Below are 71,721 nucleotides of genomic sequence, written 5' to 3'. Positions count from 1 at the left end.
GTGGTTGGTACTAATGGTCGCAGCGGATTTTCGACACGGTATATGCGACATCTAGCCGATGTCGCCGATAACGGCATTACAAAGTTTCTAGGACTTCGACTAGATCGTATCTGACGTACTTTGTGCTGAAACGGCATAGGAGTGATCAAAATAGCTTGGGCACAGCCCGCAAATTTCTAGCATACCTTCTGAACTTGAACTGTGTATGAGCTGCATATCCGTTGAACCGTTATGGCAAGCTCGAACACAATTGAAATATGCTTCTAAATGAGGTTTGGCTCCAACTGTGTGTAGTATGTTTGTATACTTGAGTGAAGGATCAAAGCAACCTTTATGCAGTGTGTAGTATACTGGCCAAGGAGCATTAGAACGGTTTGAGAAAGAACATCTCATATCGTGAAACTATCAAATGTGCTGGGATGTACCCATAAGTATGGTGGCTCCTCTTGCTCTTGCCTGCAAAAGAAGACCTCGGTTCATCCAAATTAACTCCGACTTGCAGTTAGTTTTGAAATGCACAAAACAAAACTTCATTCCAAAAGCCCTTGGCAGTCAGGTTTACTGTGATCCATATGTAATCCCTTGTCTGGCATACCCATATTCTCCAACTAACGTAGCCCGCTGACCATCTGGCCAACATGAAGTCTATCTAATGATATCAAGCTACGATTGAATGTCTCTCAGGTTTATTAGTAATAGTGGTTTTCTAGTTGCTATCAAGGCTTGCGTAACAGTCTTCAAACCTAGTGTTAACTTTGATCGGCGGAGGTCAAAACGATGAGCACTTCTGTAGTGACACTCATTGACCTTTAGTTAGTATTTTGTGACACATAATTGTTGGCGTCATTGAAGATGACGTGCTTGTACGTTCTTGACTGGCACGCCGAAGGAAGATTGTATCCACACTGTTCCAGCATGCAATGTTGCAATGTCCGGCAGTATACCAGAATTACCTAAATAAACAAACTAAACTGCAAGTTTCGCCCGATAATGTTGCAACCCTCAATTCCTAACCACGTGGCATTTTTGTTTTTAAATAAAGGTTGCAAGGCTTTGCGATACTTCCCGCAATTTCCAAATGATAACACGGAAGTTGAAATCTCGGGAACAACCCCCAAGCTGAAGAAGCTGTGATTTTTTTGTGTGTGCTGTAGAGTTCTTTGCATTGCCTGTAATCAATTTTACCTTGGCAGACGGTGAAAGCTACGGTCCCAGTGAGCCAGTCGGAGCGTCAGAGCAAAGCACGTCGCAACATGTTGCAGAGAGCCGTCACATGTTTCACATTGTTCCATAGTGTTGCGTTCCTTGCCAAGTTACGCTGGAGCGAAGTACGGCATCGAGCAATGGCCACGGCCGGTCCCGCTCATTCCCAGCAAAGCGAGCCTCGATCCGTGATCTAGCCTGCCTATAATACTCGACATCAGCAGCTGTTTCACTTTCCGTGCTTTCTCGGCATTAATGCATATCAGGACTTGAACAGTTCACTAGAACGTGCTGGGGAATGCGCTGCCGTCTGTCTGATCCTCCCGTTTTGCCGTGCCACCACAGCATTCCTGTCCAAATTGCCAGTTCTCCCACTGTGCAAGGTGCCTCAACTCTGCCATTCTGGTCCCAAGGCTGCACAAGGAGAAGAAAGTCTGCAGGAAGTGCTTCGAGGCCCTCAGCAAGTAATTGAATTCTCTCGTTTTTTTCGCCACAAACATTACTTTTTATCAGGAATGCATGTTCCGTTGGGCCTAATGTAGTGTGCCCAAGTTACAGAGTGCTTCCAACTTCTCGATTTGGATCGCATAATGTATGGGCCTGCATTTGCGATGCAAGCTGCGAGGAGGAATCAATAGTGTTGGTCATCTGTAAGCTTCTCTGCCTCTGTGCCCTCTTTCCTCTTCACCCCGCAACGGGACGCATGTACAGTTGTGACCGATCTGTGCAAGAGGCGTCGGGCATTAAATTGCAAATGCTCTTCATGATTTGAGTTGCTCCCTCTCTTAAATCTAGGCTCTCCAGCTTATATAAGATAGCTAGGCATACAATCAAAAAGGATGAATACAGGTGACCTATGCCTCTCGGCCAGAAACTGTGTTTATTTTGGACACAGAAATTCAGCACAGTGACCCCGTACAGAAAGTGCACAGGACACCAGGCCGATTGGAAAGAAGGAAAAACTATGCTTCCAGAACTCATCTGAAGTCTGCCCTTGTTTGGGCTCCCTCAGCTCTATCCCAAATCCTCAATGATGGAACACTAAGGAAAAATCTGGCTTCAAAAATCCAGAGTTTGCATGGGGTCATGCCTTGCATCCATTCTTTAAGGGGTACTGCTACAGAATTTTAGCACTTATCTTATTTTCTAAATATCAACCACATTCAGGCCACATCACAGATACATCAATCTTTTGTTTGAAAAAAAAAGATGTAATTTAAAATGAATAAACCGTTTACCAGATTTGCACTTGGTGGATGTTCCCCGAATGTTGTTACGTCAAACTTCCCCTAAAAGCAGCGCCGCTCTGCGGAAGTACGGTGGCAAGTTGCATGCGCACGAGCCCTGTCAAACTTGGCTGAACCGATTCTCCTTTCTCTTGCACCTGTTCAATTCCTGCGGGGAAAGGGGCAGCAGGTACGAAATCACAGAAACAGGTGTTTTCCGTGCACAACACGACGAGCAATACAAAAAGTAGCTTTGTGAAGCAGTCGCGAATCACGGGTCTTCTTTTGTCCTTGCCGTTGCTGCCTTTTCGGATGCAATAGATGGAACTGGGTCAGATGTGTGAATCGGCCTTCAATTTCTATCCAATACAGAGTTGGTGGACACAGACCTGACGAGTCTCAGGAGCCCCCAGCGGCACTGCAGAAGTAAGACGTCCTTCTCATCAATAAAATGCTTCCTTTCGATCTACTCGGTGCTTTGGGGCAGCCGAAATCAGTTGCCGACAACATCTTTTCATTTTCTCTCATATCGATGCAGTGGTTTTCATGGAGAATTGTTACGCAAACTAACGTACAGTGTTCGTCAGTGGCGTGCATGGTGTGTCACATAACTTGACGTCAAATTTAATTCTTTCAATTTTTATGTTTTTGGTTTTAGAAACTAATTATACACCCTTACACTAAATTTTATAGCCATGCGCCAAATAGTTATGTTGATATAAAATATTTTCAACACATTGTGAGGCAGTAACAAAGTAAAGGAGTTCAATGTTTGAACACATTTTTCTCAGTTCCACTTTTTGCTGCAAATTTCATACAAAGGAATCTTTTGATCGAAGTTAAAATTATTCTGATATCACAATCAAGATGTTTCTAGACTGAAATTTACTGGAGAATTGGGCTATCTACTTTATTTTGTTTTAAGTTAAAAACCTCATTGAGAAAAAACAATGTCTTTAAAAATTCACATAGGACAGATGTGCATCTTATATTTTGAGGTAATCACTGTTCCTGAAATATTTATACTTGAGTTATAAAAACGAGATAGCCCGAAGTCCCACATTCCAAACTTTATATGCAAGCAGTTAAAATGGTGCTTAATAGGTTCATTTGCATATCATAGATTTCATAACGAAGAGTAACACATCTTCTTATGCAGTTATGTAAAGTTGTGCTAGAGAGCTGAAAGTTTGCACAGTGCACCTACATCTGAAGTTAAGTATCCCCTGCAAATTTCATTCCGATCACTTGAGTAGTTCAGAAGTTCAACCTCTAGCCCGTGTCCCCCCTTAAGTCAATTCGCAATGCCAAGTGTTTGTGTTTCATTACAGCACGGTATCAACAGTGTTATTGGATCTAGTAATGTTGGGTGTCAAGTCGTCTAATGTGGCGTCATGCTACATGATCACATCGTGCGACATAACGACACATTACGCTGCACCACGTGACATTGTGGTACCACGTCATGATACCGCGTGACATTGCATGACCACGTCTTGTGATGTCGGGTCACTTGACGCCGCACGATTAATCGGAGTGCATCAATAAAACAAACATCGTAAAAACCCGCCGTTTCTCTCGCATTGCTATTCTGCATTTGACAGTTTGATCAACAGATATAAACACAGCTGCCCACATACCTTACATGAGAATTGAAACCCAACTTGCCAGCTGAATGCCCTACTATACAACCGGCACACCCGTTTACCTGCGCTGCTTCATGGCGAGCACATTAAGGAATTGTCGGATCGCTCATTTTGTTGCCTTTTCGTCCCTTTCCGAAAGGCGTCTGGACGCCCTGATGCACAAGCCGAACAACGGCGGGTCTGCGGCACCCAAGTCGGGGCCGGAGGTGGAGGAGATCGAGCACAGGCTACGCAAGCTTCGGCAGGACAGTAGAGGTGATGTACCGCTCTTCTATTGCACGGCTACACATCATCGCTTCCACACTTTCTATCTCGAGAGTTCTGTGCTGCGGCATTGACGAGAAGTGGACCTGTGTTTTTAGAAAGGGCTGTCCTCGCACAAGTCCCCATGTGCAGAGTGTGACACGATTAGTCTGAACAAGCGTTGCTGTCTTTCTCTTCCAATTGAACAACTAGCAAAATTCTGCTATGGTCGCTGATGGGACGAGAACGGCGCGTCCTCCCGGCAACTGGTTTCCAGCAAGCGCTCGTTGCCTTCCGCCGTGCTTTGGTTGCGCGTGCATGCTCAAAGATCCCAAAAAGTCAAAGTGTTATTGAAGGTACAAAGCTCGTGCTGGAGGAGGAGTGAGAACTGAAGGACCCCAATGTGATTCTTGTCCTACCAGTGACCAGGGGACGCTTTCGTGCAACGTCGATCTGTTGTTGTCGTTGAGACATTCTTCGTTTCTCCACATGCCTGGCTTCCAATATCAGTAGGATGAAACGTAAGCTTCTTTGCACTACACATTTGAGGGTGTCGTGCGAACCCTTGGAACACTAGCCTTTTAGCACACGCCAGACAGCTCTCAACGACGAAACGGTAGACGAAATTACACTCATGAAAACACCCCATACCATGAAGTCCTGCATGAATTCCTGGCCACGTCCTGTTTTTGGGGGGCTAAATATCCATAACATAAAAATTTAGAAACGTCATTCAGCCCCGATCCTCGTCAGATGTTGATCACGCGACGTCCGACGGGAGTCACATCGACCATGCGATGCAGTATCGGTACGTTTGACAATTCTGTTCGCCGCTTTCCCTCGTGTTGGTTGCCATCAACGGTGTCCATCCCCATGACGTGCAGATATGCAAATTCGCAGTTCATATCCCCTTTATTCTTTTTTTGTTCTTCTTTTGTTAGAGCTCGTAGCGGTTTCCTGTCTTTATTGCACCGTGAAACCCAAACCTGCTGCTTCCGCAATGTGCAGTGTCTGTTCCCGTGACGTGCAAGTTCGTAGCGGGTTTTTGCACTTTTGTATGCTATCGTATTATTATTATTATTATCATCTGCGTGTGCAATATCAGTTCCCGTGAGTTTGCAGCGGGTTCTCGCTTGTTTATCGCACCGTGAAGCACGAATGTGCTGTGTCACGTTATGCGGTATCCTGTCCCGTGACAAGGGAGTTCGCACGGAATTCCCGTTTATACTTATTGCTGCCGCCGCATTCCAACACGTTGCTTTCCCAATATTTTTCCCCATTTATCTCTTAATTTTAGGTGGGCCTTCTTTTGGGGACTTTACAGTAGTGTAGCAGGAAGTCCTCATTCGAGCACCGACCTAAGCAGTAGAGCCTGGTGCCCGTGGATACCTTGTCTGAGCGAAGTGCAAAAAAAAGAAACAGGTCGTGTTTGCATTATGGGTGGCACGCAGTGCACGCAAAACGTGTTGTGGAGCTGTGCTTTTGTGCCTACGCCTTTGATTGCACTGCTCACTCTGTACAAGTCTCACACATGTGTGTCAGAAACGTTTCATACCAAACAACCTAAACTACCACCTCTGCGCAGATCTACGAATTTAATTTAAATTAACCAAATGCTAGTCAAATATTAATACAGTATAGACCACTTACAACATAATCGCTTATAGTGCAGGACCGGGTATAACGCGGCTTTTTTAAACCACCGGTTCGCCTCCCATAGAACTCCATGTAATTACATAACCGCTTAAAATGCAGGCGCGCGAAGGGAAATACCGGTTATAGTGCGGTTTCTAGAGCAGCGCACCGACCGTGCCGACCGACTGGTGCAGTGAGCACGCTTCCCTGTGCGACACTAGTTAACGGCGCTAGCCACAAGCGGCACCCGCGGGGCAAGGAAGGCAAGGAGGTTGCTTGAAGAAGCAAAGAGAGAGGCTTCAGTCGCCATAGCGACGGAGGGACGCACGCACGTGTCGTTCACGGCATGGGGCATTGGAGCAAGCCCAACCAGCCGTTCGCGCGCATTGCATGCTGGTCGTGGGCCGGCTTCTTCTATCCGCAAACATGGCGTCGGTGGTAATTGTCGACGTTGACGGCGTACATAGTGGAAGCTCATCGTTCCGCGTAAAAGCACTATCCTTGACTGTGAATTTTCGTTGTGTGTCGCTGTGATAACCCAGCACGTACTAGAAGGGAAGATCGACCTACTCATGCGGCACTCTCAAGACAGCAGAAACGCCCGTGTCGTCGTGTTTGTTTACTTCGACTAGAGTGGTGTTTTCTAAGCATTTGTGTTTTCGAACATCGCCCGGATTTCTTATTTAGAGCATTTCATGCCTTTTTTGGAGCATTTCATGTGCGTACCGTATAAAGGATGCGAATTTTCACGCTTTTTCATCACCGGAGAAAAGTGACTAGAGTTAGCAATCCTGAACGCTCGCAACGTCCGCAACCCGCGACGCCGTTAAGAGGCTGTGCCTGGCAAAAGTCGCTCATTTCTTTCAAAATGTGTGACACACTTGAGAGAGAAGTGTACTAGTCTGGGGAAATAAAGACTTTCCTCAAACTTAGCTTTATTTTTCATCTAATATAAAATAAATTGTTTTACGAAGGTAAGTTTTCTCATGGCATGTATTTTGGCCTGAAAAATGGATGTTTTGGTTATAGCGCGGTACCGCTTATAGTGCGGATTTTCGCGACTCCCGCGACATACGTTATATGCGGTCTACACTGTATGTACCATTAACCTCCCCTGGTTCTGTCTGCTCTCATATTCCTCTTACGTTGGAATTTCTTTTCGCATGTATTTCACTCGTGTACGCCCCCTCCCGCCTTGGCAGCTGAATGGCAGCTGACAGCATATGTACATAAAGAAGTTAAATAAAAATGTTGTAGAGTATTTGCCCACGTTGAACGTGGCTTGGGGGGTCACAAACGACGTTTGCGCGTCTTTTCAGAGGTCATACCAATCCATGCCGACATTGAGGACAGACTGGCGAAACTGAAAGGGGTCGACGTCTCCTACTATCGGCAGGCCCCCATTACGGTGAGTGCAGTAGCCCATTCGCACTTCATAAATAGACTCCGCCGACTTCAGCACATCAAGTCATTTTGTTTGTCCAATTTGTAGGATTCACCATGGTAAACTTAAGTGCATGTTTTCCTTCTTGTGTATTGTGTAAACCAAAAAATTTATTATGTGGTGTGTCTCAAAAAAAAAATTTACTAGTTTTTTTGCTGTCTGCAATAAGGAACTATGCATTGCCAAAAGCTCATTCTCTGCCTAAATGTAGTGCTAGCGGATAACCAAGATAACCAACCGTTATCTTGGTCAAAACTTATACCGTAAGATACCGGGGGAGGGTCCACCCCACTTTAACTGAAAACTGGGTTAACCTAGGTATGGGCATTTGTCCTGTGAAATCGGGCACTTAACATACAATTTGCAAAATTCCCAAGTCTGACAAATGTTAATGGTGGGTGCTCGGACGAAGTGGGCGCTTCTGCAATAATTTACATAAATTGATTTTTTTTTTTAAATTTCGATGGAAAAATGGGGCTTTTTTTGGCCTGCATTCGGTGACTGGCGCCATTCAGCTCTATATATTCGGGATACCTGTCAAGCGTCATTTTCCCGTGAAAATTTTGAGGAAATCATAAATTTTGAATAAAATAACAATTAGTTTGGAAACTTCAGCATCTGGATTGGCGCGCTAGTGCTGCATTTGGGCGGAAAATCATCGTTCGGCGATGCACAGTTCACTTTTGCGGTGAAAAAAAACTCTGCAAATAAACTTCATCGAAAAAGGAAAAAAACACAAAAATATTGCTGTATTTACGTTGTGAGAGTTGTCTTGAGTGATGAGTGGTTCTGGAACGTGCTATTTCGGCATTGCGTTGGGAAATGGAAGTTTGTGGTAATGCTCAAAATCAGTCTCATGCCGAAAATGTTGCACCCAGAAATATTTTAGGGAGGGGGGGGGGGATTCTTTTGTGACATGTGTAGACAGTTTAAAGGGCTACAGGAATGAAATGTTTGCTCTAATTTTTTTAGTTCTATATGGTCTATGTTGTGGAGGCAACCCCAGAAACACTAGTCTGGACTATTCTTTCTGGGCTGCCGGCAGAAAATTTTAGACAACTAATTTTAAAACGAATCAACAGATTTCAACTATTCTTTGTTGGACTGCCGCCACGTCATCAGCCTCTTAGAAGCAGTGCCATTTCGTGGCAGTATGGCTCTCTCGTAAAGTTACTTACCATAGAATACTGCTCATCTGCCCATTCCACATTAAGCGCCCATTAACAAATTTGTAAGATCTGAGAAAATACGCACAGTTCATTTATATGTAAAATTGATGACCGGACAAGCGCCCATCCCCCATTTTTTTTGCGATGATCTCCAAAGTTTGAGTAGGCGCTTGCCGGTATTTTACAATAGTCCTGAATCTGACTTGGTGGAGAACGCCAACGGGTCTACAACATTCTATGTGTTAACTTTCACAGTGCTTTCGCAACGTGCATTCCACACCATCAAGATCGCCATTTTTTTGCAAATGTTAGGTAGGAGCTTGATCTGAGGATGTGAGGACCTTTACCAGGCCAACCATACCACTCCCCACTCTCTCCCTCAGATGCGCTCTGAATAACACGCTCAAATATGGCACCCAGTGGATTCCCTATATACATAACTTACAGGTGTCGCCATTGTTGGGTACTGACGGTTATTTGTACTTACTGGTTCCCTTGAGCTCCAACTTCTGCGGTGTGAAACTAACGCGGTGAACCAAACGCTTGTGGCACATAGAATACCAGCATGGCCGCAAATGACATTGCAGATGTGCTTTGTATAGGCCGTAGGACGTACAGTCCTCGGATATTGCTACTAGGAGAGATTGCCATGCGGTGACGCCACCAAGCGCCAACGCTCGCAACTACAATAACGTTGGCCATACAGGAACTCTTGACGTCACAAGCGCGATACGCGTTGCGCTTTTCACTGGCCGATATTGAAGTGAGAAGTGAGCTCACGGCCACCTTATTTCGTGTCCGTACCCATTTAACATCCTTTTTGGGGAGTTCGGTGTTTTTTCAAGAGGGGCTTTCTTTAAAAGCGTCTTTCTCGCGAACTCAGGTGTACAAGGACAACCGTACAGATGCCGAGAAGGCAAGCGACCTCTTCAAGCAGACCATGGGACTGGTGGCCATGGACATCCGTCGGACCAACGTGATCAAGGCCAGTGTGGATGAGATGGAGAACCGCCTGGCACGGTTGCGCAGCACCGAGAAGGACCCTCCCGGAGAGGATGAGGCAGAACCGCCGGTGAGCAGTGCACTCTGCTCTCGTTGGGCGTTTTTTTAACCCCTTAAGTGCCTCTTTTTTTTTGGAAAGTAACCTAAAAGTGCCATATTTTTTTATTTAAAAGTTTTATTCCTCTAGTAATATAGATAAAATTTCAAAAGTTTATTAAACAGAAATTAGCGGCGGCGAAAAAAAAAAAGCGCCAACTAAAACGAGTGCTGCTATCTATGATCAGCGCCGCAAACTACTCGGACGAGCCTAGCTCATCCGTGGAATTGAGGACTACCGAAAAAACCACTGAACGAGCTGGGCTCGTCCATGGCATTTTTAGCCAAAAAGCGGCCGACGAACTCAGCTCGTCCTAGGCGCTTAAAGGGTTAAGTAACCAGTGCCGTCTGGGGCAGGCGCATGGTGCCCGTAACGTGTCTCCGACCGGTGCTTTTAGTGTCCCGTTCTGCCCACGCATCGAAGCTGTCTCAAAGTGACAACGAATGACGTCGCGAAAGCCCGAATGTCTCGCCGTAGATTGTCCGATCCTGGCAGTCGGTCGTAGAAGTTCCGGCAAGGAGGGCGAGCAAACGTGAGTGTCGCCGACATCGCGGCGTCCCAACCCTCCGGCTGCCGGCCGAAGCTTCCGTGGACTGTCAAGCCAGAAAACAACCCGCAGCAGGACTGAGCGTCCGTGACATCCACCACCGCCACTCCGACACGGCCAGGATTGCGACTGGCGACGCCGTGACACTCCCACGACGTCGCCGCGCTCAAGCTGCAAAGATAGTTTACTCGGAGGCAGGGAATGGTCCAGGGAATTTCTGGGCCTGGGGATACCACGAGGGTACTCTGGGGAACCCGGGTATCTAAGAACCCTGTTTGAGAACTTACGGTCCTGGGAATCGTCTGCTAACTACGAAATGAAGAAGGGCGGCCCGACGTGCCTCCGCCCGTCGGAACATGTCTGCGTCGTGCCGTCGTGTCTGTTTCCGTTGCTTTTTACACCCCACGCTACCGATGCTCAGAAAAGAATCGTCGAAAGAAACGGGACACACGCAAAAATGGGTGCCGACCGATGACGGCGACGGCGGAAAGCAAGGCCATGGGAGAAGGTGTGCACATGTGCCGAATCTTGCCGAAAAATAGGTCCGTCATAATCTTTATTAACCGGTCATAAAGGACTCGTGTCTGGTTTGCAGTTCTGCGTCGGACCGTGACCGCTTGCAACGAGAGACCACACTGGCGCCATCCATCGAATAGCCCCTGAGCACTTCCAGTCTCTGTTTATTCCTTAATTCTTTACCCGTTAACTTGTCGCAGGCTCGAAATAGTTTTTGAACACGTAGTAAGCTATCATTTCTTGTGAATTGCGCACAGATTCAATCTCGCAAATGCTGCAAAACCTCGTCTAGTTCTACGCAGTTCTGGGACTATTTGACAGATGGTGCCAGTGTGTTTTGCTGACCTGTGGTGTGTTTGCACATTGATAAACGCACTCAATCACGGTGAAATGCACAATTGGGGACCAGCCTTTAAAATGTGTGTACCATAAAATCCGTTAAGAACGCCCGCCCATGTTGAAGAAATACTCTAAGTGACATAAGAGGATACCTCAGTAGAATTTCATCTCCGATAGGAACTTTTCCAGAATCCAGATGGCACTGGGGAGGAAGCCTTTCCACCCATTTGTTTATGCGATATAATGCTGCTTCCAAATAAAAATAAACAAAAAAATTTGTCTTTTTGTTCCGGTTATCAGCAGACGGCTTGACCCTAAAAGCCCCTACCCTTCCAACTTCCCCACCCCGTCCTGCCGCCGTGCGAGCTGCGAAAACGGCTGTTTTTTTGTTATGTAGTTCAAAAAAGAGGATATCGAAGAGGGGTGTGGGTTTCCAAAGCCATCGCAAAGTGGGCACTTTCTGCCATTCCTACAGGGATAAAACAAAACAAAGAACGCCTCCAACGCTCGGTTCTTCGGCTATTCCGTGTTCCGAGATTTTTCGTACGATTCGATTTCTAAGTAGTATGTAGATTGTTGATATTGTCATTACAAAAACTAAATATGCCATATATTTCTTTCATGGCGTTTAGTCATAATGTTGCGAAATAATCTACCACAAGTCGGTATTGCATTGCGTCCCTCAGAGCTAGCATTTCATTCCCTCGAAGCAGTGCTTTGAAAAATAAAGCTACTCACTCAAAAAAGTGTCTCATCTCCTTGTGCGAAAAAAAAAAAAAGAAACAAAATTACCAGTTTGTGATATAATCAGCGGCCATTTGAGTCCCAGCTTTTTTTTCGCAGAGCACCAGATTTCGTTTTATTTCAAAGGTCACCCTGACTTCTAAATAGGCGTGCGATTTCTAAATTGCACGGAAGCAGAACTCTATGTTGCACTGTCGAAATGCCTAAGAAATGAATTACCAGAAGTTTAGATAGTGTTGCATCCTATATACATATTGATCAAACCGTAGTTCAAATGTAACAAAGCTATTAAAAAAAAGAAAAGATTCTAACAATATTTTTTATAATGACGTGTTCCGATTAATCACTTCACAAAACTGAATTGCCACTAAGGCCCCCACCATCTTTTACAGAGCGCCGCATTTGTTGTTTTGTTTTGTTCGGCCGGACGAGACGCCGCTACCTCAAATCACTCAAATAAGTAAACGCTGTGGCACCAAGTAACATAGTCAAGGGGCACTGGGCACTTTTTGGGTCATGTGACTATCTTTTTTACGAGATCATAGGTTAAGAACTTTTTTTTTTTCGAAATGAGCCAATTCTATGTTAAGCGAAACTGAGATGAAGTGGAATGTTTGAGTATTAGTAAAGCTATGATCATGTACCGTGGTCACCTTTGGATTGTTTTTGTCTCGCATAATGTGACCGATTTCAGTTTAAAAACATTAGACAGATGCACCGACAGATATAGTCCACATTTAGGCAAAAATTAGCTGAGTTTCGGTTTCTGGTTTGTTTCGGGCCGGCTCCCTCTTTGCGCTGGGGATAACGTTACTCGCAAAGATAATTAGAGGTGGTCCACAGGCTTCTGGCTGAAGTAGGCGTCGTTGTATGTCGTTCCAAGGTGTCTAGACCTTCTTTGTGTTTTGTCGGTTTGTCTATAGGAGAAAAAAAAGGGGGAAGGGGGACTAAATCTGTGCCTGAGTTATCGTCGAGCAAAGCAGTAATCAAAAAAACAACCCCGAAATAAAAAAAATAAGAAAGGGAAATGTGTAGGGTTCCAGGACATTTCATCGAACGCCGTTTCATCAAAAAAGTGGTTGTCCCGTACCGAAACGTCCAATTACAACAATTGGCCGGTGTTTTTAAACAAAAAATCCTAATGACATTAAAAAAAAAAAAAAAAATCGGGGTTGGGGGTGGAATCTTGAATCCATTCGCTTGGTTACAACTCCAGGCGTGTTCTCCGTCGTGCCGTCTAAGTGTCTGTCACCCGAGAGGACAATGAGAAATGACTTCATAGTTTGCAAGATTCAATAATTTTAAAGAAAGTATAAATTTTCAAATTTTATTGGCAGAAACTTATGACGTATTCAATGAAACAGCGTTTGATGAAATGACTGGTCCCAGGTGCGGTTGACCTTCTAGTGCGCAACAGAACCTTAGGTGCTTCGCTTTGTGAAAATATGATGACTGAAATCCGGCATCGTCTTTCAGGCACTTGCAATCTTTTTGCGGTTCTGATATAAAAAAAAGGTGCAGTTCGATGCCAAAGTCACGAATCTCGGAAAAGAGCTAATAGGAGAAAATGTCACCGGCTTCTTGATGAATGCAATGGACACTCACCTACGATTTTCGCTTTCGGAAATGTAGTGATGTGATTGCTGCGCCAATTGCGCCAAACTGCGCCAAGGGGCTAACCCTGCTACATCCTGCTACATTTCGCTGAAATATGGGTAATCTGCGCCAAGCCTGCACCAAAGGACCAATTTCGGTCGCCTTTCAAAACCGAAACTAAACTGAGTACCGTAATTGAGCATGCGTGAGCTAGGTGGCGCAAGCGACTGCCCGACAAAAAGTATGCTGCATTAATCGTCCATCTGGTCTCGCATGGTTTTTCCCGCCGTTCCTCATTTCGCACTTTTGTGGGTCTCGTCTCGCATCCTCTTGAAAATATTTTAACGATAGATGCAAGCGTATATGGACGATCTAACGCTAGCTTGCCGGGTACCAGCCATGCCGTCATGTTGTAAAACGAAACCACGTTTTCGCGCATTGGGAGTTACTTGTGATCTGAAGCGCTCGCTTCTGAAAGAAACGGCCGAGGCAAAACTATTTTTGGTCCCTGCCTACCAGTCACCGTGGTTATGACGTCGGGTGTTCCCGTCCACACATTGCTGCAGATATGGCGCTTTCTAAAATGAAACGTAAGGACTGCTACAGGGTAATCAGCAATCCTATCCTTGTTTAAATTAAACGCTACTACAAAAAACCCTCTAGCTCAAAGACTGTTGTGTCGAAGTACTGTTTACCTAGGTTTCTCTCGGTCGGATTTCTTTTGAGAGGGACCCCGGTACATGAAAAGTCTGTCGCAAAAGAAAGTTTAAGACAAGTTAGCTAAAGCAATAAAAGGCAATGCCTGCACGCTGAACTCGCACAGCGCGCTTGTTTATCTTGAGTTCAATTGTTGCACAAAGCGCTCCAAGAACTTTTTGACCCTGACTCGCGATGTCTTGCATTGATGCGCTCAGGTTCTTTTTTTTTTTATTAGCTTTATTGTCCTTGTTTTGTTTGCGCTTTTTAACCTTTTAATTTAGCTTATGCCTCGCGTACTGGCCTGGCAAGCACGCGCCGCTGGACTGTTTTTCTTTTTTATGCTGGATTGTTACATTTTGCATACAATTTTGGGGACCAGATGGTGACAGAGCGGAGTGGCAGAGTTTCGGTTTCGATCGAACAGCCGTCTCCGCTCGCATAATGAAGCACGTGCAACTGCAAGCTGCCAAAGTTGCCCTCACGTGCATGCGAACATGATTGCACGACAGAGGTACCAGCCGGGACGCTTGCAATCCATTGCTTTACATTTGCTTGCTTCTGACGAAAATCTGGCATGTCGGGAACCAGTAAAACGGTGGGAGACGTTTTGGAATTGCTCGGCAACGCCTACAACACTGGACACTTGTGAGATGTCTCAATGTCTCTTTGGAGACATTGAAAGTGGACATTCATTACTTGCCGAAAGCTAAGCGAGGCTTGCAGCAGCCTTGCAGAAAGTTTCAACAAGCAAAAGGAAAAGCACCCACCAGTCGTACTGCAGCTTTTTCATGTGTACAGTTTCGTATTGCATTGCAGCAGTTACGTGTTTCATCAGTTGGATACTGCTTCAATTTATAATATTATATAACTAGTGAAGTTTATGCTTTCATATTTACTGCTAAGCTGGTCATTTTCAAATAAATTTAATATGTGCAATTTGGCTCCTATTTATCTCTAGCGGGTACATATATATATATATATGTTATTTAACTGAAGCATTGCAAAATATGTTTTGTCATTGGCATTTCCGTTAACAACTTGAAAGACTCCCAGGTCGTCTAACTTGACCATAATTTGTTTATTGTGTCGAGCAAAGTGCCCTTCCTTTGTGCAGCACTTAAAACAAATATTTTTTTTTTTTCATTTTTATAAAAAAAATCTGCTCCAAAAGCCACTTTTTGTTGCTCCGAAACACTGTTTTGGCTGCTCCAAAAGCCACTTTTGCTGCTCCAAAACACTGTTTTGGCTGCTCCAAAGGCCACTTTTGCTGCTCCAAAACAATGTTTTGGCTGCTCCAAAAGGTGCTCCAAAACGGCTTAGGCCAATCACATCACTGGAAATGGCATTCTTTTGGTATATGGACAATAGCAATATTTTTTTTCATTTTTTTTTTCATGCTGATGGGTTTGACACAATTTGGGGGCCCTCTGTGGTCGTTGGGTGCAATGACGAGGTCACTTCGTTACTGTTCATAGAACTCAACTTTGAGGCAATGTCTTTATAGAAAAAATATGTCTATCACTTTGTAAATTGTTCCCATCCTGCATAACTCTGGACTTCTGCTTCTTCATTCCTATTGGTGTCTGTAATATATATGAATTTTGTACATATCCTTTTGTGTTCCCCACAGGACCTTCAGAGTAGAACCGTAAATACTAAATTTAAAAGCTTGATCGCTTAAGTCTTGTGTGGATTTATCTCAGCATCTGTTAGTTTTGCAGTGAACTTTTCTCCCGTGAGCTTCTCGGTGTTGCGCTGTTCTGCGGCGGAGAAAAGCTCACAGAAATCTAGTGGATGCGGAGGAGATCGAGCTCACCAGACTTTTGATAGATACGAAGACAAGCTCACCAATTTACAAACCGATCTAACATTATTTCTTTGAAGCTCTCAATATTTTATCGAACTATGTTTTATCAAAGTTATGTAATTGAACGCTATTAATTCAACCCAATTTCATCGAGGCTGCTTCGTAGAACGCCATTTTATCGAACATGATGGGTTCTGGCCGGATCGTTTCTCGTTTTTTTTTTCTAAATAGTGTTTTTTCTTTGCATCCAAAGGATAAAGTTATTTTCACGAATGAAATGATAAGGCGGCGAATAACTGGAAAAACTAAACGTTTAATCGGGCAAACAAAATAGAAGGTTAGCGTCGCAGGCGTCGATTTTGGCGAAACAGCAGGATAGAGTTCGGAAATTAAAAACAGCGCGGAAAGACGAGGACCAGACAAAGAAGTGACACGGACGTAGCAGCGCTACGTCCGTGTCACTTCTTTGTCTGGTCCTCGTCTTTCCGCGCTGTTTTTAATTTCCGAAGTATGTACCAACTCGCCCAAGCCTCAACTTTAGCAGGATAGAGACTGACTATGGCTCGCCACGTGGAGCCCCTTATGTGCACGCGTGGGCTTCTGGAACAATTGGCGTAGAAGGTTCGGCGTGAAGAACATCCTAACCTCGAATAAGCAGCAGGGTTCTAGAATTTACCAGGACGTGACATTACAGAAACAATAAAAAAGTGTATCTGTGGCCTGGCATCAAACCTCGGCTATTTGCGTGGAAGGCAAGCACGGTAACCGTTAGGCCACGGGCACGCTGCCTACCTGGCCAGCTGCACACGCGGCAATATTATGTTCAGTTTTTCTTTTGTTTCATAATAAACAATAACCTCTTTCGGTGATGTGGCCTAAGATGAACTTGATACTTTTGGGAGGTCAGGAGTCGTTGGGTGCCGAGATGGAGGTCACGTTGTGGCTGTTCATAGTACTCAACTTTGAGGCAATGTCCTGTCTCCATGTAAAAGTTAACAGAAAAAAAAAAAAAAAAAAAAAACATGTTCCCCACTTTTTTAATTGTTTGCATTCTGCAAAAAAGGTAATTCGTGTGCCTCTTCCCTATTTTTCTTAGAAAGAAAGCTTTTCTTCTGGGACTTAACAAGAACACTTGGTTTTACAAATATACGAACACACAAAAAGCGCAGTATGAGCGGTGAGCAAAGCACGGACGTGAGGTTTAAGTGCCGTTCACACTGGTGTCTCTAGGTCTTACTCGGTCGCAAGAGTATGAACGGGCCTTTAAATATAAACACCGCAGTGCGAACAATGCCGAGAGTATTAAATTTAAAATGTTGAATAAAATATTTCGTAAATGAGCTTTTCTCTGCATTTGTTGGTTTTGCGGTAAGCATTTCACCGGTGAGCTTTTTTCCGCCGCCTGTTTTCCGGTTAGATTTTCTGCGCCACCCAACAGTAACAGCCGACCATACTAAAAGGTGTGCAGGTTCTTGTCTAATACATTCGCCTCTATTTCATAAAATACTGAATCAAGAGTGTGTTGGTTTGGGTCAAACAAAGAATTATCTGCACTAGACTTTCACAACTTCCAAATAGCAACGTGTAACGCCTACTACCAAAGAGCTTGTTCTGTTTTTAGCTTCACTGAAGAAATTTTCACAATGTTTGTTTTATTACGGTAGAAATCAGCCTCCACAAGTTGATATGCAAAGCAAATGTCGAAATTAAAACAAAATCAACGAACTCACATATGTTTCTTCCGCATTTAAGATATGTAAACATTTTAAATGCATCTCTGCAGAATATTTGAAATCCCCAGATTAAATTACCTCTTCTACTTCGAACAGAAAGAAGTGGTAAGACAGTATCGACTCTTTGACGCTTCGGTAGCCTTTTGTCTGTCTCCATTTGGTAACTTCAGGCCTCACGCAAGGACCGCTTGGAGCAAGAAATCTTTCACCCCCGTTTTCGTGACCCAAAACGCCAACGAAGAACGGAACATCCTCCCTATGACGCGCTCTCGCTATTGAAAATTAATGACTCACACCCATCCGCGAATTATCTTCGCCGCCGAACAAGAAAGGAAAAAACGAGAGACCTTTCATTCGTATTTGTGCGCTCCCAAAACACCAACAAAGACGGGACATCCTCCCAAAGATGCACTCGGGTGATGGACAACCTACTACTCACTATCGCAATAACACGCAAAATATCTTCGCCCGCCAAAAAAAAAAAAAAAAAGACTTCGAGAAACACTTTTCCTCAAAATCTTGACTGTCAACCTGACAACCTTGAAGATGCAAATAGTCCGGAGCGCAATAACACATTGCGCTATTTCAAGAGGTAGTATTCGCGACACACTCATAGATGGCGCCAGCTGACAGCTGGATTTATGGCATTTTGATGGGCTACAAACTTAGTTAAATATTATCACAATGAGAATCTCAACTTAGTTAAATATTATCACAATGAGAATCTCTGGAAAAAAGATCTTGTAAGAGATAGATTTGAAAAGTCTTGGTCTTCAATATTGTGGCGCCTGAATTTGTATTTAGGCTCCGGTTTATTTTTTAATGTTCATAAAAAACGAAACGAAAAAAGAACTTTTTCAAGCAAGTTCCCGAAAAAAAAAATTTAACATTTATATCGGGAAAAGTAGCGCCACAATATTACTCAGTTTTTTATTATCTTTGTAATAAAACCATTCCCAATTCAATTCGTTCGGTGGTTGTTGAGACAAAATATCAAAAAGTTGCCATTGGAATTGCATAGGGCTTGGGAGCTGTGATATCCTCTTAATTTTTGCAAATTTGTCACGCGAATATGTTACCCCATAGTTACGAATACGTTGCATACCACTCCCAATCATGAAACTTCGTGCCCACGAAATATGCCTTGAACCCACACTTCGCAAAACTCGTGAAATATTCAGTGCATAAAAAGGAAGCTGTTTACGCTAAATGGGGGAAAATACTGGGTAGGCAATTTCTGGGGATGAAACGGCAAATTTTTGTCAGAAATAAGTGATCAATAACGGGGCACTTGCTACGAATCGCACGACACCGGAACTCGTACCGTGGATTGCGAACACAGCAAATTATAATTTTGCAGTGCGTTAAACAGCCAGGAACTCGCTGCAAAACTTCTGGGGCACGTTTACTCATGCCGCAGATCACGGACGCAAGATATTCGTGTTTTACGGTACAACCTATTATGCGGGAACTTGCTACGGACTACAGACTTGATGTCCCAGGAACTGATATCATGCGTGCAGATCACGGACACAGCAAACTTGGGTTTCACAATGCGATAAATGTGTGGGAGGCTGCTACCAACTCTCTTGTCACAGGTGCCGATTCCGCTGATCGTGCGGTTGATGTGATTCCCATCGGAAGTCGCATCAACCGCACAATCAGATAGGCGATCTCTCAGGAATAGGCGATGTTTAGGAATTCTTAGCCTATGGAGATTTAGCCAGAAAAACGGGATGGGCAATCTCTCGGGGGAAGGCGTTCGGACGGAATTTTGCAGTGAGCTGTGGAACAGGCAGTGGCTGGTTGAGTTTGGCCTAGCTGGAAGTGGCCACTGTTGGGGGAAATATGTGAAAGCTGTACCCGTAGCGTAAAACCTCGTATAAACTTCCTTTCCCGAGAGATCACCCATCTTGTTTTTTCTGGCTAAATACACAGAGGTGAAAAACTCCCTGAAAATCGCCCACCCCCGACGTTGGACATCACGCAACAGGAAGAATTGCTTCAACCGCGTGACCTGTGGTATCGGTTCCCGTGACAGGAGAGTTTGTGCCGGGTTCCCGCAAGTTCATCACACCGTCAGACGGAAATTTGCTGTGCTGCAATCGGGGGTATCAGTTCCCGTTGCACCATGCTTACTTTGAATACCTCCTCCATGCCTCATACCTCCATTGACTGCAGCCATTGTTGCAATAATTGACATGGCTGATTTGGGGATTGCAATTACTGATGCGTTAAATTATGTTTCGTAGACGTAATTCTGTATTTTTGCCTTTTCATCATTTTCATTTTTATAGGTATTTTACGGTCCCCCACTCCTCTCTGTAATGCCTTCGGGCATTACAGAGAATTGAGTTTACGGTGGGTTCCCCGGACGCTTATCGCACCGTGAAACGCAAATTTGCCATCTCAGTCTTCTGTGGCGTCGGTTCCCGTGACATACTAGTTCACTTTTGTTCTTTTCTCAAACTGCCCAGAGCGAACCAGCGAAGAGGGGCGACACGACAGACGACGAGGCGAAACTTGTCCAGTTAAGCCAGCCGGAGGCACCCGAAGAAGAGGTTCCCGTAGACGAGGTGGCGCGGCTGATCGGTCAGGAGTTGAAGGCCGCCACGGAGGCAGCGAAGGCGGGCCTCGCAGACCTCCAGAAGGATGAGGAACTCATGGTGCAGCTGCGGGCGATGGAGACCAAGAAATCAGGTCGGCCGGTGGTTCGTCATCGCTACTCTTGCACACGAGCGTCGTGCGAATGCGGGTCAAATCGCAGCTATTGGCACAGCCTTCCCCTTTAACCCGGAGAGGTGCGATAGAAGAAAAGGGCGCAGTATAAGTAGGGTATTGGGTTTTCGGGCTCTATTTTTCTTCAAATTCGGGAGTGTTTTTGTTGGGTTTATTTTTTCCCCACGGATTTGGCGTTTTTTTGGTGTCAATTTGAAGTGTCACGCGAGCGATAAGGGTTTACTGGGTTTACCCATGCCTGTGTCCTACTAAAGAGCAGGACACGGGCATGGCTGTCCATACCTACATGCTTCTTACAATGTGGTCCCTTGTCAGCGCAGCATAAAGCTGTATTTAATTCTTCTCGCGAAACTTGGGTTTTTCTTATTTAAGGAACGAAACTTGGGTTTTTCGGTTGTACCCGATTTTGACAACACTGGCCCAGGGGAGGTTCGTTTTCGGGGCTTAACGGTATTTACCAAAGACACGAATCTCTAGTTATAAGGGCACAATTGGTTTGCATAACTTGCAATGATTGGGGTTTTCTATCTGAAATCTGGTGCAGTCGAATCTCACTAATTCGAAGCTTACGAGGTCAGCGAAACACTTTGAATGAAGGAAACTTGTCATTAAAAAAACACACTCAAAATGTGAAATTTTTGTTTTATTATTTAGTACCCAAAAGTTAATTACTCTTATTTGTCTTTGTTGGCGCTTGTTTGCCACCGCTGACAGAGACGTGCTGCGGTAACTGCTAACGCACTTTCAACTGTGCATTGTCAACTGCAAACATTTTCTAAGCTGTGTCAGGCACTTTATCTGTGGAAGAAACCACAAAAAAGTCCTCTGTGGTGCCCAGAGCAGCTCCCCCGTTAGCGGCACTCGGCATGGAAAGCGTCGTACTGTTCCTAAGCCTAACCTCTTGAACGATTTCACTGTCCGAAAGCGAACCACAGACCATGGCATACTTGTTAATATCAGTGTAATCAACACATAAAACATCTACAAGAGCTGAGTAATTGCTCAAGCCCAACTTTGTTGGCCATGCGGCCATGCTTGCTTCCGCAACCTCAGTAAAAAGGTGCCATGATGTCCTCTCCTGCAGATGCCATGCTTGGCTTGACTTGGCCAGATAGGTTAAATAAGAGGTATGACGGCTCGGCCAATCGGTGGCTCGGCCAGCTAAGCCACGCAGCAATATTGTTTGCTCTTTTCGCGAGCGTCCACCATGCAGACAGTAGGTAGAAGCAATAAAGTGTGTGTGGTTGCAATTTAAACTTGTTTAGCATAAGTGTGAGGCTTGTTTATGCTTCCGAAGTTACCAGACTTCAGGAGTGCACCTTAAAGGGATACTGACAGGGCATTTATGCTTGCCAAGGTTTTTATTCGTACATGATATGAGAGCCCAACTGCCCTGAATGCAATTTGCGACTCGAAATTTGTTATCTTTCTGCCGGAAAATCGCCGATTGAGAACTGGCCGTTTTGAGCCGCGCTCACTTTTTTCTTCGTGGTCACGTGCCATCTACTATGGTTTGGACGCAACCACCAAAGACAGTCAAATTCGTGGGTTATTGAAGGCACACACTCAGTACTAAAAGTACAAAAAAAAATATTGTACCCATTTTTTGTGGCTTCTAAAAAGCTGCAAATACGTTGACTGAAAAAAAAAAGTTTTACAATTATGTGATTTCTAGCAACCCTCTCCTCCTCTATATTTCTTCTTCCTCCCCAGTCCAGTTTCGGTTTTGAGCAGTTGCGTTTTCTGACTTAATTAAATATATATGCGACGCTGTAGTAAAGTATTGATTGGGTTGCCTTTCGAACACCATAGTGAATCGCCTGGCAAAAGATATTTAAAAAATTTGGGGGGATTTTAATGTCTTTAAAGCCCGACACGCAAAAATAAATTCTTCCTGGCAAAAGATTTTTCTCCTTTCCTTCGTTCCCCCTTCAAATTTTCTTCTCACTTATTTACGTCCTCCTTGCATGCTAATCGTCTAAGCGGCTTACAACCTCCCGAACCTGAACAACAGGGATTAGTAACACTGGCAAGGAATGAGCACCGAAAGGGGCTGTTGCTATCGTTTAGATTCCTGGATCGCTCTTCGGGCCATTCTGTGACGGGCTCACGAGTATCTTTTCGGGAAGGACCACATGCACCTTTCATTCCCTAGCTGACAGTATGGTGGAAGCTGCATGCTCATGGGACCAGTCCTATGTCTATCTTTAGCCATATGATTACACCTCCATCCGTAGACACGTGCAGGGAGCAGGGTCATGTGATAAAAGGGAGGCTTTTCATTGGTCCGGAAGGCACGTAACTCCCACAGCACTGTTAGTCCAAGGGTCAACAAAGATATTTATTCTTTTTTTTATTTTTTATTATAGTGTTTGTGGCGTTAAACCACTAAGCGTGTATTCTTTTTCTTTTTTCTTTTTTTTTTATTATGCGCTAAGCTAAGCTCTGGCAACTCTATGTATGTTCACGTGACACAGATATGTCACACGACGATTTACAGTCACATGTCATCGTAAGCCGTTTGTCTGCTTATTAAAAGATTGTGTGAGGATACCGAGGTGTCTCGGAAAGGCACAGCAGAGCTTCCCTTGCACATAGCGAATCATCTTCATTTTCGGCATTTGCTTTTTTTTTGGAAGAGGTTTGAACATTGTCGCGCCAATTTCGGCCGGGAACGCTAGGCCGATGCTCCGCCGCAGTCTCCTCCTCTGATGTGTGTTCTTTTAGGGCGTCGTCCCGCATTCCTATCTTCGAGAAGAACATAGAATAAAGGCTCGAAGACCTCGACATTTGTTGTACCGAAAACAGCCTTATTTTTGCAGTTACGTAATTTTGTGGATTTCACCAAGTATGAATTTCGGGAATATTTAGTGGGCATTTCACGATTGAAAACGGTTCTCTATGTACTGGTTGTGATGGAGTAATGTATTTGTGCGATCAATTTTTCTCAATATCTTTAAATCGTGAAGTTTGTCCAAAATAGTTATTCGCAAAAATTAGTCTGCTCTAGTATTTGATGCGGCTGCTGAAACAGTAACAAACCATAATTCGTTCTCTAATAAAAAATAAAAAATAAAACTGCAAGATATTAACAATAGAAAGCCTCTGAAAGAAAAATAAGTTATCGTTGGGAAAAAAAGCTGTCGTCAATGTTCTCTTGTTGGTAAAATGCTTTCTAGACGGTTATTGAAACGAACGAACCACGTGAGGAACCCAACGGGGCAAGCAGATGCCAGCATGCGAGAAGAATGGCAGCTTGGCTTTCTTCAGCTTAGTTTATACTCTGTAAAAGCCAAAGCTTACGGTGCAGTGGGAGCTACAGGCCGGCTGGACCATTCAACCGTTTCCTCTCGTCGCCTAACCTCGCCCTCTGCGCATAGGTACGTGCGGGGTTGTAACCATGTGGGGAAAGGAAAGCGTACAACCGGTCCAACGAGCACGTAGCATCCATGGCGCTGTCGGTACTCAAAGCCTGACGGTCAAAGTGAAGGCTAGCGTCAAGAAGGGGGGAGTGGGGAAGAAAGAAGGTGCGGTGTCTGCATTGCTTTGTGCGATTGCTTATTGGCCGCCAGTGAAGGTTCGTTTTCTTCTTAGGATTGCGTCAGGGACCCGATGACTAGGAACGCCGATCGTGTGCGGATGTTGATGGTCAAAAAACATGACTGAGAGGACTCCATTAGTGAGAGAGAAATAAAAAGAAACGTCTATTTACAATACAGATTGAAAGGTGGCCCGACCGACGTTCTTCCCGGCCCTCGCGCGTCTCCCTTCTTCTTCCTTCTGGTCGAGCCACAGCCGCGCCGCTCACTTTAAAGTCATTACTCAGAGAAAAGGAAGACAAAACCGAAGCTACAGCCACTGTACCGAAACCCTGCGCATGTCGCGCCTCTGGATTTGTGGCCGTCATTTACGTTGACCTTCACACCGCCATCTTTCTAACTTTTATTGGCAACGTAAAAACGAAGGTTCTTTCCTTCTCTCCTCTTGCGGGAAAAACGGCGAGGAGAAAATCAGGAAGAGTGGAGAGTAAGCTTCCTCCTCTTTGCTTGTTGGTCGTCCTTCAAGTGCAGTGAGGCTTTCAGAGTCCCGTGAAATAGTGGTTGCCTGAAAAGGTCGCCCGAATCATTAACTGGGATGAAAACTCTTGTGTGTCGCTGCTAGTCCCAAAGATGCACGGTAGCCAGTTTCCTCCGTTCTTCTCACGTGGTTGAAAGGTCGTTCTTTGAACTAGCTTCGACCCGTGCTCATGCACATGTTGGACCGCAGATCTGAGGTAGCTAGGGTTCCTTCAAACACAGATGCTTTATGGTGTGATTGTTTTATATGCCACTGATGTTGAGGACCCTTCCTTATTATACCTGGTTACAATATATGGCTGAAGGGACCTCATTGCTTGTTGTTTGGTACATTAGTATTTTTCCCTCTTCGAAATTGTAAAGGCCAGTATCATCTGTGTGCAGCATCATGCGCAGTGCGAGTTGCGGCAGAGAGTCAATAGCCTCGTCGTTTTAAGTACTACTCATAACTTCTGACTCTCTTTCGTTTCTGTTTTTTGCCTTTTGAAGCAACCTCGAAAGGAGCAGAAGAGGAGGGCGAAGAGTCGGATGACAGCGGGGCGGCCGCAGACATTGTTGCCCAGGTACGTCTTTCAAGTTCTCACACCTGCTGTTCTGCCTCTGCCACGATGGAGATTTTCAAATACTTAAGGGGAGTTGGAGGTTGAAGGTGGAAAATTAGGCTAATTATAAAGAGACATTGCGTAATGGCATTCAGCTACTTCAACATTATCAATCTGCAGCGATGGAATGGTTCTCACTCATTTTGGCACAGCAAAGAGTTTGCTGCACTATGAATTTTAGGGCTCGTGCGATTAAAGTAAATTTTATTTTATTATTAGCTTGCTATAAATTCACAGATATAAAATTATACAAGCTTGATCATGCTGACAAAGACTGGTAAGTGCAGAATGTGCAATAGGCCTTCCAATAAAGAAGAGAAGGGTGCAGTGCACGACTGTTTCCTCGCGTGCCGTGCCAAAGCCTTAGTTTCCGCATGATCCGGCCATCGGCCCCGGGTAGCTCGGTCGGCAGAGCAATGGGCTCACAATCTCGAGGTGGAGAGTTCAAACCCTGTCAGGGACTGAAGTCTTTTTATATGGTTCCCTATGAGCGTAACACTTTTTGGTGTTGGCTTGCCGCGGCAGCCAGCTGTTACAGTCAATTGTTGCAGAACTCCATGGAAATCGACTGATAAAACATTCAATGTTAATGGTTGTTACCTTCCTTATAAATATGGCACGATAAGCTTGTACCAACGAGCGGTTTTTGTTTCTTCTCCATACCGAAGAGCGGTTAATGGTGGATGGTACCACTTGTATAGGGATCAGTGATACACACCAACAGCAACAAGATGTGTGCAGTGTATGCGAAGGCTCGGGGCATTAATTTATTGAAAGTTCTGATAATCTCTTCAAAATTGATACAAAACCTAAACCTCAAAAACCAAATTATAAAAAAAAAGAAATGCCAGAAACACTTTTTTTTATTTTTTTTATTCGGTTGGTAGCACCTATCCATTTGCACACTTGGAGTGTATGCCACGTTTACTTTAGTAATCGCCATGATATTTGTAAAAGAGACTTGCGTTTCTACTTTCCAGCAGAGCACTCAGACAGCCAATCATTCGTATCGACAGAAGGAGCCTACCGAACGGTGCGAGAAAGATTACATCCTTGGACAGACACGTTATCTGTGCTGTGGCAATGCACGCTCTGTTATGCATGGCCAGTGCGGATAACCTTTTCTCAAAGAAATTTTTTATTCATCTCAGTATTCTTTTTGTTTCCTTACCAAGAACAGCACGCTTCGCTGTGCAGGCCTTGTGGGAAAGTAGGTGCACCGGCCTCAGTCATAAAGGTCCAACCATTACTATAGCAAATATTATACTTTCATAGAACCCCCGATAAACGAAGAGAAGGCCCTTTGATACTCGCTATAAACATTTATTTTTTGATAGTATGTTTGAAAACAAGCTAATGAGTCGTTTTCGTATCAAATATGAATTAAACATCAAGCATACTCGAATTTGATTCAAAATGTTGAATGTACCGACACATCCCACACTGGTTATCAGTAACCTTAAACAGGAAGCAGTACTTCCCCGGCATAGTCCTCGACCCGTCTCTGCAAGTGGGAACATATTAACGACACAAAAGAGTAAAAGTTTGGTTGCCTGTTGTTTGTGCAGATCCTCGAAGAGAGCAGACTGGAGGAGCTTGAGGTAGAAGAGGAGCTTGGGCTGCCAAAGCCAGGCGAGGTGAAGCCTTAAATGTACATGCCTTTCAGCCCACACATTAAATGACCATTTCCATTGCTGCATGAGACTGCCTCTTCCCTCTGTTCTTCTTTCCCCAAACCAGCACTTCTTTACCTGTGTTGCACATAGAACAAGTTGGCTGCCCCCCCCCCCCCCCCGTGTGCATGTGCATTGGCACACTGACGCTCTAGAATGCCTGTCATGGCCTGTCTTGCTCTCTCTGGGTGACAAGGTCTGAGATAGATATAGAGCGGGAACATTGACACGGCGGCAAGCTTCTACGAAAGAAGAGCGGCGACCAAAGCTTAGCGTTTTGATGCTTATACAATCTCAAAGTTCTTTCAGAAAAAAGTCTAAATTGTGGGAATATCACTGCAAACAGCACTGGCTTGCTTGTGATTCAGCGTGCTTGGAGACTGAGAAAACCTATTATGTAAAGAGTGTGGCACATCTAGCCCAAAGCACAAAAAACAATGTCTCCTATTTCTTGCACACAGCTGCAAAGTTGCCACTGAAACTGTACGAGTGTGCATGAAGAATTCGTAGTATGTACCAAACTTCGATGGTAAACATGATTGTAAACCTGAGACTAGGGCAGAAAGAGAACACAACCGAAGGTAGTAAAAGAGGAGGCCCTTTATCATGTTCATGTTCAACTTACACCAGCTTGCCTGCACTCTGACTATTTTTTCGATGGTAAAGTTTGCATTCGACGCTAACCTACACGAGTAAATGGTGACAAAGCGTCGACGTCGTGTTGGAAGTGTCGCGTGACCTAGGTGCATCATTGGTTATGTACATCACATCACAAACTGTTCTCAAGTTTTTACCTGAGAATTCCCACAATATCAACTTTACCGACAGGCACGAAGTTATGGAATGTCTGATGCACTCAAGTTTTTTTTAAGTTGACCAGCCCTATGTCAATGACTGTGCATTGGGTACTGAAAACAAATGGTCCCAACACCCTACGTAATATGACAAAGCAGACTGTCATTGTGGGCTTGTATAAGGTAGAAAGGAGGAACATAATGTGTTCCTTGTTCATTTCCATCTCTCTTCTAATAACGATATGATGCTTGCTGCATTTATGTTTTGTTTGTAGCCTTAGGAGAGTACATTGAAAACATTTCCCTTAAAGGAGCTGCGCAAAGATATTGGGTAGGAACGTTTCTCGCTTTACATTGGCTTACTGGCTCTAGTAGGACCCGAGAATAGTGAAACGCTACGCCACTGACCAAAGAGCGTCTTCGTCGCGGTAGAGTTCCAAAGATAAGAGCAACCTTTTGTTTCAGTCTCTCTTTCGCAAAACTTTATGACGGAGCTGTGGGGACAATCCAGCAATCTGATCCACAGGAATGTGTCGTCAATCTTCAAATCTCCGCTGTGACATTATTTAAATGCTGCTCGTACAGGGACACAAACGTTGCGTAGGCATTTGATTTTGGCTCATTACAATCAGTTCCTCAACAAGCATTCGGGTAGTGGCTCATGCCCCATCGCTGGGATGACGGGAATGGCCGAACCTTAACAATGCGTGGAACTCTGTGTGCACCCTGTGCTCTGCCAACCCCAATGCGAGGCTATGTTAAAAACGTTGGCGGCATATAATTGGCTCCAGATCACGCGGCTGCTTTTTCTGGCTGTGAGTTGAGGGAGTTAACGGCGTTTGTTTTTCTCCGATATTTTCTGCGACTGCCACTGCATAGAGAAAAAAAGCAATGAGTGTTTCATAGGTCATAAATATCAAGGAAGAATTCTAAGCTGCATTTATTGAAAGTAGAAAAATTGTTGCATTGCCCCTTTAAGGTCATCATCCTCCAGTATGAATGCATTTTATGGTATCTTCTTTTGTTAGAGAGCAATGTCATACTCTCCATTAAAGCTCGTAAACAAAAGTGTGGCACTACGGAGCACCTTGAATCCAGAACTTGAACTGCACACTATTAGCTCCAATAGCTATACACACTTCATTAGCACACTTAAGCTAACACTCCATTAGCTACTATGCACACTTGAATTGCAGGTACTGTTCAACTTTTGTCTGGCTAATGAACCATAGGCTCAAGACTGGCAGAGCCACTGGCGTCTATTGTAGCAAGCTGGATCGCAGTCGAGGCTTGTTTTGCTGAGACTGAGAAGCACAGTTGGCAGCCATCGCTTGAAACTAAAAGATACACGAGGCTCTATGGAAGAATTGGAGAAAACGGGAGTTTCATACGTTGGTAGGTTGTCCTTGACGATGAAAATTTGAGGACGTTTCCCGGAAACGGTGTTTAATATTTTGTGCTCAGATATTAAACCGACTGGACACCATTGTTTCATAAACAAATCTTTTGTGGTTAAAGTTCGGAGATTGCGACTTTGTTGGGCGAAAACTGCAAAGCAGTTCATTGAGACGTGGATTGCTGAGAGACAATGTGGGAGTCGTTTGCAATCCCAAAGTCTTTGAATCATTGGAGCTTAGCTAGCAGACAACAGGTTTGAAAATTCCACCTTATAAGAGGTGCTATCATCATGAAACTTATTGGACATTCAAGGGCAGCTGGGCTTAATTAAAGGCCCAGTTTTTAACGACAAATTTACCTTGTTTCTGCAGGTTAGTGACCTGCAACCGCAGGCCAGAATGTTGCGTGTGCAGCACTTACGTGCTCCACTATCTGAAAATAACAACCCTTGTTTCGTAGACACCTTGGTGGCTCTGAGGGAAAGCACCAGTCTACAGATACTTGGGCGGCAAGTTCGAATCCCGTCCGAGGACCCCGCAATCTGGCGGAGGCTTGTTGCAAAACAGACACCATGTATCCGAGATTTCGGTTACACTTCAGAAGATCCCCAGCTTGTCAAAATCCTCGATCCTTTGGATGTCAAAAGGAGTAATTTCTACCTTCCATCGTGTTTTTGTGGCCACAGGGCAACGAAATGTAACGGGACAGATTCACATTATTTCATATGTTTGTGCTCAATGCTTTTGGTGCGAGGACGTCTGTGACAAAATGAAACTTGAATTGTGTTTTTTTATTGGTTAGCGTGTCAATGATATGCAGCGAGAACAGCCTATGGCCAGCATAGCCTTTGGTGCTGTAGTGCATTAAATTTTTTAAACGCATTCAAATGCTTGATAAATTCTATTCAGTCGCAAAAGAGCCAACATATTGTTCGCAAAACATAATAAAATATCCCCAGTTGAATGCCGTATACAAGCGTCAATATTCCCACTTTTATGCATCGCCCAGTGTCAAGCAATGGCTTCCAGTGATGCCACTGGCTAGTTGCAGATCGACGGTCCAGCCTAGTAGAGTAGAGATCGGTGAGCAGAACACTAGAAGTATAGCCCCTTAGTACTTTGCTCAAGATTAAAAACACAATCTTCGTTGGCTTGTGGAGTGCTCAAGCTGCTATGCTACAAATGATCAGGTGCTGAAATAGTGGCAAATTGTTCTGTGCGAGAAAGTACAGGAAGCAAAATGCTGGATCTAACCAAAATGTGCCTGGCAGTTTAGAAAAGCAAATGCTGAAAACGGAAATTTTTATGTGACCAACAACCGGTGTCAGTTATGTCCAATTTTGCATCCTGAGATTAAAGAAACTTGTCGTGACATCATTTACGTGCAGGTGTGATGACCAGTGTAGAAGATGCACAGTCCAGCTCCGCAACTATGTACTGTAGCATCTAGAACAAACATTCTCTTTAACGCTGTTTTCTAAGGCTAGGGTCGTCGAATCTGCTGCAAAGAGGCGACCATTCCCATTTGGTTGTGCCTTATCAACCAAGTAACAATGTGTACCGCAGGAGATGTGGAAGAAGTTCGGGCAGAAAGCAATGAGTATTCCTTTTGAGCTCACTGGTTTCAAAATGCCACGCATGTGATGGAGCAGCAGTGCCGAAATAACTCCAGAAATTAACTTGCGGCGTTGGCTGTGCCACATGTCGGAGATGAACCGCAGAAAAATTGACTTCACGAAATTTCTCCAACTAGCTCTGAAAAGGCAGGCTGCACTGGCACTCTTGAGCATGCAGGTGACATGCACTCGTAATCCCACCACAGATTGCATTCCTCCCCCCCAATGTTGCACGTGCCCCCTCGCTCACGGCTGTCCTTTTGGAAATGACGGCGACTGGTTTTCCATATCCTCTGTAAAAATGAACATTTCTGGCACGAGCAGTGCCTATCAAGAGGTTGCCATTGTGTGTAGCAAGGTGGCATACTTTGCACCATTCGTTTGATGTTGCCTCACACGACCGCCCTGTTCCAGGGCTCGCCGGAGGACAAAGAACTTCCCTGGTGCGTCATCTGCAACAAGGATGCTGTCCTACGATGCCACGGCTGTTCGGACGACCTCTACTGTCAGTGGTGCTACAGGTTGGTTGTCCTTCAATTAATCTCAGTTTCAGGCTCGGTCCCCATCCCTGCCAGTTTTGAAGCGAATGAGCATTGTACCGGCATGCGGTTGTGTGCCTAATCACGACTGCGTGAAAATAGTAAAGACCCCGGTTCTGCAGCCACTGGTCAGGGTACACCTTTATGGCCGTTGAACCATTGCCACCATATCTCGAGGGCGGGCCGACCACACTCTTTAGAAACATTCACGATGCCGAATTTGCTTTCCTTTTAATATCGGTTGTGTGTGAATGAAGGGGAACTTCCTGATATGATTGGTATATGGAAAGATGCCTGGCATGAAACGAAGCGACAATTGTTTTCTCAGACTGAATGAAATGGCCAGGATATATTAAAATTAGACAATGTCTTGAATGCTCAGAAGGGATATTTTTAGCATCTGAATCGGGAATCGCTGACTTTTTTGCTGTGGCCGGCTGAATTGCCTCAAAGTGGGCGGAGTGGGCCACATAAAAATCCGGGAAAGGGTGGGGGGCAGCAGCAGTGGGAGCAGCGAGTTAAAAGATAAAACATACAGAAAATGTGACCTGCAAAGACAGAAAACAATTATTGATTTAGGCACACGTAAGATTTTCAAACCCCCACTTAGTAAGATTTTTTATGCTCAATATTGCTTGTCAAGATGCTAACATTTTCGTTAAAGGTACTAACTGAAAGTCAAAACATTTTGGAGGTGTCCATCTATCCTTCGCAAATGCACGTTTGACCTTATTCTTCATCCCGTGGCGCAGCAGAAACTGTGATCATTACTGCCGCAAACATCCATAGATTTAAAAAACCAATTCAAGGAGGCCAACGTGAAACTCAACAAGATTGTTCACGGCAAAGGCATACTTAACGTCTGTTTTTGTGATCAGCGAGCTCTATCTGGTAAATCTCTTGAAGTTAGCCCAGGTCCGCCTCTAATAACTTCTGCAAAATGTGTACCTACCATAGGATACCGTATATCCTCCCTTTCTACACTAAGTGCCCACCCCCAAAATATGAAGCACCTGAAAAATTATGCACAGCACATATATACATAAAACTGATGACCTCGCATGTGACCATCCCCTTTTTTATTGTGATTATCCTCAAATTTTGAGTGGGCATTTACTTGGCATTTTACGGTACGTTGTTCGAGTGTGTTTGAAAATTGGCGAACACAAATTCCAACGTCGCATACTATTTCTTAGGTTCTCTTTAGGGAAATATGTGCCTATTTCTCTTGGAAAGGTTCTCCAAAAAATAAAAGTATTTAGTTTTTTTTTTTTGGTATAGATTTTTGGTGCTGTAAAAACTCGCTTCAGCTGGAAAAGTTTTACGTCTGAAAGCCCTCAAACAACGAGCTTCTTTTTCCTTTGTAGTTTTTCGTTCCGGTGATTAAGATGATGGGAAATATCAACCATCAATGTCAAGTCGCACACCCAATCGACACGAGGGAAATTCTCCAAGGGCAAAATCCTTCCACAGAAAACAAAAAAATCGTGATCTCTTCACAAAAAAAGATAAAAAGAACCCTAAAAAACTCTTGCTTCCCTTAAGGCTGAACTGCATGTAAGATATTTTGCGAGTGACGAGACGAGCGACAGCAACAGCGACGAGAGTCAGCGATGGAGATTTTTCACGGTCGCTCGTCGTTTCGATCAGTTTTGAGATTTCTAGAAATTGTTGCTCATCGCCTTGGTCGCTTGCTGCCGTCGCTTTCATGTGGCTTGCCTTGTCGCGCGACTGACCGAGCGACAGCAAAGCGGGTCGCCGTCGCTTGTCTCGTCGCTCGCCAGATCACTTACATGCGGTTGCGGGCTGTCAGTTACCGATCCCCGGTTTAAATAGTTGGCTTCCAACCATGCCCATATATTTTCCTCAAAGAAAACAGGCAACATTCACAGCCTTAATATTTGCCCGCTTCTCTTTCTCGGAAAAGAGTTTCCCAGCAGGGTCATCTCATTTCTCGTTGCAGAGAATTTCACGACACCGAGCCGCACAGGACCAGCGCCTTCAAAAAGTGAACCTTCGAGCCTCGAGCGAGCTTATGCAGTGAAAGTCTGCACATTGAAGCAATGTTCCAAAAGAATTTTGTTGTCAGCTGTGTTTCCTGTTGTAAGGAGGAATTATTTAGAACCGAAATGCTCTACGTGCTTCCCACGCTTCACCACGCATGTTGTGTGCAGTGTTGGCAAAGGTACATAGGTCTGCTGCGGAACATGCCTTTTCTGCACAAGCATGCGCCCAAGGCAAGCATTATGTCATACCACGTGCTCATGCTTTCCGAAATGCTGTACATGTCTTGAGGGGAAGTATAACAAGCACTTCTAAAGGACGCGTTTTTATAAATATGTATTAAAGAAATTAGCAGTAAATCTTTTTGTAAAAGGTTTGGCTGTGCACTGTTCGACGGACCATTATGGAAAATTGCCAGTTCAGGAGGTTCTGGTAGGAAAAGAAGTGAGCACACGCTCGAGCGAGCGCGGGCACTCCTTTGACCAAGGAAGCTAGGTCCTGCTGGCTCCACTGGGGCTTCAGGGACTTACCTAGATTGGGCTCCCCCACAGTTCCCTTTGTGTCTATTGTGGCTATATTTTAGCCTTCGAGTTTGTTCTAAGACGCTTCTTCGCTCTCTCTCCTAATGCGCACATTGTTTCATCCTGGAAATCCCGGAACTACTTTTTCTGCCAGGTGGCACCACTTACCTCTAAAGTGGTGGATTGAGATTTTAGGCTGTTGTAGCACATGACACTGCAACGTTTTCATATTGCGTGCTTCGGTAGCCTAGATTCTTTGCTGTCTAGCATGAACCAGAAGTGTTTGCCGTGAAATCCGGCATGTCCTATTTTAATGACACTCTAGTACAAACTTCAGGTTCATGCCAGCCAGGCAGAATGAATATTTTGAAAATTGATTAGTAGATTTATTTTAGTTTGGTCATCATTGTGTCGCTTTTATGCCCCGACGTCTGCTAGGGCCAGTAACTTAATCTGAGCGGAAACGCCTGTCCACTTCAAGTGGCCTTTTGGAATTCTTTCTCTATAAGAAATGCACCTGAGAAATTGCTTGCTTTTGTACAGTAGTGGTGCTTTTTTCATATCAATGCTTTCAAAGCACCTGTTCTATATGTAAAACTACAAAGCAGCAAGAGTTGAACAACACTGTCATTGTTCTTGCCTTGTCAAGAAAAGTAAAAAAAATATTAAAGGTATACTGAGTCTCCAGCCTACTTTTTTTCTGCATACACTGCAAGCACATTTCACAATAGATAGAGAGATAGATAGACAATGAAACAGGGAATGCAGGGTTGCCTCAGTTTGAATTTTGCCTCCGACGTTTAAACACGTTTTGTTCCTCGACCAAGCATGTACAGCGTGTCCCCGGAAGAAATGCGCAGTCTTTCTTTCACCGCAGGAAAAAGGCAGTGCATGACCGAAAGCCCAGTTTCCGCCCAAATGTAGCGCTAGCTGTCTGGACCAAATGCCGAAATTTCAGACATTGCTCTTTTCGAAGCCAAAGTTTAAAAGCAATTTTCTGAGCTTTTCAATGGGAAAATGGCAGCCAATGGAGGCCATGAGTACATGGGAATGAATGGCGTCAGCTACCGAGAATGGGCCCGTTTCCACCTTGAATGTTTCAGAAAATCACTTATAACTTCTGAATACTAGAACTGCTACTTCTGAAACTTTGGCATTTTAGGCATTCGGCAATGTGTCGTTTATCTTCGGCATTTGTGGTCCGGACCGTTTGTGTCCATTTGAGCGGAGATTAGGCATTCGGCAATGTGTCGTTTATCTTCGTTCTAAAAAAAAACTTCAATTTTTTTTTTTTTTTTTTGGGGGGGGGAGGGTATATATAAATATATATATATATATATATTTTTTTTTTTTTTGCATGTGCGGGATTTTGGGTTAAAATCTTAATATTGCAGGAGGTTGCAGACTGTGCTGGTTATTTTAACAAATCAATGCCGGTAAAGGAAAGTCGGGTGGATTCTGACCGTCTCTAGCTTTGTCAGAATAAACACATTTAGCAACCCCAAGCCCTGTTCTTCTCTTGAGGCACCTTATCGTAGGAAAATAGTTCCTTTGAGAACGCCGTCTAGAGGGCATGACGTCAGCCGCGTAGCCTCCACAAGCCATGCTCCCTTGACGCCTCGCCTCTTTCCCATTTTCCTCCTTACTCTCACCACATCACGTGACCGTAGCTAGCCTTCCTCTAGCCTTCGATCTGATAAAACCTACCGGACGGAGCGCGCGCAAGACTGCAGGGAATCTACCTACAATCAACCATCCATTTCGCACGTGACATGTCACGCGCACCAATCGCCAGACAGATCTGCGGTCACGCTGGCCACAAAATCGTTTAAACTTTTTATGACTAGACTTCACCAACATTGCAATGTGCGCCCTCCCAGTACTTCTAACCTCCTTGACGCCGTCTCACCTTAGCAGGTGTCCAATCAGTGAGAACATGTGTCCCAGCCAAACGCTGACAGAGCATTGGGTCTCCCATCTGTGTCCCGCACTGGAACTCTGGTAGATGACATAGAAAATAAGGAAGTTTTGCGCATTGTTCATACGCCTTGCGAAGTAGTTCTTACAAGATTTGGTTGTCGGAGGAAGAAGCGATGCTTTTGGCGTTTGAAATGAATATGTCTGGATAAGGTAACATATATCGAGTGTAAAATGCACCCACATATATTTTAGTTCTCCACATAAAGGGAGAAATTAGTAAGACCCGCTTCAGACGGAGCAATTTCACCCAGCAACTTGACGTCGCAACACTAGCAACTCGGGCCGCCCGCGTTCACACGCAGCTACTTTACTAAAACACTCAGTTGGGAAACTCCCATAGAGACAGCTTTCAAAAAGTGGCCCCAATCTGTCTCCGAGCACCGAGCTAATGACGAACACAACGCCACCATTTCTCCCGCAGCGGCCACTCGAGGAACTGCACGTTACTGCTATCGGAAGAGGTTACAGGGGTTTAAAGAAAAGTTTATTGACACTGTAAACTGCAAGACGTAAATCACACCGGTATACAATAGGAACATGTACGCTACAAAGATCCAGGGGCGAAGGTAACGAAAAAACATAACTTAGCGAACCAAATATGGGTGCCACTCCCGACTTCCCTGCGGACGCGCCGCGTCGAACTACCCAAGTTAAAATGCACCTAGGTCAGGACGCGCTACCTGAAAGGACCGCTGAGGCATGGTTGTATAAAAACAATATTAATTGTGCCGCAAAACCCTGCAAACTAAAGACTTTAAAAACATAACGCGCCCCTCTTTTTGTACTAGACTCCAATAAATTTCATACAAAAAGAGTCTTTTCCGTTTGTTTTTACGCAAAAACAGGCTTTCAAAAAGCTCAAGGTGACCACAGTACAGACAAACGATAAAGAGTGGCGCTGTTGTCGCATTTAGCTCGGTCTCGGTGGACGCCAGCGGCCCAGGTTTTGACGGCGAGTTTCCCAACTAAGTGTTTTAGTAACGTTGGAAACTGGCCTCCGTTGCAGCGGGCGTCTTGGCTGAATTACGTCGGTAAGGCCCGCTTCAGACGAAGCAATTTCACCCAGCAACTTGACGTCGCAACACCAGCAACACAGGCCGCCCGCGTTCACAGACAGCGACCGAATTGCTCCGACTTGCCATCATCATCATTAAATTTGATGTTTCACTATTTAGACGCCCAGCTACGCGCTGAAAACGCGTTCTTATATCTTTGAACGGCGTTGAGAATACTAATTAATTTTTCTAAAACCGTTTATTTCCGAAAACGATCCATTTCAAACCAGAACTGAGTGTTTAGCTGTCATCATCACCACCACAGCGGTGTCACGTGAAAATATCGCGTTTCTGATTGGCTGCGGCCGCTTCAACCGTCTTCGAATTGCTCCGAGTTGCTCGCTTGTTCGAGCCGGACCCGACCTCAGCAGTTCGCGTCGATCTAGGGAAAGCTAGGGAACAACCCGCCAGCAACCTCAAAATTGCTGGAAAAGTTGCCCCGGCTGAAGCGAACCTAATGCTCTACAAAAAAACTTTTTTTTTATTGAATTGTGTAGTTGGAACGGCTGTGAGCGCACAGTCTTTGTGTTTTTTCCCCTTTACATTGTGAGGGTAGCTGGCACCGTCCATCGTCGTGGAAACCCCCGCCGTACCTAGAGTCATCAGCGAGTTTTAGTAGACCGTGTTTCCTGCTCCGCTAAGCCCCTCTGCTACCCGGAACTATACAGCCAAGGCCATCGGCGTGCAGGCTCAGTGGCGGTTTCTTCGTAGCGGAGGGGGAAACACTAGTCTACTAAAACTCCCTACTAAATAAAGCTACGCTTTCAGAGTACCGAAACTCCCAAACTACGCGTCTGAAGCGCGTCAGGCGCCGCCATCTTGGGTCCGCGCGCAGTTGGAGTATGGTGCCTGGATCTCGTCTTCGACTGGTGTGTTTAGCGTCCTATTCCGCCCATACATCAAAAGTGGTCCCAATGTGGCAACAAATGACGCGAGTGTCATGCTGTTGCCTGTCGCGATCCTGGCGGTTGGCCGTAGAAATGCTGGCGAAAAGCACGAGCGAACGCGAGTGTCGCTTTCGTCACCACGTCCCTTCAGGCGTCCCAACTTCCGGCTGCTCCAACTTCCGTGAACTGTCACAGTGGAAAGCGACCTGCAGCAGAACAGGCGTCTGCCACTTATACAACGAGGCACTTATACCACAACTGTTGGGGCGCCGCCAGGGTCGCAACAGGCGACAGCATGACACTTCTATGACGTTATCAGGCGGAAATCGAGGGACCACTCTTTTGAACCCGGTAAACACACCAGTCGGAGACGCGTTCCAGGCACCATAGTTGGAGGAGTGACTGTAGCTGAGCCAAGCCGAGCTGTAGCCGTCGACTGCGCCAGCTGCCGCGGCCGCAGCTGTGGCAGCGAATCAAAGTCGTGTTGTTCGTGTCTCGACGTAACACGGAAAACGCGAGTGCCGAGCGACAGACTTCAGCGTGCGCGCGCACTAAACAGCAAACAGCAGCAGGCAGAGGATCGCTGGACCCAAGATGGTAGCGTTGAAAAAACGCGATGATGATGATAGCGACTCACGTGACTGCCGCTGTCCAATGATGCCACAGCGAACCAGAATATTGTTAAATAGAGCGCGTGCATTGTCGGCAAAATGCCAAAGAAAAGGACTGTGATACTCTGAAAGAGTAGCTTATTTAGTGACTCTAGCCGTACCCTCCCCCTCCCATGTATACGGGGTGTTTCTCGAAACGTGAGCCAAGTCGTTACTGTGAGACTTGTGTATCGCAAAGGGCCCATCTGAGAAAAATTAATGATGTTTGGTATAATTAGTTTAATAATTACTTTCAAGACATTAATTTTTTTGATAAGTGGATTTATAGGTATGGTGTCAATTAAAAACTTGCCGAGGATCATATCGAAAATATGCAACTACCATAAAATCCCGCGATATGCCCCACCCCCGAAAGATAGCCCACCCCTGTTTTTGGCTTGATTTGCTACATTTATTTAAACACTGAAAGATAGCCCACTCCTAGTAACAGTAATGTCGAGATCAATGATGGCATCGGCGTAAATGCGGCTAGTTTCCTATGGCGGGATATCAGCGAACGTTGCTGACTGTGATCATCTTCGCTTCATTGCCCCTCGCCACCATAACAAGTTTGGAAGGGACACGACCTAAAATAGCAATTTTTTAAAACTTTTTTTTGATTGTACATCAAAAGTTAGCCCGCTCCATTTTTTCAGCCGATTTGCTCTTGATGTTAGGAAGGCTATTTCTCGGGATTTTACGGTAAATCAGCTTATTTTAGAAATATAGAAGGTGCGTACAGAATTTTACCGAGTTCCCAAAAAGGTGCTTTATTTGGATGTGTTTCGGTTTCCTATCGGGGTGTATATTTGCTCCAGCGGTCCTGCACCCCCCTGGCCACAGCACGCACTGCCCCTTGCCTCTCTTGTACGGGGCGTGTGTGTGCAAGCTTTGTAAAAGTAGAAAGGGGGGAGAAGAGGGCTAATAGTGTTCACGCACAGGGTGCCTTGGTCACTGACTCTCGGGGGTTGGGGGTTGAGGTGAGAAAAGTGGGGAGTGGAGGGTGGAGATAGAAATAAATTTAGAGGAGGTGGGGTTCGTGTCGAAAGAAGCGTTTAAATACCGGGTAGCAGGGAAGGGGTAGGGGAGTGGGAGGCAGCGATGACGATTTGCTGGATTATGCATCCCCACTTTGAGCCCACTGCGCGATTAACCACGTAAATGATGACATCACAACTTGGTGCTCCAAACGAACCGTTGCTAGGGCTGTTGCGGTTGTGGACGAATGCATAGGGGCTCAACGTGAAGTTAGAAATTGTCTGATAAAAAAGTAAATAATTTCTGGTAAGCATTGTGTCTTCTCAATGTCTAATCATGAAGACTTCTTCTATCGTGTCAGTACCATAAAGCGATGACAAAAGCACGCGTAATAGATTTTCACAACCGGTTTTGCCTTGCTTGCAGACAACATAATGGCTTTGCGCGTTGAGTGGTTCTTTCTGGGAACGTACATGATTGTGTTAAAGGAGGTAGGTGACGATCGAAGAAACTTAATTCTATTCGCGGGCTCAAGTTTCTGTGGGGTTTCGGAAGTGAAGCGTGCTCGTGCACAGCTTTGATCGACGCTCGAGGTGCGTGAGCGCGCGAAGGCCTTCCCAGGGTATTGAACCGTGACACGGTAGTGAACCGAAAACCGGAGAAAACCGTTCTTTTCGCGCAAACCAAAGTTGAACCGGAACGATTTTTTTTTTCGCTCGCGGAACCATGCGGTTTTCGGTTTATACGCGAAGTCAGGTCACGTGAAAAGTGCGTGGCGAAATACAGAGTAACCTAAATAATTAACCAAAAAATGCAACAACAAAAATTATTTTTGCGGAAAATGGATTTGAACCGGACCGAAATAGTTCTTTTTTCGTTCCGGGACAAAACGAATAAATTATTTTTGCGGTGTTTCGTTCATGAGGGAAGATGAAAAAGCGAGAAAAATATGTACCGGAAAGTATTAAGGTGGCGATGCAAGCGAGTTGGTTCATGACTTGGGAAATTGGAAACAGCGCGCAAAAAGACGAAGACAACGAGAGAAGAGCACAGGACAAGCGCTGACTATCAACTGAAGTTTCACTGTGCAGGTCCTGTCACCATGCCATGCTTGACAGCTATGAAGCTCAGGTCAAGCGACTTTTAGGAGCAGGATTTCCTCTGTCCGTTTTGCTTGGTGTCTCTCAGACACTCTTGAAAAAAGCCAAGAGCGGTTCTCAGGAACCAAAAGTAAAGCCTAAACAAAGGCCTCAGGTTGTCCCATATATACATTAGCTTTCACATAATATTAAAAAAAGTGGCTAACCGGTTCAATGTGCCAATGGTTTTTCAGCGCCTCAAAAATTAGCACAACTTTGCCCGCGCGTAAACCAGGCAAGCAGTGACAAGATGTCATGTACGGTTAACCCTTACAAAAAAAATTAACTGAGTTTCAATTGAAAGTGTAAAGAACTCACTCAATAGACCGCATTCAGTCTCAATTGAAACTCAATTGACTTTTTCTAATGAGTCCCTATTGAACCGTACCAGGATATATTGGCCACCGAGTCTTAATTGAACTTTTAGCAATTGCATTTCAATTGAATTTTGGCAATAGTGTTTCAATAGAACTTTTGCTATTGAGTTTCAATAAAAATATTGCAATTGAGTTTCAATTGAATTTTTGCAACGTGTCTCGATAGAATTTATTACAACTGCGTTTAAAAAAAATTGCAACTGGTTGAGAAACTTTTTTTGTATAATTCATTAAAAAGCACGCAACATGAAGGAAACAAAGCACATAGAAGAAAGGAACGCAAAGATCATAACTAAGCACTCACAACCCACTATTCGTACTCCCCTTGACTACCCCACCGACTTATATACCCTACATAAGAAAGGTATTCATTTGGCCGGTGACCACCTCAGCATTTATTAAGGTTCCCAGTTTGCTATTTCCTCCTTGGAAGTCTCATAAATGATAAACAGTGTTTCGACGTCATTGGACTCTATCCCTTAATAGAATAATAGAAAACCATTGGTACAAGCAATAATCGTTCGGTGCAGTAATCCACAAACGACCAAATTCAATCGCATTGCTATTGAGTAAATTCAATAGAATCGAAATTGAGTTTCTTACGACGAAACTCAATTGCATTCCTAATGAGTAAATTCAATATAATTCATATGGAGTTTCTAATGATCAAACTCAATTGCATTCCTAGTGAGTAAAGTCAATAGAATCGATATTGAGTTTCTTATGAGCACTCTCAATTGCATTCCTAATGCAATTGAAAATCTTGCTCCCCGGTGGTCGCGGTGCTTCGCGCCGCGACCACCGGGGAGCAGGACTGCAGGCGCAAAGATGCGCTCCGATAAGAAACCGAAATCTAGAAACGCGTCTCAAACGCCGTAAAATGCTGCCCCGGGGTTATATCCTGCTAAAAATAGTTGATTTAGGGGTTTTCGATGATGCTCAGCAAGTTTCTAATAAGAACTATATGTCTATTTTCACTAATTAAAAAGTTAACGAATTTCATTTAATCAGCCGACTTATGGCAAAGATGTGGGCACTAGCCCACATCTTTGCCACACCTTGAGTCAGCCAGAACCGTGGAGCCGCCGTAACGACCGGGAAGCGTGCTCGTCTCGCGCACTCCGGAGGCCCGGTGTCGATTAGCACCCAGCTTGAAATGTACCGAATATATTTTCGAAGCCATTAGTTTACTTTGTTTACAGGAACCTCCCTGAGACATTTGGCGTCAATCCGAGCATTTTTTTACGTGTTTTTACCCTTTGAGCCGTAGGCCATTTTTGGCACCATCGCTCGGTCACGCCGCCGACGACGACGGAGTTTTCCACGGGGAACGCTTTCGCGTCCTTCCGGCTGCGCCGCCAGCAGTTCGGCTAGCTACTTAGCAACGATGACGCCGTTGCTATGGAGGCACATGACGCGTCACAGCCAATAAGAATATAGGTGTCGTTTTCACGTTACGCCGGCTTCGCTCCATGAGACACTTAATGTCTCATGGAGCGAAGCCGGCGTTACGGCGGCCTCGCTCCATGAGAAAAACCCCCGAATCTATGCTTGAAACATGTTTGCCGGCAGTTTTTCTACAACCAGTCGTCATTCTAATAAGGAACACGCCTCAGACAGTCTTTAGTATGGCGTACGAGCAGTGGATCAACAAAACCTGTGTCCCCCTCTTTCTGCCAGCACGATCGAGCTAGTGAAAGTTTTTAACCTTGTACTGAGGTTCGATCCGCGTCGGGAGCATTCTAGCTTCATATTCGCGTTTTAATGATGGCTCGTACAGGGACTTTATGCCTTATGCTTTAATCTGCGTGAAACGGCCGAACGCGACGGTCGAGCTTTACAGCCGAGTGTTACGGTCTTGCGTGGAAATAAACGCATAAACGCAATCTATGTTAAAAAGAAACAAAAAAAAAACAGGAACTTTTGTTTTTTCAGTACGTTAACCCGTATACAAGAGCGAAAGAGACAGCGTATACGTGACTTGCATCGACGTAACGCCACAGCTGCGACTGCGGTGGTCTCGTTGATGTGGCCTTCTGCAGGAAAACATTCGGTACCGTCGACCCCGTTTTCCTTGGCAAAAACAAGTGGGACCGACTGCCAGCAGGGTACGATGACGTCAAGCCCAGCACGGTGCCTTTTCTTACACAGAAGCCGCCGTCCCTTCAGTCCGAGCGCAGTGGACGCCACGAGCTATCCGATCAGCGCCGGGAGAAAATCGCGTGGCCTGCCGGTTGGGCAGAGCGACACAGAGAGCTCAAGGTTACATGATGATGACACTCTCTCAACGCTTGATTGGCTGGGATGGCTCCTAGCGCCCGCTGCGCTCGGACTGAAGGTGAAACGGAGTATAATGCATCGTACAAAAGAAGGTCTGCACACGCTGCCAGAGGCATGTTTGTTTTTTGTACGACAATCGCGTCTCATTGGCCGTACAAACACTGCCTGTTGACAGGTTTAAGGCATACACATGTACGAACGGAACATATACTTCGAACATGCGTGAGGAGTGCCCGCAGATTATTTCGTCATCGAGCGACGTCACCGGTACCTAACGCCAAGTGCACAAAGATATCGTAATTAAAAAGGAAAAAAAAAAAAAACTCGTTGCTTATTAAATGTTGTTCTTTTCAAATCATTTTTTTTTTTTTTTTTTTTTTGAAAGGCAGGGCTGCGCGTAGGTGTATTGCGAGGCTGGCACAAAAGGTTAGATCTATTGCCAGACGACCCGCAACACGATGCTTGGCGCGGTCAAATGGCGGCGATGTCTTCTTGTAGCTCTGGCTGCCGGGGCGAGTGTCTCCACGTTCCTTATCGGCAGATACGTAGCGGCCGACTGTCACGGAAGAACCAAGGCTCCCTCTTCACACGGGACAAATTCTCCTCAACCGCCCGATAAGTAAATTATCGATTTCTTTATTATTATTATTGTTTTTTTTGTTTTTTTTATAAACTAATGTCTTCGTTGTAATCTCTTTTCCAGACAACGTTCTACAGGGTGTTCTCGAGTGCTAATCTTGCTTAGACAAATCGATGAATTGAGTGCAATGAAACTTTTCACGAAGGTGCATATAGGTTGTGCATTTATCATACTCAAGTTTTACGAGTGTATACACATAAAAAAAAATATATATATAAGCCGAATTTTTTTTTTTTTCTTTTTCCTTTGCACAGAGAGGGAAATGGCAAAAACCGTTTGGTTCTCACTGCTACTCCCAGATGGCACAACGTGGAGCAAAAACGTGAAAAGCTTCTTTGAGATGAACACCCAAAGCGGATCTAGCAGATTCGAGCGTGTGTGCTGCCGTCTTTTTTGAATAGCAGCGTCAACTAGACCGTTCTTTGCCGTTTTCCTCCCTGTAAAAAAAAAACCAAAAAACAAAAAAACACAGAACTTTCTTTTTTTTTTTTAGGTGGCATTTTTTGGGGGGGTACTTGCACTCGTGAAATTTGAGTAAATGCATCTCATAAAGACACTTTTGAGAAACGTGTTAATGCACAGAATATTCTTTTGCTTAGATTTTACAACGTTCAGATCGCGGTCAGAATCATCCTCTAATGGTGTACTAAGAAGGTTTCTGACTGTTGTTTAAAACTATACGCCTTGACCCACTTGCTGTACAACGCGCGCGCACGCACGCACGCACGCACGCGTGTGCAAAAATTTTATTTTTGTGCGCGCCCCGACAGCTGCATGCCGCTCCGCCGTTGAAGAAATAGGTTTTTATTTTCTTATTTACTTTGTACTAGGAGCTCTGACTTGAAATTTTAACACAACAATATAACCAATTAAAGACATTTTCGAGAAAAGTTTCTACATGATCCGTCAAGTTTTTTTTATATTTTTGCAAACCATTTTAACGTGTTCTTTTTTTTTTTTTTGTAACAACCTGTAGGTGCTACAAGCGCCCATATTAGCCGCGTTCGATTTACTTACACCTCCTGCACCGGTGCAGAAAAGTGTCATAGAGTTACAGTGTACTAGAATGCTTGGGTAGTGTTGGGACCGGAAAGGCTCGCCTGAAGCGCGTGGTATTGATCGCGACAGGTGACGACACCGGCGCGTTATCCAGAAGGTCTGCGCGTGCGCGGCTGCACGTGCGAAATTATGAATCTTTGGTGCCGCTTTGGTGGAGTGCGCGTAGGATTTCTGATACAGCTACGATCTGCCAGCGGTCGTACCGCGGCATCAATTACGCTGCGGCACGATCGTTAGCAACATGATGCTTCAATGTATTGGACGGTACAAGCTACATTACCCTTCCTTTACATAAAAAATAATTGCGACTTTAAAGAAGCGGATTGCAAGTTGTTTCAGCGTAGAATTAGCTGCGACTTTCGGTTTGTCGGGTGGCGAGCACTTTAAATGAAATGCCCATTTCCTTGGTCGCAAAGGCCGAACATTAGATATTTGAAAGAAATGTCTAAAACTCGGAAGCAGCTTTTTTTTTTTTTTTTTTTCTCTAACTTATTTTATAATGGAACGAAACGGCACATACTAAAGTTCGAGATTGTTTTAGTATGCTTTTAATACCCAATGTTAACTTCTCTGTCTTCTTTTCGGCCCGCTTTCTTTTTCTTCAACTTAATCAGCTCGCTTCACTTGTCACTCATTCTTGTGTTCATTTATGCGACGAACCACCCAAGCGACGGTCGCAAAAGATATGAGAATCTTTTATTTCTTCATGGCTGCCACGACCATCCGAGGACCACCTGACGTTCACTTGTAAGAAATGGTTTATAGCCGCGACAATTTTTATCACACGTTTTAGCATTGAACTTAAGTCCATATAAAATGAGACAACATGGGTTGAACAAGTAATGCTTTATAAGATTCAAAGAAAACAAGCAACTATTTCACATCATTTTGATCAGAAAACATAAGCACACGTAGATCAGAAAAGGAAAAAGTTGTAATAGTTTACAGCACGGCATTGAAATAATGGTTACAATGTGCAGCGCATACATGGTTACAATATGCAGCGCATTATCCTCTTGAGGGTATACACCATCTGAAACCTACACGCTCATAACAATACATTTAACCGACAGCTGCTTTCTGACAACCAGGTAACTCTCGCCTGAGCTGGGTATTCGAAGGGAAGACCCATGGTTCCACAGGGGGCGCATCTGGTTCACGCAGACGTACAGGGTGTTTTTGTTTTATTCTTCACAGAACTTCACATATTTTACAAAAAAAGGGTGTGGCAGATATGTGGATGCCGTCTTTCGTTATATCTGTAGGGCTCGTTGGACAATAAACGGGTGAATAACCGTTGCAATGTTTAATAATGAACCGAAATTTGTTAGTTAACTTGTTTATTAACGGCTTAAATTGCCATGGTGCGATTGCAGTTTTAAAAGGAGTCATTATTAAAGGCAAACACAATTTCGACAATTCGCGAAAAGGCAACGAGGTTAGCGAAATTTATCATAAAAGTTTGTCTTTCTTCGCTTGATTCAGAAACGGCGTTATGAAAATAATGCGTAGAATAGTGACTTAGTCGTCTTGATGTGTGGCGCCGGCGAGTCCACCGAAGACACGCTGTCGAGTTAGTGACGAGGGGACAGAGACAACTGTGTCATTCTTCTACGCATCAATATCAGCACAACCTCATTCGCGCTTTCAGCGCGCGGTTTTTTAATTAAGTGAAGAAAGGCAAAATATTAGCGATGAATATCTCAGGACAGAACGAGCGGGTTGGTAGAGATAATTAAGCTTGAGGAAGAAAACGAGAAGGGACGGACAAACACAACAAAAACGAGCGCCTTGTTGCTGTCGCTCAAAGCTCGTTGTTTTTTCGCGAACTTTCTAAATTGGGTTGGCCTTTAATAATGACTCTCTTTAAAGCTGCAATTGCAACCTGGCCCCTTAAATCGTTCATTATCCCTTTCCCTACCGCAAAAATTAAAAAAAAAAAAAAGATTTGAAAATACCGATTTTTTTTATCTGTCCTATACTCTGTTTCACCTTGTGTTGTACCGCAGGAAAGGCTACGAGCGCGAGCTCCTTGCTCTGGGACACATCTCGGCGGCACAAGCTCCCGTGCACCAAGGGCAGCTGCTAACGCTATAAGCTCGCGCTTCTAGTGAAAAAAAAAAAAAAAAAGCGGGCTGCGCGATTTTCTTTGGATAACTCGACTACAGCGCCGCCACGAACTGTCAATACACGCGCCCTCACGAACTCCCGTTGCCGAGCCGCTCCGGTCCCAACACTACCTAAGTATTCTAGTACACTGTAATAGACTATATATGGTACACTGTAATAGAGTACATTATAATAACTCTATGAAAAGTGTAGAGCGGTATACTTCCGGTCGTATCTCAATACACATACCGGAAGTCGACCGCCCTACAGTTTTCTGCACCGGTGCAGGAGGTGCAAGCGTGCAAGTAAATCGAACACAGCGACGACATTAGGCTTAGCTGGACGTCGGCTCATAGGGGTGGTGCACGAAAGCACCCGATGTCAGAAACCCCGTGTCATATGCCCCGCTTTCAAAAGCCCCTAACGCGAATCCCCCTTGTCAGGTAGCCATGTCCTCAGCGCGAGGGAGGAGCATTCTGCTTTTAACTAAGAGACAGTAAGTGTGCACGCGAGCTTGTGTAACAATTATGCCGCACCCGGGACTCAAGAAAGAAATAATCGGATAAAGCTTCCCGTTCTTCAGGCGTACATTATACACATTCACGTCTTGTGACGTTAGAATTGAGAACAAGCAGAAAATATCAGTCACTGGCAAAACATTTAAAGTTACAGTTTTTATTAAATAAGCATTGAACCATAGTTTTCGAGGACTCTGAAGCACACGCGGATTCACAGTTCCGACGGTTCTGTCTAAACTGCTAACCCGCAGCTCATAGCCCTGCACTTGTTACGTACACAGCATCAAACACCAATTCCATTCGTACGTTGTCCTAAAAATATTTGTATCCATCCATAGGTGGATAAAGTCTATAATTCTACGTCTGAGTATACTTGAATGACAACAGAGTGCATCGCTGGTTATCCAGATTTATGCAATGGACCTTTTCCAAATACCGCCGGCACCAGGCGGTGGCTGCACGAACTAAAAATCGAGGAAGTGACTATACCTGCGCTACCAATCGATAACGGGAGCTACGCTACCAGTTGCTTCGCTCTCTGAGCGCTCTGAGCTGCGTCGCGTGCCCAACGCGTCTTTAAAGGGCAACTCCGGCCAAAACTCAAAATGAAATAAATTACTGGTATCGCTTTAGTGACACAAAATACGACCCCAGCCAAAACATTACGTCCAGGGGACGCCGCATTCTCAACTAATGCCGATAATAAAAACGCGACCCGCCGCGAGCCCCTGCTCCTTAGCGGGCGGGCAGTGGGTTGCCGATCGCTAAAGCAACATTGGGCCGTGATGTCAACATCGTTCTCTTTTTTTCCTCCGTTCCGGACGGGAGCACGGCGCAGCCGTAGCGCGCGCTTCTTTGTGCCGCTATTACCGCTACTTCGGCTTGTAATTGCGTGTTTAGCCGTTGCTTTTACCTGTAGCCCGTGTAGCTTCGGTATAGCCTTTTGTTTATTTGCTTGTGAGGTCTCCTATAGACTCGTTTTAGCGAGCAACTCGGTGCGCCCAAGACTGCAGCTGTTCCTCGAAAGATGCCGAGTACAACTTAAAGCGCTGTGGGCTGCTCAAACAAGCCGCTGCGCAACCGGGAGGTGCTTTTTCACAAGTTTCCAACGGATCGGAAATTGGAGAAGGTGTGGGTGAACGCTGTTCGACGAGTGGACTTTGGAAAGCCTTGGACGTCGACCCCCAGATCGAAGCTCTGCTCCGATCATTTTTCGCCGGAGAGTTACGAACGAAACCTACGGGTGTTGGTTGCTTGTGGCTTGTCAGCGAAGGGGTCGAGGCTTAATAAGGATGCCGTGCCGTCGCTCTTTGCCCATCGTACATGTACAGAAAAGGTAAACATGATAAAAGTATCTTGATCAATAAATAAAACAGTCCTTGTCAAGTGCAGTGTTGAAGATTGAGCATTCATGCTCCATTGAATGTCTGTTGAATGGGGAATGATGGGCATGTAGAGTACAACCTCTAACTAGCTCCAAAAACTGAGTTTGTAATGAAAACGAAAACAATGTTCTGCTTTGCGTCACTGCTTGTTTACTGCGCAATCTCGTGCGTAGTATTCAGGTCCGTAACGACTACTAGCGAACAGCCGGCGCGTGAAGCTCATGCGATATAAACATTCGCCTCCCAATCGTTCCAACCCGTTACGCAGCAGTATTAATTAACTTTGCTCCTGTGAATACCACAAGGGACTTTAAAGAAATCGTGAAAGTTCGGATTTGTAAGTTACAACTCTCTAATTTGCCCGAGTTCGGCTGGAGGTAAATATAATACTTAAAAATGCAAAAAAAAAAAAAACACTTGCCTGTTAAAAGTTACGAAGGAAAACTTAAAATCCTATGTATTCTAATAAAAAAAAAATTGTTGTGGGTGGGGGTGGGAATGCGGAAGGGAAAGAAAGTGTTCTCACCTTGCTAACGGAGTCTGTTTTCCTTTATCACCCACAAAAACTTTTGCTAGCTTTGAAAAGAAAATTACTGCCCAAAGAACTTTTTCTTTCTTTTTTTAGTGCGGAAAGTTTTTTTTTATTTGTACAAAGATCCACTACCTGGACGAATTTATGTGGTGAATTAGTGTCGTAGCTTACAAATTCGGCTTTTGCGCGCCTGAGGAAAAAATAACGAAAAAACAGACGTCTACAGCTTGACACACGTCTGTTCGGTTGTCGCGGAACGCGCCGCAGAGCCTCCAAGCTTCGTGTCTGGGACTGACCCGCCGCGCGAAAGCGCCAACACTGTACGTCACTGGCAGCGCGGCGTAGAGCAACGCCGCTCCATCCACGGAGCCCCGATGACAATTTAGGCCTAGCGACGAGTGCGGGAGACCGCACGCACGCCGACAGCTGCCGAGTACGGCGACGAACGAGTTCACTCGTTTTCCAGTCGCTAGCTTTCGGGTATACAAGCAACGAGTACGGCACGGCATAGCGCACGCGCGGCGGCGGCCGCCGAGTACGCCACCGAACGAGTTGACGGGTTTTCCAGTCGCTAGCTTTTGGGTATACGCACTAACTCTTGCTACATATGCTGGATAACTACCACATATACAGAATTAAAACAAAATCAGTTTACCTTTATAACCTTTAGACGACTAGCGCAACAGAGGTAGGTGCCGCTTGGACTGCGTACTCGCTGAACGAGAACGATCTTGGCGTCACGTCCACATAGCGGCTGATTTCCAGTGTTGCCGGAACCTCGAGCGGCTAGTTTCGGTTTTGTCGGTCGCGCCCCGAACAAAACTTTGAGACGTCGATATCTTTAAAACTACGCACAACAACGAGAAAAATATTACACCTTGCAACTCAGGGGCGCTAACTGCACTAAAAACAGCCATAATCCCAAAATCGAAAGTATGGACCGGAGTTGCCCTTTAAAGAGGGAAATCCGTAGCGTCCCCCCAAACGTCGTGTTTTTGTTTTCGTCCACTTTCTTTTTTTGTGTAACACAATTATATATATGCTGCAATTACGTGTTCTACTCGTCGATCTACAACCTCATTCCAAATTTCCTCGATTTTTCGTGCCGACTTCCACCGCTTGGCGTCGGGCGCTCGCGCGTGCGAAGAACGTTTCTCGGAAAAGGTCCATTGGCCACTTATAGTACGTCATTCTAAGTTTTTCTGTTATACATGTTAACCTTATTTTGCTGTTTCTTTCACTTGAAAGACCCTTTGTAGACCCTCAACGGATTGGGTAAAGGCATAGAAGAATGCTGGTTGAAGCGCGAAGAGGGTGGGACCGGGGCAGTGACGACGGGGCTTTTGATACGGGACGGGGTTTTCGAAACGTAGGGCTAATGGCGCGGGGCTTTTGCGACGGGGATTCTGCACGCGGGGCAATCGTGCTTCACCCGCTCGTAGATACATATAGAATTTTTTTTTTAAATATTTTTTATTATTTTCTGGTTTAGGTAACGTCATCTCAAACTTTCTTGTTTTATCCGAACCGCTGGTGTCACATCTCACGGAGTTTGAGCTTCTTGCGATGAATAGTTTATTCATCTGGGCCGAAAAACACGATTCCATTTTCTCGGGAACTACCTGTGCTATTGGAACATTTGTAGACGAAGATTTCGGTGTTCTAAATGCCTTACCTGTGTTCGTTTTCGCTCAGGGGTCCAGTCAAACTTGCTGTAATAACTTGCGGTGACCGTCTCAACATCACCCTGACTAACCTCAAGTCCGCCGTGGCCTTCTCCAGAGCTCGTCTGCATCTGTATTTATACACGGATGATGCCAACTCTCGACTTATTCAAGACGGGGTAAATGTATAAGGTTTACGGTATATACTTATATGCAAGATGTGCTAATGAAGGCACCGGTTCCACGGCGGTCATCTTGAATTCTTACCAAAAACTGTTATTAGAAGAAATATGAAATACACACGCAATATCACCTTTGCTGTCATCTTGAGATTCTATGGCACGCCATTAAAGTCACATGCTAATCGCAGATTAGCATGTTACTTTAATTCGGCAGATTTGTTTAAGTGCTGGGGCATGCCTCAAGGGTGTGGATTATGTTTTATCTATCTTGAATGTTTTATGTTTTCCTTTCTGTTCCTTGCAGTAATCAACTTCAGTTGCCAGTCAGCGTTGCGTTCGTTCACTTCTTGTTCTTGTTTATTTCGCGCTGTTTCCGAGTTTTCATAAAGCACCAACTAGCCCAACTTCACGCCTTGTTACATGCTAATCAGTTTATTAGATAATAAACTAGTAAATATTGCCCATGCAGTTCTTATTTCTTTTCTAATATTAAATTTAAAAGAGTGATGATTTTACACCGCGTACTCAGTATTATAATAAAGAAATTCACGACAGATTTCTTGAAATTTTTTTTTGAAATGGTTTTAAGGAATAAAACACTTTGTGGTAAATTACTTTTTTAACGCGATTTGAAACAAAGTATGTTAAAAATCTTTCGCCCACTTTATTATAGCGCTGAGTACACGGTGTAAAATTAACACTTTCTTAGCATTAACATTGGAAAAGAAAAAAAGAAGAGAAGCAAAGATAAATATTTACTCGTTCATTATCATGCTAGCAAAGTTTCTTGCGAGCATCCATTTTTATATTTATCTTACTAAATTAAAAACTGTTTTGTACCCATTCAAAAAGGCCGCAAAGGAACCGGAGCCTTGACGTGCACCAAGCTTTAAAAAAAAAAAAAAAACCACGGAGCTCTCTACGCCAATATAGCCAACTGTGTGTTCTTAGCATACGTTTTGCGAAATGGCAGTGTTTTTTATTGAGCGCTATCATTGAACTAATTGAGGCTTAATAGCTACAACTTTCCAACTGACAGCTCGACTTTTAAATGAATATTTAGAAATTTATCCAGTTTGTCTTAATTAAGTATCAATTATGCTCAATATAAATGCGCAAATTACTTACAGTTTTCCAAGACGCTTGCTAACAACAGACAGTTTGGTTTGCGATAAGGTCTTCCTTATTTTCTTTTAGACCTTGGAGCATTGGGACACCCCGTACAAAAAACAAATTTACCGGAAAAATGACGCCTTTTGAGTGCTGCCGCTATGTGCTCCTTCTCCAAAAGGCGTTTGAAGGCAATAATCGCAGTTTTGCGGCGACTCAATTTGCTTCTTGTGTTTGTTCCAGATCTCGAAATGGCCAACCAAGTACCTCGAGCGCATCAGCTACGATGTCCGACCGGTCAAGTTTCCGGACGAGGCCTCGGGCAAATGGACCAAGACGTTCATGCTGTGTTCCTCCCTGCGACTATTCCTTCCCGTGCGTAAGCTCTAGTCACAAAACATTTGCGGCACTGTGCTTCGGTCGTATCTGGCAAAAATCCCTCCCCCCTCCTCCCCGTAGGACATGTTTTTGGTGCGCAAATCGTGGTGCACCTTATACGCCAAAAGCGCACTGTTTACAAACAAGCCCGCGTTGGCCCACACCAAACCAGATTCGCATGAGGCAAAGCTTCTGCGAAGTGCCGACCGCGGCGCCTCCGTAGTGGCGTGATGTCAGGGAGGGGTCCCGAAGGGGTCCTGAAAGGGGTCCTGAAGGGGTTACGAAGAAGTCCTGAAGGGGTCCCGAAGTACGGCAACGAATTGCGTCACAGAAGCCGGCGGGTCATGTTCTCGGATGTCGTGATCCTGTGCAACTCAAGAAGCTGGGGCGAGGGTAAGACGGGCCGGAGAGGAGGAAGCAGACAAAACGCTGGAGAAGAGAGGGGAAACCTCCTTTTCTCTTTAGCTTTCCGTCTGCTTCCTCCTCCCCGGCCTCTCTTACCCTCGGTCGCTCTCTTCGCAGCATTCCAGTGCGTTCGCTTGCAATGTAATGGCGGACGCTTCTTGCTCCGATTGATCGCAAGCGCATGCACACTTGCGGTTAGGTGAGTTCTGCGGCGAGGGTGGCATGGTATGTAGGGCGATAATCGTTGCGATAAATCGAAAAATTAACTGAAATTCCTTAATGAACTTTTTTTACTTATTCAAAACAGTCGCATGGTTCCAATTAGAAACATACTGAGCGTCATCGAAAACCACTGAATGAGTAAATTTTAGAAATACCGTCAGCGCATGGGAACCGCAGTAGTGCGCTAAACTTACCACTTGAGCAACAGGCCCAAAGCTGCGGCCATTGTTGTATGCGTTACCGAAAAAAAAGTAACGAAATACGTTACTCGTTACATGAACCTACGTTACATTAAAATCAAAGAAACGCGTTACAGTTACCATCACCGATAAAAAGTAACGCGCGTTACTTTTGCGTTACTTTTAAATTATGAATTAAGACGTTTCACTGTTCTCATGCTACAGGCACGCATAGGTGCCCGTAGTTCAAGAAACATTATGTTCATCCAAAAACTGAACATAAGTACTTTGTCCTTTTTACGGTTTCACTTAAATATGCACGAAAAAAAAAAGCAAAGAAAAACGTAAACTTCAAAATCCATATAGCTTGGCGCCTAAAACAGAAAAAAACTTGAAGTGTAATTTTTTATATCTTGGGAAGAAGGAGTAACCAGTAACGTAACTTACGTTACCCGTTACTTGAAATAAGTAACCTAGGTTCGTTCCCCGTTTCGGTTTTCAAAAGGTAAAGGGTACGTTACTATGTCACCGAAAAACGGTAACGCGTCACCAGTAACGCCGTTACTTATAACGAGTTACCGCCGAAGAGACGGAAAAGCATCGCTGGCGCGTTATCGCACCGGTAGCCTTGCTTCTGCTGCACGAGGGGTAACTTTAGTGCTCCACCGTTCTTTATACGTTCTCCAAGTCTCTCTTATATTGACTGATTTATCGATTTTTGATGACGTTCAACAAGTTTCCAATTAGAGCAATTCGTTTCCTTTCAACAATTACAAATTTAATGAACATATTTAGTTAATTAGCTGACGAATCGTTACGATTACCCCCCTATGTAGCTGTCAACAACCTGTATGTTGTTCCCGCGGTTGTAACGATTTTGCGTCTCGTTTTTCCGTCTTCTTTTTTGCATCTCGTTTTTGCGTCGTATGTTTTTTTCTAGATCGTCACAATTTAAGAAATAGGTGCAGAATATTTCTCGTTTTGAATTCGGAAGCTTTATCCCATCGCTCGTTGCCATTTCGAACGACACTTGCACTGCAGTATCGTAATCGGGTGTTCTGGTTTTAGATGTTACTTTCTGACGCGACTCTGTGCAACAAATCGGAGTTTATTTCCCCAGCATAAAAGCGACGTGTATCGATGTTTATTCTACTTGTTCGTGATTTCTGCACCTAAACATGGTGAAGCAGCTGTAGTGCTCAAAAGTAAAATCGGTTAAGCAAGTCAACAGCAGTTGCAGTGCCCGTGAGTGCAGCGATAGGAATATTCAATCAATTAATCAATCAGTGTTTATCATAGTGTCCAGGAACAACCTTGCGGTCTTGGTACTGGCATACTGAATGGAAATGAATACATAAAACTCACAAATAGAGAAGACCAGTGCACTATACAGTAAGTGTATATAATCATACACGACACACACTGAGCTTAATTATAACAAAATACAATTTCTAGGTCTTGTGTACAATGATGAGAAATTGCACTAATGTAAAGCAAGTTTGAGAGGCACTCAAAACGAATAATATACGAAGCAGTAGTACAAGCAGAGACCCACGAATGGCTGTGCTTTCCGAAATCAATTTTAAAGTGAACCAGAATCATTATTCACCCGCCGGACAGGCCTTCAATAGAAATAACAAATGCCCTGTAGCACGAGTTAAAAATATGGAGTTTCTCAGAGTATACTGGTTATAACACTCAGTCAGTCTAAAAATTGGGCTTAAAAGACTAACATTTTTGGAAATATAAAATGATGGTTGATTCCGAGTAAACAGACCTAGAACCCTAAGGCACACTTCAAACAAGAAGCTTGGTGAATTAATCAAACCATGCAACGTTTTAGACAAAAACAATAGGTCCGCCTCCAGCCGAAGCCAGTGCAGGCTAAGCAAATCAACACGCTCTAACGTTGCGTCATAAGTTGAACAATGAACATCCTTCATAAGGTAGCGATGTTGAAAGATGGAAATGAACTTTTTTCTGAACTCGTTCGATTTCCAGTGAGTTGTTTTAGAGATTCCGTTCCACACAACAGGCATATTCCAACTGGGGCATGCTTAACGAGCGGTACAATGGGAGAAACGCAGAAGGATGCTTAAAGTCCTTTGTTAAGCGAGAGGCAACACCCAGCGTGCGCAGATACGAGTTAACGAGCCTATGGTCACGTGACTAGAAAATCGCAGGCTAGGATCGAACATAACTCCCAGATCTTTCATTGCACATACTCGGGACAGGGGTTCACCATAAATACTACTAAGGTTGAAGCCTGGTCGAGTTGGTGTGACATACTTAGAAGGTTAAAACAGGCGCGCATACGACAACGGACAGGGTAAAGAAGGACACAGACAGAGTGCTGTCTCGCAACTAAATTTTTATTGAACTCAACGGTGCAATATATACGCACAATTGAGAACAAAAAGAAGAAAACCAGCCTGATTTTCTTCTTTTTGTTCTCAATTGTGCGTATATATTGCACCATTGAGTTCAATAAAAATTTAGTTGCGAGTCAGCGCTCTGTCTGTGTCCTTCTTTACCCTGTCCGTTGTCTTTTACGCTGTTTCAACCTTTTAAGCATAACTACTATATGCGAAAAATGTACTCTGTGCCATCCCAGTAAATGTCATAACCTTGGTTTTAGCACGGTTTAAGAGAAGGTTATTGGCTGAGCACCACCTAAGGAAAGAACATGCATCTTCCTGAAGCCTAGCACAATCACCTAAAGTAACTATTTCTGTAAATTTTAATGTCATCGGCGTATTGCAGGAACGAAGAATTAGAAATAGCATCAGAGACGTCGTTTACAAAAATTGTGAACAGGAGCGGCCCTAGGACGGATCCCTGAGGAATGCCATAAAATTGCCCCGTAAAATGATGAGTTCATATTGTTGACTCGAACGTATGCTTTCCTGTTTGACAAACAGCTTTGAAACCAGTCGTATACTGTGCCACAAACCCCGTAGGCGGAAAGCTTTGATAAAAGGATCTTATGATTTACAACGTCAAATGCCTTGCTTAGGTCAAAGTAGACCACGTCCAGCTGACCTCTGTGCAGACTACCTGGGATGACGTTGACATAAAACCTACAAGATTTGTTGTCGTTGATCTGCCGGTCTTAAACCGATGCTGATTAGGGAGGGTTAAGTTTCGAAATTTGAAAGACAAGGATTGATGAACGACTGTTTCAAAGAGTTTGGAATATGAAGAGAGAAGGAAAATCGGTCTACAGTTGAGAACATCACCTTTCTTTCCCGACTTCAGAACCGGAACGACCACGGCAATCTTCCACTTTTCGGGGAGTACTCCTGACCTTAATGAGTTGTTAAATATTGTACAGTGTAGCTGTAAGTACATCATGAAACGTTTTGAGAATTGCAGATGGTATACCAGCGTGCCCCACAGATTGCGTGGCTTTCATTTTTTTAATACCTAGCTCTACACATTCCTCGTCGACATTAATGTAACTTAGCAGGTCACCGAACTCATTCAGGTGAGTCAATGTGGCGGAGGAGCCGACGCTACTGTCTTTGTAGGCACAACTAAAATGATCTGCAAATAGCTCGGGCACGCACTCCGCATATCTCTCATGGCGATCCAAAACTATTGTCGATCCGATGATCCTTTTCGGAACGTGATCTAGTGGATATAAAAAATTTCTTATAGTCTTTGACAAGGTCAGACTCCATTGAGTCACGATACGCCAGTCGGTCACGGTTTAACATTATCTTACATTTCTTTCTGCAACTCTTGGAGTGGTCTCCCAAAGTGGGAGGTAGACTCCCACTTTGGAAGACTACTTTTTTTTTTTTAAACTTTCTGCGCAAGTCTTTTCTTTTTAGTAGCGTTCTTAGTTCATTAGAAACCCAATTAGGAAAGCGAGATTTCTTTAAAGATCTTAAAGCGATTAATCCGTCCATGGCCTATCGAATTAATCTCGTAAAAAGAGCTAGCTACCTGCTAATTTGCATCAGACGATTCTAAGACCGGAGACCAATCAACACTCGAGAGGTGGTGGAACATACCGATTTTAGTCTCCTGATGAAAAATTGTATAAGATGCATGGAAGGGAAGCCTTAATAGGAGCACGAGTCGAGGAATCATCAAAAGAAAGCCCTAAGTCAAGGGCAGGATGATACTTATCCAGAGGAACCATAGGGACTTCACTTCGGGTTACACGCACGCAATCCATGTTTGAGAGGCATAAATCTAAAGCATTACCTTGGTGGTTAAGAATATCGTTGTGTTGTGCAAGTTCTAAAAGAAACAAAGTTTAGGAGGTCGTTGCCTTTCTCTTTTTGCAATAAAAGTTGTTAGTAGAAACATTAAACTGCGTCCAGTTAATGCCCAGAGTATTAAAATCAACTATGATTAAGACAGTGCACCCGTGTAACTCGTTAACGGTGTTCTCGATGCCAGCGAGACACGTGCAAAAGTCGTTGGACGTCGTTTGCGGAGGTATGTAAAAAAGGCCAATAAGAAGGCGTACTTTTTTTACATAACAATCAATGAATCCATCAATTGATCAGTGTTTATTATAGTGTCCAGGAACAACCAGTCGGTCTTAGTGCTGGCACAATAATATAATATTATACTATTATTATTATTATTACTATTATTATAATTTTTTCGAGCTCAGCTCTCAGGCGCCAGTTTCCGGCTTGAGCGGCGTTGCCATCGCCGTCGTCGTCGGCGTAACCGTGCGTTGCATTATGGGACGTTTCTTATAATGACGACACACGTTACGTCACGTGTGACGCCACGAGGGTTGCCCTCGCGCGAATTACGAGGGTTACTCACGACGGTTACGAAGGTTACCCTCATGAAAGTAACCCTCGTGACCCTCCTGAGGGTCACGGGAGTAACGTCATGACGTTACCCACGTGACGTTACACGTGACGTCCCGTGTGACATCAGTATAAAAAACAGGTGACGTATGAACACGTGACGTATGTCCGCCTACCGCCGTTTGAAGTGCAATCTAGATTTTCGTTTCATAATTGTGTTTTCTATAGAGCCAGAACCGTGTGAGAGAGTTTGGAAATTCATTTGGTTTGAATAGGCGAGCACGTCGCGGCTAGAGTGCCTTCATGTTGAAATCACCCTAGTCGCGGCCTACCAGAAGCCGTGAAACAGCCCCTAGCGGTGGTCGTGAGCTCTAAGAATGTGTCGACTAATTTAAGCCGTCTTAGCGTCGCTAGAGTAAAAAGGTGGAACTCTCGGTGACTGGAAACTTGACGCATGTGAGGCTTTCGTAACGTCAATATTCAACGGTAGAATAAATGAACGTGCGCTCCAAACCGGAGCAAACTATGGAGTCTCGATTGTCGCTGCTGCAAGATTGAGCGCTTCTATTTCGCGCTTTAAATGTCGTTTCCAATATTCTGACGTAGAGGTCTGCTGTGTCGCAATTTGGCGAAAAAGTATTTCCGCTAAATTTACCCTCGTGACGTCACGTGTACGTCGCACGTGACGTCACGAGGGTAAAATTTTTCCGCTAAATTTAGTGGAAAAGGAAGAGGGGCATACACTCCCCTTCAAACCCTCTCCCCCTCCTCCTCAATAGCTGCGCTCTAATTCGGCGTTACAAAAAATTTAAACGTCTTTCATTTTTTTATTTATTATTATTATTAATATTATTATCGCTGCACTCACTTTCGGACACCGCAACTGCTGCTGACCTGTTTAACCAATCCTTCCTTCGATTCCTTACTTTCCGTCTTCTTGCTCCCATCAGAGTATGTTGCCGAATGAGGATGCCGTGCTGTACGTCGACTCGGACATTGTGTTCCTTCGTCCCGTTGAAGAGCTCTGGAGCTACCTGGGAGCGATGGACTCTCAACAGATGGTGGCGATGGCGCCCCATGCGGAGGACGCAAACGTCAGCGCGTACACCAGATACGCCAAGCATCCCTTCGTTCTGCCGTACGGTGCGTGAGAGGTCACCCCTGCTTCTCTACACCACACAAAAGACACGCCGCCCTCTGCAGGCACGATGACAGAATTATCTGCGCCTCGAGTTTGTTCGAAGCAGGTTTTGCTTCGTATATGCTTCTAGCATGTCTGCAGACAGTTTTTGTACGACCAATCTGACCGTCATACACGAGGAAGAAAAAGGCTTGAGATACACCTAAGCACTTCTTATGAGTTGTGAATACGAAAGCACGCACGCCGCTCTTCGCTCCCTTCTTTAATCTGCGGCGTACAACGCGCGGACCTTGGGCGTGGAACGGAGGAGCCGCTGCCACGCGGACACGCAGCGCCATCGGGTGAGCGATTGTTCAAACTGTCGTGTGCCTTGCGGCGCGAGGAATGAACAGACAGCAACGTAGTTCCCAGCAGAACGAACACCTTGGTTTATTCCATGGGCCGTATATATTGCCACGCGCCGTACAACCGATAAGAGGCGAGCGAACGCGGTGATCACTGATAACACAACAGTGTGAGAACACAGTCTGGATGACACCACTCAAACTGACGCGCAGCGGCCAATGGGAGCCTCGTCGACGCGCGCCAGCTAATGGGACCGAAGCGTAAAAGGTGCCGTTGGCTAGCTTTGCGCGTTGTTTCATTAAGGTGCCGTTTTGCATGGTTTCAGAGCTGAAGATGTCGGCTCCCTCCATGAGACAGTTAATGCTTTCGCATTAAAACGCCTCAGAGGGCAGACTGTTTTTTGTACTTTGTGCTGGCAGTGTGACGGCGACCCTGCGGAGGTTGAGAACAGAAAAGAGATCTCACAGCACGGCCCGTATTGCCATGTAGAATTTCTCTCGGAGGCCTCCTCAGAATTCTTCGGGAAACTGCACATGCCTCTACGTGCGCTGACGATACGTGTTGCTTGTGGGGCAGGTCTCTTTGTACGTATAAAAGAATCGAAACTACAGGAAGTCACAGAGATAGCGGCGCAAGGCATACCTTCGCCACCGTGGTCTGTACATATGTCGTCGGATAAGTAAACAGTAATGGCACTCAGTCTATATATACTATATATATATACGAACAAAGAGCAAAAGTTTGAAAATGTATTACCGTATGTCACGAAACAAAAATTTTGGGGGGTCATCTTCAATGAGCAGATGACATGGAGACCCCCTCCCCTCCTCCACAGTGAAGCACCCGAATAAGAAAAAAAAAATCGCCCGGCGTAGACAATTTGTCAAATGCAATGAAGGCGTGAGATACGGTAGTACTAATACGCAGTTCCTCCTACCCTACTGCGGAGCCTCCGTTCTTATACGCATCGGAGGAGGGGAAGAGGGGATGGATAGCGCACTGCTTACTCCCTCCCCCCTCCCTCCTCCACCCCACTCCGCGCGGCGCAGCGCCATTGGTGGCGCGCGCTATGACATCAGATGAACCGCTGCATTCAGCTGCTGACATTTTGCCCCACGGCCCCGCTACGACGCGACCAACACCAATACGAGCAAGCAGGGTCCACGCAGGGCGTTGAAAAGCTCACCCCATTCAAAGAAGTAATCAGGAGGATCGCTACTTGCGTTGGAGGAGACGCAAATAAATAGGCTTCAACAATTTGCAGGTGTTAACGCCGGACTGATGCTGATGAACCTGACTCGGATGCGCAACTTCGGCTGGGAGTCGCGGCTGGAGCCCATGTACGAGAAGTACAATCGGCCCTTCGGAGACCAGGCCCTGGTGAACATTGTGTTTCACTTCTTCCCGGAAAAGCTGATGATGCTGTCGTGCAAGTGGAACTTCCGGCGGCTCACCAGCTTCGTGGAGTCCACTTGCGGCGGGGACACACCCGCCTTGGTGCACGGAACCGGCCACAGCTTCACCTTGCCCCAAAAAATGCCCGCCATCAGAGCCGTCTTTCTGTCCATGCTAAAGGTATACGGACGAGCTGTGTGACTACGTCTGTATTGAGCAGGCGTTCAAAGTGTGCAAATTCGTCTGCTTCTTCCACGGGGATTTCGACGTTGTCAGAACACTGAGCTCTTATTGGTTGATTAAACAAACAAAAAAATAGTGTGTAAACCTCGAGGTATCTCGCATTGCCATCTACCCACTATCCGGCGTCACAGCGACCCCTGCGCAAGAAGCAGACGACTTGCTTTCCGCATAGACGTTTGCGAACAAAGGTTCCCGACTGGTGTCCAATGCATGCAAGCCAGGCAATTATCCAGGAAGGGGAAGAAGGGGGGGGGGGGACATGCGGCCTGCCCCCCCCCCCCTATTTGGTAACGAAATTGTAGCATTAGAAATTACTTCCGAGAAAAAGTAACGTGGCAATTACAAGTAACGGATTACTTGTAATCCGTTACTTGTGACGGGTTACTTCCCAAGTCTGACCTGGTGCAAGCACGTGCAGCAGCATGCGCGTGAAGGTTGCTTTGGCAGGCTTACACTTGCGCGTGCTTGCTCACACAAACGAAAACATGGTGGCTCTCAGATGCCTTGTTGGCAATCGTCTCGACGTCAACTATTTTGTGCTAACTCGTGAAGGTTAGCCTTGTACACCAGAGTTCCGCAGCCTGAGAAAGCATGTGCGTGACTTTCTCTTACATGCGTACGCGCTCGGACAAGATAGCTTTGACAGCGTTGGAGCACCGCGGAAGCTACAGTAGTCGTACTAGCCGTACGACAATCCGTATACCACAAAATATTTGACGCCGAGTACAGACACTTTACACACACCCCAGACTACAGCCGCCACTGCTGATCTTCTCTTGTTTTATCCAAGTTTTACTAGGGTGCCTTCATATACTCTTTGTTTAGGGTGATGACATCTGGCCACTTTGTTCCGAACAGTTGTTTTATATTCCTGCACGCGCTTTTAGCGTTGAAATGCGCCACGGCGACATTTTGTTTTCGGTGATTTTTTTGTATTTTCCCACTGTAAGCGCGGGCGGTCGGCATCGAGTACTAGAAAGGACATCATCACCCTAAACAGAGACATACTAAGGGGGGGGGGGGGGGGGGTGTTGAGATACGGGAAAAGGGGGTAAATTTCCATGCGTACTATTATTCACCCTAATAGGGGAAAAGACTCGCATGAACAAAGGGATGAGGGATTAAAAGTGGGATAGGGTATTAAAGAGGAATCACAAGTTCAAAGTTCCAGGCGGATTTAAACGTTGGGAAGGGAGAGGGGAGAGGGGGAAAGGGGGGGGAGTGGGTGACGGGCGCGATAGGAGTGTGATGAGGAGACATACAGGGGTCACAGGCGCTCGGCAAGCTCTGTCTGGTGGAGAAACTCTAGCAGGGCACGGAAAATGCTCCATGCTTGCCGCCGGCTACCAGTGGGAAAAAGGAGACACGTGGTTGTAGCCGTTTGTACTCCTGCTTTTAGGACAGTGGCGAAGAGCACTTTCCTTGCTGCGTCGTATTCTGGGCAGATGAGGAGTATATGGGTGATGTCCTCGGGGTCCCCACACACTGTGCACTCCGGGCTGTCAACTCTGCCGGCTCGGCCGTAGCGATGAAGTGCTAGCCTCGTAAACGCACTCCCTGTCCGGAGTCGATGGAGTAGCGATGCGTCTGCCCTTGTCAGTCTGGAATCAGGGACTGGGATGGGGGGTGTGCCTCGCGCTGTAGATGGGTCTGGGTGCCGACTCCTGACATTTCTGGCAATAAGAAGTCTCGCTTCATGAAAGGGTCGGAGGTGGTAAGTAGGTGAGGGTAGAGCGTGTGCGTTCTTGGCTAGGGTGTCGGCGCGCTCATTACCCACAATTCCTGAGTGCGCCGGGACCCACTGAAATGCTAATGTCCACCCGCGTTCTTGTAGTGTCGTTGCAAGATGGGCTGTTTCTTGAGCGAGCAGTGATCCCTCGCCGGCATTAGCTAAATTGCGCAGGGCCGTGCGGGAGTCCGTTAATATTACCGCAGCGGTCATCCACTCGGTGGTCCTAAGGTATTCCAGGGCCAAGAGTATAGCGACCATTTCCGCAGTCGTGGACAATGTTTCAAGGTTTATACGGACGGCGTATTCTTTCCCAATGGATGGAATCACGTAAGCGGCGGTTGCTGTACCTGCGCTTTTATTTACGGAACCATCTGTATATATTTCAAGGCTGCTGGCGGACTTCTCCTCAAGTGCTACTGCCATAGCAGTGCGTGCGACAACTGGATGAACGTCTTTTCTCGCCCGGGCGTCGGGGAGTGATCCCTGCACGTTGAGAGGTGCTTCTGTCGAGTGGGGTGGGCGGATGGGGAACCGAGGTCCAGGGTCACCGATCTCATTAGTGAACTCTGCAGCGATTCGGCCTAAGTGTGACGAGGACCTCGAGTGGAGATTCATCAGAAGATAATCAGTAGATAGCGCTACATGAATGCGAATTAGGCGCCTTTTGCTGCTCTCCTCTCCCTTGAGGAATAGCGGTTGTTCTCTTGCCTCTACGAGAGTAGGTATATTCGGGGAGTTGGAGGGTAATCCCAAACAGAGGCGTAATGCAATTCTGTGAAACGTTTCCAGCTGGTCTCTCTGTGGACCGCGGATGTTTGCAAGAGGTAGCGAATAGAGAAACTTCGACTTTATAAGGCCTTTGTAGAGGGTGAGCAACCCGTTGGGAGGAAGGCCCTGCTGACTGTGGGCACGGAATTTTCTCAGTAGGCCTAGTAATTGCCGGCACTGCATGAGAAGTCGTTTTACTGCTGGTCGCCAACTCCCCGTCTCATCAATAAGATGCCCAAGGTAGAGGTGCGTTTTCTCTCTTGTCACCTCAGTGCCTTCAATAAGGATATGATGAGTCTGTCTTGCATGGGTAGGGTGGCTGAAAAGCAGGGTTGATTTTTGTGCGGATAGGGTCAGTCCAAGGCGCGAAATTTCTGCCACCGTTTTGTCCAGCGCTACCTGCAAAGTTTGGCCGGTGAGTTTTGCCTTATCTGTGGTTCCTACCGCCCATATTGCCACATCGTCTGCATATATTGCAATATTGACGCGCGGATCTAGAGGGTTGTCTGTTTGTGGTATGACTCCAGGAAGGGATGCCATCGCCAAGTTAAAGAGAAACGGGCTAATCACACTCCCTTGCGGTACTCCCTGTGTGACATGTCTTGGGGTACTCGTGGCATTGGGGACCTTGACGACAAATGATCGGTTTTGAAGGAAGGCGCGGATGTAGTTATAAGCCCGGCCTGATATTCCAAAATTGCTGAGTTGGTGAAGAATTGTGTCATGAGGTAAAGCATCAAATGCTTTGCGTATGTCCAAAAACACGCAGTACATCACTTGGCGGGACATCCGCTGTGCAGCGGTGTCTTCTGAATCCAGAAAGTTGACCAGGTAGAGCCTTTGTTGCGTCCAGATGCCAAGTTAGGCGCCTGAGGACTAGCCTTTCGAGAAGCTTTCCAACGCAGCTGGTCAGCGAAATTGGTCTATACGACTCGGGTGACGTGAGCGGTTTGCCAGACTTGGGTATTGGTATCACGTGCGAGAGCTTCCAGGCATCGGGAATCTCTGAAGTTTGCCACACGTGATTGAGCGCCTGAAGAAGATTAGGGTAATGACACTCGTCGATGTTGCGTAGGGCTTGATACGTGACACCGTCTGGTCCTGGAGCACTGCGGCGCGTGCATTGCACAAGGGCTGCCTTCAGCTCGTCAACTGTAAAATCCGTGTCAAAATAAATTGGAGGAGGGCCATCCGGGGGTGAGATGGTGAAGGGACGCTACCCCGCAGGTGACGGGATATTTCTAGAAAATTCGTCGGCAAGGAGCTCTGCAGTCGCCTCTAGTGTTAGCTGTAGAGAAATGGCGAGTCCAGCAGTAGGGTGTGTCGGCACTTTTTCCGCAGAGAGTGCTCTGGCTATTTTCCACGCTTTAGTGAGGCCTCCTGGGGATGCGAAAGAGGCGCATAGCTGGTTTCATTGCTTACGTTGAAGTCGTGTCGTATGTCGGCGAAGTTTCGCGTCAATCTTCCGGTGGTGCTGCCAGTCAGCTGCAATGATCGTTCGGCGAGCTTTCCGCTGGGCTCTCCTGCGAGCAGCGCGCAGGTTGAGGTATTCCAAATTTGGTGCAGGCCTTTGGATAGGCAAATTGACTGTTCTCGTTGATAGGCTGAGGGCGTTCGTGATTGCTGTGCCAAGATCGTTCATTGGTCCATGTTCCAGGGCTTTGCTGAGATGTTGGCGGAATAGATCCCAGTGTGTAACTTCGTACTTGTACTTCCTGGTTCTCGTATGAGGTGGTACTACCATGATTGGGACATGATCGCTCCCCCACGTGTCTGCCATTACTGTCCAAGAGGCTGCAATGTCCCGTGGTGCGAAGGTCAGATCTAGAACACTGCCGTGGACAGCCTGACGGACAAATGTTTCAGAGCCGTCGTTAAGGGCCTCCAGGCCAAGGGAGGTGGTAACCTCCTCAAGTGCTGACCCCCTTGGTGTGGTCCGATTATCACCCCATGTGGTATTGTGGGCGTTGAAGTCCCCGCAAAATGAAAGTCTGCCGGGACATTGACGCGCTATGTCCCTCAAGATTCTTGCGTCCCAGTCGGCTGTGGAACCCGGAGCCACGTACACAGACACCACTGTGAACTCCACCCCACGAACGCGAATCGTGGCGGCCACGTATTCTGCGCTGTGTGAGGAAAACGCAGAGAGATCGACGTGGTTATGCGAGAGTCCAGCTTTCACCAGCAGTAGCGCTCGGCTTCGTCCATTTGCTAGCGCCGGCGCACTGCTGTAAATCACGTATGGTGAGAGTCTAAAGTCCCCAGGTTGCGTTAATGGCTCTTGTATGGCAAGAACGTCCACAGGATTCAGCAAGAGATGCTGTCTGAGGTCAGGGAGACTTGTTCGAAGGCCACGAGCGTTCCACTGTAGAACTGTAGGTATGATCGGCTTGGCTTTATTCTTTACCTGTTGCCACGCTGTACGTGTATGAAGATAAATGTTGAATTGTTATTAGGAAAAGAAATATATAAGTTGGGTTCATTTTAGAATGCTGTCGACAAGTGGCTCAATGAAGGAGAGAATTTGCAGCAGTGTACGCGCCCCTGGGAACGTCATGATGGAAATAAATTCCCGTGCGGTGGAAATCGCAAGGCGAATCAAGGCGGACAGCGTTGTACTGCGTGGACCTTCAGAAGCTGTTCTGCAATGTGATGCTTCAGGAGCTAGACGTATTTGAGCAGAGGCAGTAGCAGCTGTAGGCAGCCTAGGTTCACTGCGTAGTGCCTCGGCGTAGGTGTGTGGAAGGTTTAGTTCTGGAATTGATACCAGAGCCGGGGCCGACACAGAACAGACATCGTTGGTAGGCATCTCTGTTTCCATGGAGCTCACCTTCTCTTCAGCAGGATCTTGCGATGATGGTTGTCGGTGGTCTGACGAGCGACGTCTGGAACGTCTTGGATGCCGTGGCTTGTCCGAGCAGGCAGGGTCCCCAGTTGCTGCTGGGTCTTCTTGCAGGGTTTGCTTAGATAGCCTTGCTTCCGTGACTCTTGTTGACCTCAGCTCGAGCTTCAGCAAAGGGGATGTTATTCTCGCAACTATAGCGGCAGATACTTCGCTGTTTCTGCCACTGGGAGCAACGCATTTACGTTGTTTCGTGGGATTTCTTACAGTAATGCAGCACGGGCTGGGGGCGTCGCATTTGTCAGTGGAGTGTGGCTTTGCGCACCGGAGATATTGTGCCTCTCGCTTGCACGACGCAGACACGTGGCCAAAATGACCACATTTCTTGCACTGCAGAGGGCTGTTGACATGCAGAGTGACTTGGTGTCGGACCAATCCAACATAGCCATGTTCTGGCAGCGTCGGTGATTGAAATTCAATACGAACGGTGCGCGACTTGCCAAGACGGCGCACCTCCTTTATGGGCGCGTCTGAGCGCATAGACGCAAGTAACACAGCGTCAGTAAGTTCTGGATCAACGTCGTGAATACCACCGACACTGGAGGTCTTCCCCCTTGGTTCAAAAGCTCGTACTTTTATACCGCAAAAGGGTGGTCAACTTCAAGAGCAATTGCGTGGTCTCACCGTTTCGGGTGTCAACGGCAATCACGTTTTTCCACTTGTTTGGGCGCACCTCAATGATGCAGGAAGGCGCCAGTTCCTGGAAGGTGTCCGAGAGGCGCAGTGAGTTGATGGATTCGACGCTCACTGTCGGATCGGCCGGGATAAACAGGACGACGAGACCGGTGGTCGGCTTCGACTTCGTGTCGATGTCTCTGCAACGTTTCCGTTTACCTGAGGTCACCTCCTGGTACGGCATATCGCTTGATTGCTCTTCATGAGGCAGCGCTGAAGGTATGCTGGGACCTCCGTTGATCGGGATCGTCGCTTTGATTGGAGTGGGCTGGGCACTGTCTTGTGAGACAGGCGGTCCGTTCCCCAAAACATCATTGGTCAGAAGCGCAGGAGATAGAACAGGCGGAAGGTCGCCCAGCGGAACAGGCATGGACATGCCTCACTGGGTTGAAGGCAGATGGCTAGGCCATCCAAAATCCACCCTAGAGGACTGCCGGCCTTTTCTGTTCGTATCAGTGTTATAAAACAGGCTAATAGAACAAACTGCAGATTACTTAGATTGATTCAGATCAGGAGCAGGTATCAGGACAGGATGCTAACCTCGTCGTCGTGGTCGTTCTCCAGACATACTAAGTTGTATGGTTTTACCAATATGCCGAACTACTAATGCGGGCGTTGCACGAACCTCCACAAAGGCCTGTGCTAAAGGGCGCAACAAAGTCTTAAATGTCAATAATCTTTTTTTTTTTGTTTTTTTGTGGTAATGATGAATTACGGAACAAGAGGAAACAAAAACTGAAGATCGGTTTTATGTCAACACCCATGCACAGCTGCCGCAATTGCGTCTGTATAAAGACAGTAGGCAGCTTTAGAATAAGGGGCACCCCACACTTTGCTTAATATCTTAGGGAAGAGTGCGAAAGAAAGCCAGTCAAGGCCCAGGCCGCGCGACAAAATGAAAAAAAAGAAAAAGAAAAAAGAATATATATTTTCGCAGAAATATGAATAAATCAGATTTACTTGATTTAAATTAGATTTATTTGATTTTATTCAGATTAATTTGATTTAAATCATGGTAGCTTAAAATAGTGATTTTTAATCAATAGATTTTTGTTTAAACATGACAAAGTGATTGATTAGTTCACCCAAACGCTAAAAACAGCGCGGAAGACAAAAAAAAAAAAAAATTACTGCGTGCTTAATAGTTTAATTAAGAACCATATATTAATGTAAACCCTGCCGTACATAATAGAACAAGAGCAACTTCATCTTTCGTTAGTGAAAAACGATTCATTTGCTTTTCCATCCGCTTTCTAACAAACGGAGTGGAAAGTAGAAACTTGAACCTTCCGATTTTCTCAGAAGAGCACCACTTTTTCATTAATTGAGTTCGGCTGTAAATAAGCAAGCATACGTTTCGGTAATTTGAAACCATGCTGCATTTTGTAATAAAAAAAAAAAAAACACGCAGAATTATACTGTTAATGGCACAGTCAACTCGCCTAGATTTTATTTCATGCTCGTCTTTAGGGTTTCATAACGATAGACAGAATTTCTCTTTTTTATAAAACGTTATGTTCTTTGTGTTCGTCAACAACTACAAAAAAATTAAGTTGCGAAAATATTTAGGCAAAGCATACGTAAGTTTCTAGTGAATTTGGTTACATTTAAATAGGTGATGCGATCAACGGTATTTTTTTATTATTGCACTTTGCGTCGTGAGGTATCTGCTGCACCATCAAGAAAAGCTTTTCTATGTTTCGTCCATTCAGTGCTGACCGAGTCGCCTCCCGCCTGCCAAATCGCACGTCACGCCAGCCATTAAATATAAATACATTATTATGGGCAACTTCATCGAGAAGTCAGCTGTTTTCTGAAAAAAAAAAATGTCTTTTATGTTCGAACTTCGTCTCCCGATACAGCTTGTACAAGTTTGCGTTTCATCCAGAAAAAACTTTTTTTTTTAATGTGAAAAAAAAAGAAAAGAAATCCAGGGGTTGTCGATTCTGTCTTGCTTGTGTTCCTCCCTTTTCTCAGCTTATGCGTCTCTTACATCATGATAATTCCCTATATTACTTTTCACTTTCAAATTATGAAGTAGACGACACCGTTTCTAAAGTTGCTCTCCAGAATGATTTGTTTTCTCTCGTGCAGATAGTCATTCAGCGCAAGTTGTTTTGTCGGGTGCCACGTGCAGGGGCAATGACTGTCTTTCTTATGTCTGCAGTACGAACTCGGTACCAGCCTGGAGCAGAACTTTGTCGAGCCTCTTGAGCGACGCCTGCTGAAGGTTCCAAGGACCGTGTGCAGGCAGCGATTCCTGAGGCAGCTGAACGACTGGCGGCAACTGGCGATTGAGACGGATGACTACCAGGGAACAAGGCCAATTACAGTCCCTGCTTATAAGAACTTCAGCAGCGACAGCGGTCCAAAGGGAAACGTGCTTAGTCCAAGTGTTTAACCGCACAGCCCTTCGTTTGACCAAGTGTGCGCGTCCATATAGAGCGTGGAGGCACAGATGTGGCACGCACGTTGTGCATGCCCAGTGCGGCGACCCAAGCTTGTCATTGACTGACTACGAGCTCCAGCCATTGCTGAGGTAGTATATATATCTTAGTGATGGGCCGAACTTTTGCCGAATCAAAAAATTCGGCGCCGAATCTTGGGTTTCGGCAAAGCCGAACTTTTACAAAGGTTCGGCAAAAATACATTGTTTCCAGACTGAACGTTGATATTTAGTTTCTTTGGCGAACAAAGGTTTTATGTGTTTTATTTTCCTCTTAACTTAAATACAATATGTATTGCATATTGACGTAGTTATGAATAAATAAGGTGATATTCTATCAAATGATTGTATCGTTGTCGTTAATGTGTGTTTACTAGTAATTTTACAGTGACTTCTTGCAGAAATGGCGTGACAACGAGGTTGGGTAGTAGCGAACGCAGTCACGAATCACCAACGTTGCGAATCACGCTACGAGAGTTTCATTTTTGAGACCTCAGCAGCGCAAGCCTGCAACTGTGTGTACATTGTTAAAATGAACAAAATCATTGCGTTCTTACTTTCTCTTGGAGTCACCGTTTCGTGCGTGGGAATGTTTATTTTAACGCGCTCACTTTTTTCGTTAAAATTGCTTCACGCACGACCACACCGACCAGAGCAGCACCAATAGCAGCACCAACCAAGCACCAAGGCATGGTTGGTGCTTGGTTGGCTCCGCGCCGCCGCCGATGCCGTCCCCTCTCCTCTGGTTCTTCGTTCGTCCGCGAGAGGCGGGCTGGAGGGCTGGAGTTGCGACTGCTATACACGTTTGCAAGTCCGGCTTCAGGGCGCTGCCATCTTGCCTGTCTGGGGTGCGCTTGAACCAGTCATAATCCGATTACGAAGCCTTGCTAAGGCGTCGTAATCGGATTATGGCCGCTCCCGAGAGCGCACCCCACTGAGGAAGGTGGCGGCGCCCTGAGACCGGACTTGCAAACGTGTATAGTTGCCACTTTTCCTGTGGCTCCCGCGGGCGCAAACTCCAAATTCGTTTTACCTCGTAAATATAGCTCTAAAATGTTTTCTTTTTTCTTTCGTTGGAAACTTATTTTACAACATTTTTGTTCATTCACGTTATTTTTATTTCCTTTTCATATAAAGGTTTTACGTTAGCGGTTTTGTGTATGAGGAAAAACACTTAAATTGTTGCAATTTGGCTATCAAGATCACATAAGTTTTAAGGTTTTCTTTTTTACTTAATGCATGGGGGTTGCAGAAAATAATTTTCGAAGCGCCGCTAAAGCCCCCCCCCCCCCCTTTTTTTTTCTTCGCAGAGCGTGACGTCATTTTCGGAATCTCCGTTCTCGCACATCTTCAGCGCGTACCAAAGCTTTGCACGCGCACTCTTGTCATTTTCAAAAAAAAAAAAAAAAAAAAAAAATTGCACGAATAATAAAAAAAAGGTTAAAAAAAAAGTCACGATCGGTGCGCAGCTGCAATGTATGCCCTTGTTACTTTTCAGCAATTGCCAGTCACAACTGTTCACACAGCGAGATTTGTTGAAAGAATCGACCGTCTCTTTGACATGCTAAATATCTCGCAGAAATTTGCAAAGACAGCACGTGCCTCTGCAATGTGTAGTGGCTCGATCCATGAGGAGTTTCTGAAAGAGTGCATTCTGGTTTTTTAAAGCCTGCAAGTACCCGTGTGTAGAAGGCAGCCGCCCTGCATTCTTGGCTTCTGCTTGACAGTTAGGTCATTGCTGCTGCTCATTAATCCCCTCACGGTTAATTACGGCTTTTCCTACCTTTTAACTCACCATTTGAACCAAGACACCCTTGAAAACACTTTTGCTGTTGTACGTTCAAAATCCGGTGCAAACACGAAATTCACTTCCCGTCAATTTCAGGCTGCGTTCAGGCACCTTTTGATTAGCAACCTATTCAAGCTTTCGGAAAAATCAAACTGTGCTGACGACATG

At 45.4% G+C, this 71,721-nt stretch overlaps 2 protein-coding genes across 2 annotated transcripts in view; both read left to right on the top strand.

Moving 5' to 3' along the window:
- Nucleotides 1-33,429, top strand: part of LOC8038710 (abscission/NoCut checkpoint regulator) — a 33,923-nt gene extending 494 nt beyond the window's left edge. The window contains 11 exon segments of the mRNA XM_029988276.4: nucleotides 1,549-1,667; nucleotides 2,802-2,855; nucleotides 4,215-4,330; nucleotides 7,273-7,361; nucleotides 9,450-9,638; nucleotides 20,124-20,346; nucleotides 24,951-25,024; nucleotides 26,632-26,700; nucleotides 30,958-31,064; nucleotides 33,046-33,089; nucleotides 33,092-33,429. Coding sequence (XP_029844136.2) covers nucleotides 1,549-1,667; nucleotides 2,802-2,855; nucleotides 4,215-4,330; nucleotides 7,273-7,361; nucleotides 9,450-9,638; nucleotides 20,124-20,346; nucleotides 24,951-25,024; nucleotides 26,632-26,700; nucleotides 30,958-31,064; nucleotides 33,046-33,089; nucleotides 33,092-33,126 — 1,119 coding nt within the window. The 3' untranslated portion in view covers nucleotides 33,127-33,429.
- A 9,978-nt stretch (nucleotides 33,430-43,407) lies between these two features.
- Nucleotides 43,408-70,094, top strand: LOC115308189 (glucoside xylosyltransferase 2). Its single transcript, XM_029984644.4, has 6 exons — nucleotides 43,408-43,572; nucleotides 50,892-51,039; nucleotides 52,396-52,527; nucleotides 59,068-59,260; nucleotides 60,868-61,178; nucleotides 69,486-70,094. The coding sequence occupies exons 1-6, from the start codon at nucleotides 43,412-43,414 to the stop codon at nucleotides 69,717-69,719; spliced, it is 1,179 nt and encodes a 392-aa protein (XP_029840504.2). The 5' UTR covers nucleotides 43,408-43,411; the 3' UTR covers nucleotides 69,720-70,094.
- The last annotated feature ends 1,627 nt before the right edge of the window (nucleotides 70,095-71,721 follow it).

This window comes from Ixodes scapularis, unplaced genomic scaffold, assembly GCF_016920785.2.
Source record: "Ixodes scapularis isolate PalLabHiFi unplaced genomic scaffold, ASM1692078v2 PGA_scaffold4__175_contigs__length_147842914, whole genome shotgun sequence".
NCBI lineage: Eukaryota > Metazoa > Arthropoda > Arachnida > Ixodida > Ixodidae > Ixodes > Ixodes scapularis.
This window is presented reverse-complemented; position numbering and strand designations above follow the sequence as displayed.

Bases quoted from the DNA above. Each gene is read 5' to 3' on its own strand.
- LOC115308189 (XM_029984644.4), top strand. From the start codon at position 43,412: ATGCTTGGCGCGGTCAAATGGCGGCGATGTCTTCTTGTAGCTCTGGCT. The intron at 52,528-59,067 runs GTGCGTAAGCTC...TGCTCCCATCAG, and splicing joins CCCTGCGACTATTCCTTCCC to AGTATGTTGCCGAATGAGGA. The intron at 61,179-69,485 runs GTATACGGACGA...TTATGTCTGCAG, and splicing joins TCTTTCTGTCCATGCTAAAG to TACGAACTCGGTACCAGCCT.